The following is a 70,577-nucleotide window of genomic DNA, read 5'->3' on the forward strand; positions in this document are numbered from 1 at the left end:
TATAATGTATCAAAATATTAATTAAAAATTTTCAATTCATCGAAAGTTAATGATGTTATTTTATATCTATAATATGCTAAAATATTAATTAAATGTTATTGTACTAAAAAAATAATTCTATTATATTAGGGCATCCATGCACAATGGTAGGGGATATTTTCATCAAACATTTATGGTCCCCACATCCACGTCATTAATCAAATATTTCATCTCTTAAATATCCCACCTTCCATAATGAAATATCTCACAAATTAAATATTTATGGGTTTCATCTATCAAATAAAATCTAACGAATAAAAACCACTTGACCTATACTGCTTTATTTTTTTTTATTTTTTAATATTAAAAAATTAAAAATCATCGGGCACAAATTTGTACCCGATGATTTCTAATCATCGTTGAAATATCCTCCCATAATGAGGAATATTTATCAATGGAGATACTTATCCAAATCACCCGAACAAATATCTCCTACTGAGAATGCCCTATAACTTATTTATATTCTTTAAGACTTTCTCAAACTGAATAAAAAAATTTATAAAATATTCAAAAATCACTAAGTTGATATAGCTCAATAGCTCAAATGTTTGTTGAAGGATTGAAGGACCGTAGGACTAGTAGCATAAAGATGATTCAATAGCTTCGACAACAATTGCAAGAGGTGAACTACACAGGAAACTTAACAAATGGCTGCATGTAGAGGGAGTTGAAGGTTTGGTACATCCAAAAGGGCTAAGGCCTTGATGCGAGATGAACTTTTGGGCAATATAAAATTATGATAAATTGAAAAGAGTGAATTGTGACATTGAGATAAATGAATTGGGTTCACCCGCTGGATGGATAGTTAAGCTTAATTGAGAATCTTTGATTGGTTTTAAAGCTTTGTGAGGGCTTGTTAGATGTAAATCAAGCAAAATCCTATATTTGAACAATTTATGCTTGTTATAGTTGATTAAGATGCTTGGTTAACTACTAAGTCAATTTAAATTTTATACTCAAAATAAGCTTATCTTTTTGTTGAGTCTATTGAAATGATCGTTGAGTCAACTCAAAAGGAATTATTGGATAAATAAATTCACTAAAACGTCTAATTGAGTCGATTGAAATAGAATCAATTAACTAAGTGAGAGCTAAATTGAGTAGATCCTCATATTGTAGATTGAAGTTGACAACTATTGGTGGATAAACTTGTATTCATATCTAAATCAATCAATTAAAAGATTCAATTGAATGCATATTGAGTTAATTGAATATTTTATTTGACTACGCTCGAGTCGATTGAATTAAACTAGAAAATTATCAAAATTAGTAGTAGTGATTAATAAAATTTTCTTATTGAGATTTTAGTGGACTACATTCGAACCGATTGAATTAAACTAGAAAGTTATCAAAATGATTAGTCTTTGTTGAATTTTATCTCTATATGGTGGGTTTACACATTGCTTGTAAAAATGATAAATCTCAATTAGCCTCATTGACTATAGGGTGACCGGTCCGGTCTCATGGAAGTTTCCCACCAGCCACCAGGGTAAATCGGAAAGTGCACGCAGCGGTCAGCCCAGACGTCCAACATCCTTTGATTGCGCTCTCCATTTGAAGAAAAATTCCTGCAAATACATTGTAGCTGGGGATCGAACCGTGGATGTCTGGGTGACAACCTGGATGTCCTACTGCGACACCATGCCCCGGGGGCTACACATTGCTAGTAGATACTCGGATGTTTATCATTAAGAAAAATAAATTCATTATGTAATCTAATTAATTGTTATGACAAGTTTAAGTCATTGGATGTGATGTTTATATGTGTAGAACTTGTTAACTAGAACCATTATCATTGATGGACTAATAACAAATTGAGTTCATATATATATAGAGTGTGGTCCCCATTAGATTAGCTATTCTGATCGATCTCTACATTATTCATTGGTGAGGAGACTATTGGATATTGGGGCTTTAACGGACCAATACAGTTTTGTAAAAAAAAATTAAAATGTCATCAATTGATGAAAATCGTAATTGACTTCAAAATCGAAATTTACATTTAGCGTAGATAAATTTAGACTATTAATTTGCTCAAAATCGATTAAGGGTGAATAAAAATTAATTGTTTAAAGTTGGCCTAAAATAATATTAATTAATTAATATTATATAAGGAAATGCATGAGGAATAGTCCCACATCGGAGAATTTCGATGGGACCGTTTGGGATGAGACTTGATCTGAAACGTCAGATCGAATGGATCATTGGATCCATATCTGATAGTTGATGACTAAAGGGGATATCTGAGGGTCACAACCCTTTAGATTTGATGGATGAGATTAAGAGGGCTATGTGAAGGGTTACAATCCTTTAAATCAAATGACCCAGATCGATCCTGCCCAAAAGTCACAACTACTCACCCAAAGGATATTCAACCTCTTCACTTGGTATAAATAAATCCCTCCAAATGCTGGAAAGATCATCGAATTCATCGATTCTTCATCCTTTGTGCATTCATCTCATCTTGTGCTACTATTTGAAGTTCAAAAAACATACGAGAAAGTTCGCTGGTTTTGAAATTTGAAGTGCTACTATTCAAAAATCCTACGAGAAAGTTCATTGGTCTCGGAATTTGAAGTGCTACTATTATGAGATGTTGTTGTATCTTGGGAACGAATCTGGAGCGTTGGATCGCGAAGAGTCACGATCTGACCGCTTGGGATAAGACTTGATCTGAAGTGTCAGATCGAATGGATCATTGGATCCAGATATGATGGTTGATGACCAAAGGGGAGATCTGAGGGTCACAACCCTTCAGATTTGATGGATGAGATTAAGAGGGCTATGTGAAGGATTACAACCCTTCAAATCGAACGGCCAAGATCGATCCTGCCCAAAGGTCACAACTACTCACCCAAAGGATATTCAACCTCTTCACTTGGTATAAATAAATCCCTCCAAATGCTAGAAAGATCATCGAATTCATCGATTTTACTCATCCTTTGTGCATTCAGAGTCCAAAAAGCCTACGAGAAAGTTCGCTGGTCTCAAAATTGGAAGTGCTACTATTCAAAAAACCTATGAATAAGTTCGTTGGTCTCAGAATTTGAAGTGCTACTATTCTGAGACGTCGTCGTTGTCTCTTGGGAACGAATCTGGAGTGTTGGATCGCGAAGAGTCACGATCTGACCGCTTGGGATGAGACTTGATCTGAAACGTCAGATCGAATGGATCATTGGATCCAGATCTGATGGTTGATGACCAAAGGGGAGATCTGAGGGTCACAACCCTTCAGATTTGATGGATGAGATTAAGAGGGCTATGTGAAGGGTTACAACCCTTCAAATCGAATGGCCCAGATCGATCCTGCCCAAAGGTCACAACCACTCACCCAAAGGATATTCAACCTCTTCACTTGGTATAAATAAATCCCTCCAAATGCTGGAAAGATCATCGAATTCATCGATTCTACTCATCCTTTGTGCATTCATCTCATCTTGTGCATTCAAAGTCCAAAAAGCCTATGAGAAAGTTCGCTGGTCTCAAAATTTAAAGTGCTACTATTCAAAAAGCCTACGAGAAAGTTCGTTGGTCTTAGAATTTGAAGTGCTACTATTCTGAGACATCGTCGTTGTATCTTGAGAACGAATTGCTGCTATCCGTAAGCATCTGTAGCGGAGCAATATCGTTTACAAAAATAGTGTTGAACACTAGCCTCGACGATTCATATCAGTTTGCATCCTCCCCGGGAAGCTACCAGAACCAACAGTCGTAAACGATATTGTGCAAACTGATATGTCTACGACCAATGAAGTTTCGTCGGCCGTTCCGATCGTCATTCCGCGCCAACAACAATTCCGCATGGAGAGAAGCTAGAAAAGTTCAACAGAACCAACTTCAAACGATGGCAGCAAAAGATGCTGCTCTATCTGACAACGCTAAACCTCGTACAATTTTTGCGTGAAGACCCGTCAGCCGCTACAAAAGGTAGTAAGGTTGCTTACGATGTGTAGTCGTATGAAGATTTTCTGTATCGCAATTATGTTCTCAACACATTGGACAATACGTTGTATAACATGTATAGTCCGATGGAGGTGGCAAAATCTCTGTGTGAATCACTTGAAAAGAAATATAAAATCAAAAATATTGAAGAAATTCATCATCGATCGATTTCTGGATTTCAAGATAGTGGATTCCAAAAGTGTGACGTCTCAAGTCCAAGATATGCAATTAATATTGCATGATATATGGACGCCGAAGGTATGAAGCTGAACGAGTCATTCAAAGTAACTGTGATAATCGAGAAACTTCCTCCGTCATGAAAGAATTTCAAGAATTACCTCAAGCACAAGCAAAAGGAGATGGGGCTTGAAGACCTGATCATGAGGCTACGAATAGAGGAGGATAATCGAAAGTTATCTGACTCTAGAGGAACGAAGCGGACTGTCGACGAGATGTCCAACCTGGTTAAGTCGAACGCCAAGAAGCCGAAGCAGTTCAAGAAGAAGGCTCAAGTCAAGAAATTCAAGGGCTCATGCTACAACTGCAGGAAGTCAAGACACATGTCCAAGGACTGTAGACGCCCAAAGAAACCAACCAAGGGGCCGAAGGATGCTGCGAACCACGTCGCAACCTCTTTTGAAGAACTGGATCTCTCTGCGGTCGTATTTGAATCCCATACAATGGAGGATAACCTGAAGTAGTGGTGGATCGATACTGGAGCAACACGTCATGTCATGCCCGGGGAGACGGTTGTCCGAGAAATTTCGGCAGCATCTCCCCTGTAACAATTCACTTTCCTTGAATACAAATATAACAAGGCCTACATGGCCACAATAAGGCCTACACGGACACAATCCACACATGTCAAAATAGGTATTCACGTACTAAACAATGTAAATAAAATCCACAATCAGTAAATATAACGTGCACCACAAAAACCGAGCATGTCTAAGAAAATCCCTACGATATAGACTAAGTTTTGACACAAATACTGAAATACATAGTAAAACCAAAATGGGCGAGGTTAACTCGACGAGGGACTAGCAGCACGGCTCTCCAGATAGACGTCAACCTGAAAAGAATGAAAACCAACGGGATGAGTTCAAGGAACTCAGCGGATATCTAACAGATATGTACAATAAGCTATCTAGCAGTAATAACTATGCATGTACAGTAAGAAATACAGAATGAAATACTGTAAAAGTTGTACATATCAGAATCATCTACCTTGATACAACAGCACAAACCAAATACATAATGTCTTATGTATATGTATGTCAAACATATGCAGCAACCAAATGCAACAAGCAATAATAAATGCAATCCATGTAGTATGCACATGATGCAATGACATTGTCACCCCTGACGCCAGTCAGCCATCGTCACAGACAATCGTGAGGTCGAGTGGGTAGGGCTATGACAACTGTGCACTCTGCCGTCACTGCTCTTGCGTGATAGAGTGGACAGGATGCTGTCGGAGTACACCTATCCTCCTACCCCAAGTCATATGGGGGAGCAATGCTCTCATCTCCTCATCTCATAATACGAATGAGGGATCCCTATAATGCTACCACGCTACGGTACCACTACTTATGATGCGATCGAGCGGAGCCCTGACAAAGCAACTGCACACACCCTCCTGATGTACCACTAACCTGTGAGTGACAGGGTGTGTAGATCATGTAACTAGCGAGGGGCTCAGACTACAAAGAAGTCGATGATCGCTAGCATGCAATCATGCAAGGATGATGCGTGACACTAATGCATGTAAAACGACCAATCTATGCCAGTAAAGAAACGATATATCACTACATATATGCAATATGACGTGACACTCGGGTGACGTGGCAGTGCCTATGTGGTATCTGCGTGGACAAAGAAAGATGACTGGACTACTGACTAGGCCAATGGATGGTAACCGCTGATCAAAGAGGTGTGATGGATCGTATGTGATGTGATTTGGAGCGTTGGATCGCGAAGAATCACTATCTAACCGCTTGGGATGAGACTTGATCTGAAGCGTCAGATAGGTGTGATGGATTGCATGTGATGCGATCTGGAGCGTTGAATCGCGAAGAGTCACAATCTGACCACTTGGGATGAGACTTGATTTGAAGTGTCAAATCGAATGGATCATTAGATCCAGATCTGACGGCTGATGACCAAAGGGGAGATCTAAGGGTCACAACCCTTCAGATTTGATGGATGAGATTAAGAAGACTATGTAAATGGTTACAACCCTCCAAATCGAATGACCCAGATCGATCCTGCCCAAAAGTCACAGCCACTCACCCAAAGGGTATTCAACCTCTTCACTTGGTATAAATAAATCCCTCCAAATGCTGGAAAGTTCATCGAATTCATCGATTCTACTCATCTTTTGTGCATTCATCTCATCTTGTGCCCCAGCTTCTGGATGCGTCACCGGCTTCTCAGCACCAGGATGGAATAGGGTCGAGTGGAGGAGGACCGTGAAGCCTAATAAGCCTGCAAACACCACAATCGTGAGAAGGAAGGCCAGGGATGCCCTAGCGCAACCACTTCAATGCCTAAGTCAATAGGCGAAGAAGAAGAAGAAAAAGAAGAAGAATAGCAAGAGCAGAGGAGAAAGTGAATTGTTTGTGCATGCACGTACCTGATCATGGAGGGAGACAGGGGCGGAGCTTACATGGCCCTAATATTATATATTTTTTTATCCTAATTGCTTCATTCCTTTTCTTCTTTTTCACCCCTTCTCATCGAACGACAACCTAATGGCCCGACCCTTATTTTTCTCTTTGCATTGCGCCCTTTCCTCTCGGCAGCGTAGAGCAATCAAGGATCTTATCACAGCTAACTTCTTCCATCTCCACAGCTATTTGAGAGGTGGTCGGTGAGACTCATAAGCGACGGCGCACCGCGCATGAGTCACCCACTGCCTTGCCAGTGCGCAAGATGATCTTCCCTCACCAGCACGTGAGGCGGTCGCTTCACGTGCAACCAATTCACGAGCAGACACTGCCTCGCCGACAGCTGCCACTTCGCCGAGCAGCAGTCGCATCATCGGGCATTTCACTTTGTTCCATTGTCCTACCATTTTGCAAATCTCTACTGCCTTGGTTTATCTCTCATTTCTCCTATTTGACTATGAAGGTGCCAAAAAGTTACCAAGAGGTTTACAAGACTCAATCAAGGGTTATGTAATTAAAGACCTCTCACCTTGTTGGTTGGATCTTGCAAGGTGAGATATGAGATTTCACCTTAATTTATTATTTATTTAAGTGTGAATTGTTGTTTATTTATTTATTTATTGATCTTAGAAAAATATTATGTCAACAATGCATAGATTTTTCAAAAGGAAAGCTCTAGAATTAGAAGAACAAAATATTAGAGATATCATAGTTGAATTTGATTTTTCACAATTACCGACAGATCCTGGATTAAGGATTCTAATTTGTTCTTATAATGCTAATGTTAGGGATCAAGTTTGAAGGATATATTTGTAAAAAGGTCCATGTCATCCTTCATGTTATGAATTCCCAAAATGAAAATTTAGAGTAAGTCAATTTAGACAGTTCAATCCTTCTTGGTTTACGAAATTTGGTGATTGGTTGGATTATAGTATAAAAAAAGATGTCACATATTGTTTATATTGCTATCTCTTCAAAACAACTAAAGGAAAACAAGCAGGAGGGGAGACTTTTGTTAATGAAGGATTTACAAATTGGAAGAGTAAAGATAGATTAAATATTCATGTTGGCCAACATGATAGTGAACATCATAAAGCTTGAATGGATTGTGAAGCTTTGATGAATCAAGATGCACATATTCAATCAATTTTGCACAAACAATCAAAGCAAATGCGGAATGATTATCGTATTCATCTTAATGCTTCAATTGATTGTATTAGAGCGTTTTATTGCGACAAGGAAATTCATTTCGGGGTCATGATGAGACTGATGGTTCTCTTAATCCGGGTAACATTTTTATTCAATTGGAGTTTTTAGGTGCTCATAACAAAGAAATTAATGATGTAATATTAAAAAATGCTCCAAAAAATTGCAAGTTAACATCACCTGATATTCAGAAGGATATAGTAAGTGATTGTGCATGATTCATTATTCTCTATTTTAGTTGATGAATCTCGTGATGTGTCAACAAAGGAACAAATGTCAGTTGTTTTGCGCTATGTGGATAGTAGTGGCCATGTAAATGAGCGTTTTATCGGAATTGAACATGTTACTAGTACTACAGCACTTTCACTTAAAGCTGCTATTGATAAGATGTTCTCTAGATATAATTTGAGCATATCTAAGTTGAGAGGACAGGGTTATGATGGAGCAAGTAATATGCAAGATAAATTCAATGGTCTAAAAGCACTCATTTTAAATGAGAACTCATGTGCATTTTACATACATTGCTTTGCTCATCAACTTCAACTAGCTTTTATTGCTGTGGCCAAGAAAAATCTTCCGATTTCTAATTTTTTTCGTATTGTTGGTGATGTGGTCAATGTTGTTGGATCATCCTGCAAACGTTCTGATCTTCTTAAGGAGAAACATTCAGATTTTATTGTTGAGGCATTGGATAGGAGTGAAATTTCAAGTGGTCGGGGACTTAATCAAGAAACTACCCTTCAACGTTCTGGGGATACACGTTGGGGGTCACATTACAATTCTTTGATCAGTTTGATTTCTATGTTCTCTGCTGTTAGTGATGTGCTTGAAATGATTTCAGATGATGATTCCAGTTCCCCTGATCAAAAAATCGAGGCATATAATTTATTGGAGTCAATACTTTCATTCGATTTTGTATTCAATTTACACTTGATGAAACATGTCTTAGGGATTTCGAATGAATTGTCAGCATCATTACAAAAGAAAGATCAGGATATTGTAAATGCAATGGATTTGGTTCAAGTATGCAAACAACGACTTCAAAATATGAGAGATAATGGTTGGGATTCATTTTTAGAGAAAGTTCACCATTTTTGTCAAAATCATTACATTGATTGTCTCAAAATGGATGATATGTTCACACGTTGGGCACCACGTGGTCGTCCCCATCGTAATCCACCAGAAGTGACAAATTTACATCATTATCGAGTTGATTTATTCTATGATGTTATTGATATGCAACTTCAAGAGTTAAATGATCGTTTCTCAGTGGCAAGTACAGAGTTACTTCTTTGTATAGCTTGTTTGTGTCCACAAAATTCTTTTTTGGCTTTTGACAAGCAAAAATTGTTGAAACTGACTGAGTTTTATTCACAAGATTTCTCAAGATTTGATCTCCTTATACTTGATGATCAACTTGAAACTTATATATGTGATATGCGTTCTAACAAAGCATTTCAAGGATTGAAAGGTCTTGGTGATCTTTCAGAGAAGTTAGTTATGTCAAAGAAAAGTATGGTGTATCTATTGGTTTTTAAGCTTTTGACATTGTCATTAATTTTACCTGTTGCGACTGCGACGGTAGAGAGAGTATTTCTACCATGCGAATTGTGAAAGACAAGTTGTGCAATCGAATGAGTGATGATTGGATGAATGATAGTCTTATTGTCTATGTGGAGAAAGAAATATTTCTAACGGTTGATAATGATGCTATTATACAAATGTTTCAAAATATGAAGACTCGAAAAGAACAATTATAAGGTAATTATTTTATAATATTTTACATTTATTTTTTTATGTTTTGATTTCATTCAACATATCTTATTTTTTTAGTCTTCTATTCTTGGGAATATTTTGTTTTTCATTTTGATGACAAATGCTAATTTGATTTTGATTCATTTGCAGTTGGGTTTCATAGCTAAGTATCTTTTTATGATGATGGTGGAATAGATAGCTTTTTTTATATTAGGGAGGCTTATCCGGTTGGACAAACTTAGCAGGTTAGCTTTTATTTTGTCATTTGGAGTTTAATTTTTATGTTAGTTTTTGTGCATCATTTCTTATTGTCTATTTTTTTTAGTTTTGATTTTATTCAACATATCTTATTTTTTAGTCTCCTATTCTTGAGAATATTTTATTTCCCATTTTGATGATAAATGCTAATTTGATTTTGATTCATTTGCAGTTGAGTTTCATAGCTAAGCCTCTTTTTACGATGATGGTAGAATAGATAGTTTTTTTTATATTAGGGAGGCTTATCCGGTTCGACAAACTTAGCAGGTTAGCTTTTATTTTGCCATTTGAAGTTTTATTTTTATGTCAATTTTTGTGCATCATGTTGATGTAGGGCTGAGCAAGCGGGCGGGTTGGACGGGTTCGTGCGATTTCTGACCCGACCCACCATTGGCGGGTTAATAAAATTTAAACCCAACTCGATTTTTTTCGCATCAAATTCGGCGGGTGGCGGGTGGCGGGTGGCGGGTGCCGGCGGACGAGCGGATTGGCGAGTTATCGAATGTAAAAAAATGAATTTTACGGATGATAATTGATATAATAAGCGTCTACAAAAGAGTCTAAAATACAATCCACAGTTTTATAACTAATCAACAATGTTCATACCAAAATAGGAAGCATCTCATGGCCACACAAAAAAACAAGGATAATTCATAATTCAACACCAAAGTCCAAGTCTAGGTAATTAAACGGTAAATTGGAGAAAAGTCCCCAAACCGAAACTCAAGTTAGTGATCAGTCCCCACCCAAGATTTTGTTTGCATGCAGTCCCCAATCGTTAGTTTCAACTCCCCAATTAAGGAATTTACAAATCTACCCCCTTCCCATTCTCCAATCTCCTCTTCTCCCCCTTTTCTTAATAAAAAAAAGCAGATAATGATGAATTAAACCAAGCTACGTGCTCCCCCTTTTCTTAATATAAAAAGGCTGACTCCCTCGCTTGATCTCTTTCTCCTTTTCTCTTCTCAAAAACTCTGCACAGAACCCAGTCCTCCTGCCACATGAACTGATCGTTCAGCAACCAATTAATCACAAGAACATGTTTCTACTGGCGTAATGCAGCGTACGTACCTTCGATGGAGATCGAGGCATCTCCAGTTTGAGCTCATGCATCACCCAATTCGTCTTCGCCCCGTTGGGGGCTCTTCCTCTGTAGAACACCAGCGTCTTCCTCATCCCCACCGCGGCGCCCGTCGCCGGGTCGCTGACCTCTCGGTCCTTCCCCGTGGCCTTCCAGTAGCCCGACTTGGTCGCGCGGTTCGTCCGCGATCCGGTAGCGTACTTGCGGTCGCCGAAGCTGAAGAAGTACCACTCGTCCGCCCCCAGCTTGCCCGCATCTGCACAAGCCCGGCCGTCAGTGGACCATGAACAAGCTTAAATAACGATCGATGGGCTCACCTGGGAGCTCCCATGGTTCTTGAATGTGTAGGTCGATCTCCACCATAGTCCTTTCCTGGTTGCTGACCTTCTTGGAGAGGTAGTGGCACACCAGCTCGTGGTCGTTCGAGTGGAACCTGAACCCCGGCGGCAGAGCGAACGCGATCTCCCTCAGCTCCATGTCTCGAAAGCTGCCTGAGCGAATCGAATTCTCCAGACACATATAAAGGCAGAGAGGAAAGAAGGAAGGGGACGAACCAATTAAGCTTGCTTATAATTCGTGCACAGGAGATCGATCGAGCATATGATGATGGGCAGCATGAGAGGCGTGCAGATCATAGATCAGTCGACTGACGTGGAGCGCCAGTCGAATCCAAATCGCCTCTGTTCATGGTCAGTCGACTGAGGTGAGGTTTTCGCGCAGGCAAAGAGAAACAAAGCAGTCGGCTGGAATATAATCCCAGTCGAGTCAGTTTCGTCACTGTTCGAGATCAGTCGACTGGAGTTAAAACTCAGTCGACTGAAGGTGGGTCTATGGCGAAGAATGGCCAAGATAATCGACTGGAATGAGCTTCCAGTCGAGTCCAATTTGGTGATCTTGTTGCATCTGAGATAATTAATGTTTACATGAGAATTATGCAAAAATAAAGTTTAGAGCAAGGATTTGAAATATACTACATGGACACAATTGTGCAGGTTCGTGGTAGTTTAAAATTATTGATCATTTTTGTCCATTTTACTTATTATGTTATCTTGAATGTGTAGAAAGAAGTGCTTACAAAGTTGGAACTATATGGGAAAAGAGGATGATACAAAAAAAATGATTATGGAGCTTTTCTTGCAAAAATGACATCTTTAACAATGAGTAGACTACAATAACTAATTGAAGATATATTTAGAAGATACAGATATATTATTTTTCCTATGAATACCAGGTGGCATTGGTTTTTGTTGGTTTATAAACAAGATGAAGTGATATTTAAAATGTGGAACTCCATGCATGATCCATTCTCAGTTGGGACTGCAAAAGTCTTTGTAAGTTTAACTATATTATATTTAAATAGAAATTTATTTAAAATTAAATTTTGAGTCATGTTTGTTTATTGTTTGCTGTTTGTGTTTTGCAGATAAAATTTTTGGCTGGTTCCATACGACATTTATCAGAATTCAACATTGTTAGTGAGGATGTGTTAAGAGAACCCTGTCGGCAACAAGGTGCAACCATCGATTGTGGAGTTTATACATGCATGTGGGTGGAATGTCTAGCCCGTGACATGACTGACATATGGAGCTATGCTTTTGGTTAAGAAGTATCGGATTTTGAATATTATAAGTCTATATTACTTTGTTGGTTTAAATTATGTAATGAATGTAAACATTTAGTTGTTGCAATATCTTGAAATTGCAATAAAAATATCATGAGAATGTGGAAAATATGAATTTTCAGTACACATTGTGGATTATTAAGTACAAATTACTTGAGATTGAGTATGATTTTATGTGGGGCCGCTAAGGTGGCGGATTCCACCTTTTGCAGAAGAGTATGATTTTATGAAATTTGAGTATAAAATTTCGATGACACCACCACCATGATCTTGATGCAACCTCACATATATGTGGTTTGGTCACCAAGTAGAAAACAAACCAAGAGTGAGCTTGTCATTGCTATTTCACCCCAAAGAGAATGCCAAGATCAAGTGTACTCTGAGTACAAAATGTGAAAATGATAGTACACATTGTGGATAATTCAGTACAGATTACTTGAGATTGGGTATGATTTTACGAAATTTGAGTATAAAATTTCGATGACACCACCACCATGATCTTGATGCAACCTCAAATATGTCTGATTTGATCACCAAGTAGGAAAACAAACCAAGAGTGAGTTATCGTGCATTAAAGTTCGGCCGTGATTTACGATTTGGGTTTAAAAACACGATACAATGACCTCAGTCGACTGCGAAGGGTCTCCAATCGAGTCCAAATTGTCTCTGGTCGTTGTCAGTCGACTGGAAATAAATATCAGTCGACTGATGTAAGGTTGATACTAAACCATATACATGTGAGGTTGCCTCATGGTCATCATGGTGGGGGCGTCATCTGAACTATACTCAAATTTATTAAAATCGTACTGGATCTCACTCGATTTATACTGTAATTTACACAATGAGTACTGAATTTTCCTTATTTTGTACTCAAATTTCACTTGCTCTTGGCATAACTCAAACTAGTGAAATAAAAATGGTTAGTAAACTCTTGACATGGTTTCCACCATGGTTACTAGACCATACATATGTGAGGTCGCATCAAGAGTAAAATTATTCAAAGTAGTGTAAAAGTAATAGTGAGTTCACTCTTGATATATTTTTCTACATGGTTACTAAACCATGTACATGTGAGGTTGCCTCATGGTCATCATGGTGGGGCTATCATCTGAACTATACTCAAATTTATTAAAATCATACTGGATCTCACTCGAATTATACTGTAATTTCCACAATGAGTACTGAAATTTCCTTATTTTGTACTAAAATTTCACTTGCTCTAGGCAATCCCTTCGTGGTGAAATAATAATAGTAAGTTCACTCTTGACATGTTTTTCTACATGGTTACCAAACCATGTACATGTGAGGTTGCCTCATGGTCATCATGGTGGGGGTGTCATCTCAACAATACTCAAATTTATTAAAATCGTACTGGATCTCACTCGATTTATACTGTAATTTACACAATAAGTACTGAATTTTTCTTATTTTGTACTAAAATTTCACTTGCTCTTGGCATAACCCAAACTAGTGAAATAAAAATGGTTAGTAAACTCTTGACATGGTTTCCACCATGGTTACTAGACCATACATATGTGAGGTCGCATCAAGAGTAAAATATTTCAAAGTAGTGTAAAAGTAATGGTGAGCTCACTCTTGACATGTTTTTCTACATGGTTACTAAACCATGTACATGTGAGGTTGCCTCATGGTCATCATGGTGGGGGTGTCATCTGAACTATACTCAAATTTATTAAAATCATACTGGATCTCACTCGAATTATACTGTAATTTTCACAATGAGTACTGAAATTTCCTTATTTTGTACTAAAATTTCACTTGCTCTAGGCAATCCCTTCGTGGTGAAATAATAATAGTAAGCTCACTCTTGACATGTTTTTCTACATGGTTACCAAACCATGTACATGTGAGGTTGCCTCATGGTCATCATGGTGGGGGTGTCATCTCAACAATACTCAAATTTATTAAAATCGTACTGGATCTCACTCGATTTATACTGTAATTTACACAATGAGTACTGAATTTTTCTTATTTTGTACTAAAATTTCACTTGCTCTTGGCATAACCCAAACTAGTGAAATAAAAATGGTTAGTAAACTCTTGACATGGTTTCCACCATGGTTACTAGATCATACATATGTGAGGTCGCATCAAGAGTAAAATATTTCAAAGTAGTGTAAAAGTAATAGTGAGCTCACTCTTGACATGTTTTTCTACATGGTTACTAAACCATGTACATGTGAGGTTGCCTCATGGTCATCATGGTGGAGGTGTCATCTGAACTATACTCAAATTTATTAAAATCATACTGGATCTCACTCGAATTATACTGTAATTTCCACAATGAGTACTGAAATTTCTTTATTTTGTACTAAAATTTCACTTGCTTTAGGTAATCCCTTCGTGGTGAAATAATAATAGTAAGCTCACTCTTGACATATTTTTCTACATGGTTACCAAACCATGTACATGTGAGGTTGCCTCATGGTCATCATGGTGGGGGTGTCATCTCAACAATACTCAAATTTATTAAAATCGTACTGGATCTCACTCGATTTATACTGTAATTTACACAATGAGTACTGAATTTTTCTTATTTTGTACTAAAATTTCACTTGCTCTTGGCATAACCCAAACTAGTGAAATAAAAATGGTTAGTAAACTCTTGACATGGTTTCCACCATGGTTACTAGATCATACATATGTGAGGTCGCATCAAGAGTAAAATATTTCAAAGTAGTGTAAAAGTAATAGTGAGCTCACTCTTGACATGTTTTTCTACATGGTTACTAAACCATGTACATGTGAGGTTGCCTCATGGTCATCATGGTGGAGGTGTCATCTGAACTATACTCAAATTTATTAAAATCATACTGGATCTCACTCGAATTATACTGTAATTTCCACAATGAGTACTGAAATTTCTTTATTTTGTACTAAAATTTCACTTGCTTTAGGTAATCCCTTCGTGGTGAAATAATAATAGTAAGCTCACTCTTGACATGTTTTTCTACATGGTTACTAAACCATGTACATGTGAAGTTGCCTCATGGTCATCATGGAGGGGGTGTCATCTCAACAATACTCAAATTTATTAAAATCGTACTGGATCTCACTCGATTTATACTGTAATTTACACAATGAGTACTGAATTTTTCTTATTTTATACTAAAATTTCACTTGCTCTTGGCATTCCCTTGGTGGTGAATTAATAATGGCACTCTCACTATTGCTTTATTTTCCTACTTGGTTACTAAATCATATATATGTGAGGTCGTATTAATAGTAAATTTGCTACAAAATAGTGAAATAATAATGACACTCTCACTCTTTACTTGTTTTCCTACTTGGTTACTAAACCATACATATATGTGAGGTTGCATCAAGATCATGATGGAGGTGTCATCTGAACTCTTTACTTAAATTTCTTAAAATTGTATTCAATATTAATCAATTTATACTAAAATTTCCACAATGTGTACCGAAATTTTACTATTTTATACTAAGAGTACACATGCTCTTGGTATTCACTTTGTGGTGAAATAATAATTGTAAACTCACTCTTGACATATTTTCCTACTTGGTAACTAAACTATATATATATGTGAGGTTGCATCAAGATCATGGTGTATGTGTCATCTAAACTCTATACTCAAATTTTCTAAAATTGTACTCGATTTCAATAAATTTGTACTGAAATTTCTAAAATGTGTACTGAAATTTTACTATTTTGTACTAACAATACATTTGCACTTGGCATTTCCTTGGTGGTGAAATAATAATGGCACTCTCACTCTTGCTTTATTTTCCTACTTAGTTACTAAATATATATATATATATATATATATATATATATATATATATATATATAAGGTTGCATTAAGAGTAAATTTGCTGCAACGTAGTAAAATAATAATGATACTCTCAATCGTGACTTGTTTTCCTACTTGGTTACTAAGCCATATATATGTGTGAGATTACATCAAAATCATGGTGGAGGTGTCATCTGAACTCTATACTCAATTTTTCTAAAATTGTACTCAAAGATTTAAGTATAAGCGGACTATTACAGTATACATTGTAAAGATTTAAGTATAAATTATTTTTAGATTGAGTACTAATTTAAGAAATTTGAGTATAAATTTTCGGTGATCCCCCATCAAAAACTTGATGCAACCTCACATGTAATTAGTAATTAAATAGCAAAAAACAAGCTAACTTGCTACCATTTTTATTTTATGTAAAAATTTAAGTATAAATTATTTGAAATTGAGTACTAATTTTAAAATTTTGAGTATAAAGTTCTGGTGGCTCTTGAGTGAGGGCTATGTAAGCTTTGTTCCAGGAGGCATCGATTGAGAAGTGTCCATCTTCACATATCGTGCATAACTTCTCAACGCCTCTGAGGGCTAAACATCATGAAAGTAACCCACCATGAGTGTAGAGTCCCTTACAGGCATTTTATCGAATAGCTCCACTGCTTCACGCAAAAGTCCAAATTTCATAAAACCATTAATCATAATGTTGCCTAAAAGACATTTGGAGAGGAAATGCCTTTATACACTCGGAGTGCATCGTCGATGGAGCCGCAATGAATGTAGGTGTTGAGAGGAAAAGAGAGGCCTCGAGGCCCGCAGAGATGAGGCGGGCGTGGAGCATCCGGCCATGAGAGATGGAGCCGAAGTCAACGCATGCTGTCATTGTGTCGGAGAGCTCCTGAGTGAGAGTCATGCAAGCTTTGTTCCAAGAGGTACCGGCCGAGGAGTGCCCATCTTCACAAGTTGTGTATTGATCCTCAACCCCTCTGAGGGCTGAACATCACGGAAGTAATCCACGATGAGTGTATTCTAGGAAGTAGAGTCCCTGATCGACATTTTATCAAACAACTCCACTGCTTCACGCAAATACTCAAATTTTGTAAAACTATTGATCATGATGTTGCTAGAAAATACATTAGGAGAGGAAATATCGTTGTACACTCAGAGCGTGTCATCAATGGAGATGCAGTAAATGTAGATGTTGAGAAGATGATTCTGGAGGAGAAAGAGGTCTCGAGGACTGCAGAGATGAGGCGAGCGTTGAGCAGTTGACGAGCGTTGAGCAGTCGACCATGAGATATGGAGCTGGAGGTGACGCATGCTGTTATTGCGTCGGAGAGCTCATGAGTGAGGGTCATGTAAACTTTGTTCCAAGAGGTACCGAGTGAGGTGTAGGCCTTGGTTTGAGGGAGAAGAGTGGAAGGCAAAGAATAAGAAGAAAAGTAAACGAGGATGTCATCGAGCGAAGCCATGGGAGCTTTATCCCATCAAGAGTTTCAGATCTGCAAGATCAATAAGCTGGGAGTTTTTCCCATCAACGCCTTCCATCCCAATCTCGCATCCTCCACCGTCGACGAGGATTTCGTAGAGCCCCATCATCTATGACTTTCGCCTTCTCCTTAGACCTACAGTTCGTTAATCGACCGCACTTCACCTTTCTCTCCAACCCTCCGTCGCTGTCCCTCCTCCCTCTCCGCCATCGTCGATACCTCTTTGGGTTGGACAACGGTCACACCTCTTTGGATTATCTCCATGGATCCTTTTATGTCAGAGCTGAACCCTCGCCGCATCTTCTTGACTTCGAGGTCACCGAGGAGCTCTCCCGTGAACTGTTTCGTCGAGTGAAGGGCCTCTTCTACACCATCGCTGATGCGGCCGTCTACTCTTCTGATGTCGTCGAGAAAATCTCGAAGTAGAGTGGTTGTGTCGTGAAAGAAATAGAGGAGAAGGAAATGAGAGAAAGGAAAGTTAATTAATAAGGGCAAATAGGTAAATTGATGTATTGGGGAGTTGAAACTAAAACTTAGGGAGACTTAGGGAGTGCATGCAAAGAAATTCTTACCTGGGGACTGAACACAAAGCTCAGTTTTGCTTTGGGGATTTTTCAGCAAGTCTCCCTCAAATTTTTGCTCAGCCCTAATTGGATTAAAAATTTGAACAAAGTTTATGAAAATGATTAAGAATAATATTCATGAGTAAGTTTGAGTTTGACTTGAGTTCAATAAAATTTATAATAAATACAACAGAGCACTTATTTATACCCTTAAGCTCTTTTATTAAAATAATATAAAAATGAATTCTAATTTAATCCATATCCACCTCTTATTTATTAATTTCACCAGGATTTTTTAAAATATCCTGTTGATATATTAATATATTGCCAGCTTGATGATAATAGAAAGATTTTAAAAAGTAAACATAGATTTGGCAAGAGATTAATTAAGACACTTATAGTATAAATATATTATGAAGAAGTTGAATTGATAAAGAAAGATACGGAGATGAACAATAGATTAAGGAAATAAATCATATTCAATAGGATAAGAAAATGTATGATTATTTTTTCCTTTTAGTGTAAATTTTCGATTAAATTAAGTTTTTTAATCAAATACGTGGCAGGTCCTTTTTGTTGAGTTCCGTAGCCACAATGATCACTCCTACAGGGCGCCTATCTCTTATTTCACATCAACTTTTTCATCCGATTATGTCCGTCCAATCTGACAATGGACGGTCGGCGATGAATCAAAGGTCCTGTCACTATTTCGGAGGCGAGCTCTTGTCTACTATAATTTCCAGTTTCCCTAAATGGATATTACTAATCGAGAAGGTTCCATCGGCGCCCTCCTCATCCGTTCGATCTCAATGGCCGGACACGTGGCGCGAAGCCACCCGTGATCCTCTTTACTTCTTTCCATTTTCAATCGCCTCTCCGCGCCTATTTAGCCAACTCCGATCCCCTTCTCCTGAACCATCGCGAGGCGATTCTCGAATCGTGGTAGCTACTTCGAAGCTCTCTCTTCTTCTTCTTCTTTCGGAGGTGCGGGCGATGGCGGGGGAGATAGTTGATAAGGTGGCGCCTCTCGGGAAGGCGAAGCAGACACCGATGAGGGCGGCGTACGTGACGTTCCTGGCGGGAGACGGCGATTACGTGAAGGGCGTTGTGGGACTGGCAAAGGGGTTGAGGAAGGTAGGATCCGCCTACCCGTTGGTGGTGGCCATGCTCCCCGACGTGCCGGAGAGCCACCGCCGTCTCCTCGTCTCGCAGGGCTGCATCGTCCGTGTGATCGAGCCGGTTTACCCGCCGGAGAGCCAGACCCAGTTCGCCATGGCTTATTACGTCATCAATTACTCCAAGCTCCGCATCTGGGAGGTAATTAATTTATTCGCGTCTCTGTTTTCTTCGATTGGAATATCGGAGTTGATCGTCAATGGCGTGGGGCAGTTCGTGGAGTACAAGAAGATCGTATACCTGGACGCGGACATTCAGGTGTACGAGAACATCGATTACCTGTTCGATCTGCCCGATGGTCACTTCTACGCGGTGATGGACTGCTTCTGCGAGAAGACGTGGAGGCACACGCCGCAGCACGAGATCGGCTACTGCCAACAGTGCCCCGACAAGGTGGCATGGCCTGTCCGAGAGCTCGGCCCGCCGCCCTCCCTCTATTTCAACGCCGGCATGTTCGTGCACGAGCCTAACCTCGCCACTTGCCAGTCTCTGCTCGCCACCCTCAAGATCACACCTCCCACCCCCTTTGCAGAGCAGGTTTTACTGGTTTCTTAATCGAAATCGGCTATCGTATCGAGACTGATGCGGTGTTGTTGCAGGATTTCCTAAACATGTTCTTCGAGGACGTTTACAAGCCAATCCCTCTGATCTACAACCTGGTGCTGGCGATGCTATGGAGGCATCCGGAGAACGTGGAACTGGAAAAGGTCAAAGTGGTTCACTACTGCGCTGCGGTATGATACTGCCCTTTAAAATAACCAATTAAGTTAAGCGATCAGTCGATTAATGCTATGGATTGCTATAGGGGTCGAAGCCGTGGAGGTACACGGGGAAGGAGGCGAACATGGACCGGGAGGACATCAAGTTGCTGGTGAAGAAGTGGTGGGGCATATACAACGACGAGAGCCTGGACTACAAACCGCCGGCTTTACTGATGGTCGCTGCGACGACGGAGGTGGACGAGGGGCTGAAGCAGGCGCCGCTGCTCGCGGCGCTATCGAAGGTCGGGGCGGCTAACTACGTGGCGGCTCCCTCGGCGGCTTGACGACGTGTGCTTATTATGATTCATCCTCGTCTTTATTTGTCCTTAATCCTCTTTTTTATTGGAGTTAACGGTGTTTTAATGTGTATTAAGGCTAATGTGAATCTGCTGGAAGGTTTGCCCGACAATATTTCTGATCTCATTTAATCGGAGGCCTAGTTTTAATTTTAAAATATACTAATTCAGTATATTTAGGTATTTTAAGAAGTACTTAGGGTTGTAAGAGTAAATTTGATATAGTAAAATTTTATTTATATTTGTTTACTATATATAAAATTAATTTAATAAATAAGATGAAATAATTTATTAATATTTATGATCAGATATCGTGAATTATTTATAAATAATATTTATGAACAAATTTTATAAATTATATTTATTATTAATATAATAAATAAATATAAAAAATTTTAAAATAAAAAATAAATTTATATTATTAAATTTAATAAGTCATCATATAATTTTAAAATTATAAAATTTTTAAACAATCAAATAAATTGAAATCAATCAATTTAGTCCTAGTCAAATTTAAATAAATTAAATTTGTAAAAAAAATTAAATAGTTATTTAAATAAATTAAGTTTGTCAAAAAAATTAAATAGTTATTTTAATAATTTAGTTCATTTTAAATTAAACTTTGTTCAATTTGATATGATTATTTTATTAAATAAATTAATCATCATAAAATTCTGATTTATTTTATTTAAGTGTTGATTGATATGTACGAAGGAACATTTATATATTATAAAATATAATTAAATACTTATAGTGATTAGGGGTGTAATCAAATCGAGCCAAGCCGAACAGTAAGAGACTCGAGCTTGAGCTTGGTTCGTTTTTCCTAAATTCGAGTTTGATTCAAGCTTCAATTTTTAAGCTCGAGCTCGGCTCGTAATGAAATTAAATAGTTCGCAAACGGCTCAAGCTCGACTCGAAAAAGGCTCGTTTTAAAGTTAAACGAATTCAGTTCGAATTTAGTTCGAAAATAACTCGTTTAAAAGTTAAACGAGCTTAGTTCGAACTTGGTTCGTTAATATATAATATTTATAATTCATATAATATTATTTATATTTATATATATATATATATATTGGTGAATCTCTTAACAAACACATTCGTGAGCCTTTAAACGAACATATTTGTGAATACGTTCGTGAGCCTTTAAACGAACATGTTCGCGAGCTCACGAACCAAATACTGTTAAGTTCGAGCTCGGCTCGATAATATTTTCAAGTTCGAAATCAGGCTCGAGCTCGACTCGTTAACTTAATCGAACGAACTCAAATGAACTTTTTTTCGAGTCGAGACTTGAATAGTTCGTGAGCAGCTTGGCTCGTTTACACCCCTAATAATGATTGATGTTTTACAAATGTGATTTGCTTTTTGCTTTTCGTCTAGCATAGCAAATGATTTTTGTATTTGTCATCCATGTTACGAAATCGAATAACCCTCTAGATTATTTCACGAATCAAATTCCTCTCGATATTGAATGTTCTTCTCTCATGAATATCTTCACCTTCATCATCCCGCTTCACTTAGACGCACCCTTTTAATAGAGAGGAGAATAATGAGATAAGTTGACAATTTTGACAACTATCCACGTCTTCCATTACTCTCACTGTCAACATTAAAGCCCGAAGTATTTAAAGGATTCTTCACCACGAAAACACATCGCTGCGGGTCCAGAATTGAATTGCGATTGATTGGGCTGCACAGCGGCATGATATATATATGATGTAAAAGGAGAACAGCATAGGTCACATGTAAGAATCAAATCGCTGAAACATCGCCATTAATTATAACTATTTATGAAGATGTGAAGTGTTTCCAAAGATTCCCCATGTTTCTAGTAAACGTCAAGTGTGTTCCAAGCATCCATGTGACAAAGGATCATATCGTCGACTCCAGTTATTAAGTCGACTCCGGAGCATCCATCATCACTGCTGTGGAGCAGATCCTATCCATACTGAGATGATAATGTCCTTTGAACTCCATTCATTTTATTTCAATGTTTAGGGCTTCTCAATTTGGGCTTCCAGCCCAGGTTTCCCTAGCTTAACTAACCCTCCAAGCAACAGCCCAAATGGGTCTAATTCGATTGATCTCTTCTTATTTCTTTCGGAAAATTCCATCTATTCTAACCTATATTTCTTGGTTTCGAAAAGCCATAAGAAGTTTAGTAGGAGCAATAGAAAGGATAAAACAATATCATATTAATTGATTGGAGTTAGGCCTTGAGTTTGGGTGATTTAAGACGACCGAGTGTGAGTGACTAATTGGTTCATTTGGCTTGAACTTGGATTACTTAAGAAGGACCATATGGATTGAATTGGCCATCAGTTGTCTATTTCAAGTCACTTGACTTGGCTTGACCTTAAAATTGGATGGCTTGATCGTGGAATTTCACACATAGTTACCTAAAATTAAGGGAGTTAGTTGGATTAATATTTTTAATTGAAATGACACAGTTTAGGTCAAATGACTTGGGAAGATTTTGCAAAGGTTATTTTCAACTAGGTTTAGGTGACCCTTGTAATCATAGAATTATATCAGTTGGCTTCAATAATTTGTGCAAGTTGAGTTTATCTTAGAGAGACTTTTATTTTGTTTTAGTGTGGCATATGTAATTTATTGTACATTTAATTTGTCTTTACTCTCCTTATTTCACCTAGCTATTGCTTAGCTTTACATAGGTTTGGGTTCGATGATTTTTGTCCATGTTGAAAAAATATATGAAAGGACACAAATTGAGTTTTAGTATATATAGATTTTTTTTTTTCAGTCATGCTTGTTCTTGGAAGGAATATAATGTGAGGACTTTATTCAATTTAATATACATTTGATTTATCTTCAATTGGTCTTGTCTTGTGACTTTCATGAGTTTCCCACTCCAACCAACAAGATGATGTTTTGATTCTTTGACGAGTTTTTAGATCAAATTTTCTTAGGACTATTTTTATTATTTTTTTATTAAATTTTTTTAGGGAGTTAGTCTCATCTTTTACCATCGTACCATAGTTCTAGGATTGATCATTGAACTCTACACCTTGCTAATGACTATAAAACCTTATTTGAGTTCTACATATATAATTGTTGTTCAAATAGTCATTATTCTTTGTTGGATATCTTACCACCAACCATCTTTAAACTCCAAGAGTTCATCCAATAGTCTTCTAAATTTGTTAAGCTTTTTAAGTTAAAAGTGAAAAAGACATATATTATTCCACATCAAAGCTAGCCAGCCACTCAAAAACCTTAAATTTTCTCCCCATTAGTAAGCCACAGTGTGCCTCACCAACTTGAGACAACAATATTCTTCATGCCATCACCATTAAAGTTGACCCTTAAACCCCCTCTCCCCAAACACTTTTCTTTTTGTCAAAATTGAGCTCCTTAGTCTAGCCAAGAACCCTAAAACAATTAATCTCCCCCATCCTCGATCGCACATATGAACGCGGACATGGACGAAGCGAAATATTCAATTGCATGGTAGGTAGCAAGGCACAACGCAGCTAGGAGTCATGCAACGAGCCTAATATCATGCAAACTAGCTGGCCGGGAGGGTTTCAGTACTGATGAAAACCCTAGCTAATTATATTGACCATGCATCATCTGCTGATTCAGAAGGTTGAAACATTAATAATATTTGACACTGCATCTAGACGATCGACCTGACTGGTTTAGGGCAGTTCCTCAAAACTTTTCATCCAGCAATATAATTAAGTAGCTTTCTCCAATCCTATACATTTCAAAAACATCGCCATCTCTCTTCTCTTTTTGGAATCCACTTGCCATGTACTACTTGTGAATATAATGGACTCTGCTCTCTTTTCTCAGCTAGTCATCATCCTCATCATGGTCTGTCGGTGTTGATGACTTGAGAATATTGTGTTTAACTTGCGTGTAGGATTGTGTATATACACATACACACATACATACATATTTATTCATTTCCCTTCTTCATTAATTCACTTTACCTATCTTGATAATGACATCCACGCAACCAATGGGTTACTAAGCAGATTGATCTTCCAATGAAGTCCACAAAAACTGCATGCAGACAGATGAGCAGTGATCATCTTCTTCCATGCTTTAGTTCCTGAATACATATATATTATTGAGTCGAGAAGCAAATGTTTTATGGTAAAGTAATGTGAATAGATTGTGGCTTAAGCCATTATCACTGATTTAGACAAACTTGGCACGCCTGTGTGTGCGAGAAGTAGTCAGTCGTCGTATGCTTTCCAATGCCTTGTTGGCTGGCTGGTCAAAATGGCAGCAGCTTGTTCTTGAGTCAAGTTGTCAGTTACTTTTGAGACAATTTTGCTTCTGTTTTCTTCGGTTGGGAGAGACTTCAATATAATCAATGGGGCTTGAAGAAGTTAACCGAACAGTGATGGAATATCAGGGATGGTTCATGGTGAGTTGGATGCCAAAAAACTAACATGCCCACAGTAGGAAAAGAAACATGCATGATCCACATCAGAAGGAGGATGTTTGAGTCAAAGACGCATCAGCTGGGAGAGCAAAACAAGAAACCAAGCCAAAGGTGGTTTTGCCTTCGCCCTTGGGATCAGGGGCGTTCCTTTTGGCCTACTCACCGTCATGGAATCCTTTCACTTCGTTGTCCTTGTTGTCATGCTTAGGCTAGCCTTTGCACTTGGCTGGTGAATGAAATTAATTGGCTTCTGAGATTACTGTTCAGGGATTTTGGGTGCCATGGAATAGTGAACGCAGAGAATAAGGAAAAGGTGGAGAGAATAGGAAGAGATACAAGATGACAATTGAAAGAGGAACATATAATTAAAAATCCTCTTTCTTTTACTGATGAAATCGGAACATCAAACTAATCGAATAGGACAAAGCAAAGCAGACTCTTTTCCTTTTGATAGCCAATTTGTTTGGCCTTTTCGCCGCTGCTTCCTCGTGGAGAGTGCAGCAAAGCAGAGAAAGCAGAAAAGTAGACAAGAGAACAAATGCTTAGACTTGTGAGGGAGTTGATGATACTGATTTATGTCTTTTCGGATTTAACTAATGCTTTCACTGTGACACTCAAATCATCTCTTTTAGCTTCTTTTTCCTTTCTCTCCATCTAAGTCTTATCCCAAAATTTAAGCAAAGTAAAGAAAAAGCTCAGAATAAGAACATATGCAACACTGAATGAGTGTGTTGATGTGGCACACACTTTCAGCATTTGTTTAAGTGAATTCCATGATTAGGGCGTTTCAGAAGGCAACCAATGAAATGGTGAATTCTTTTTGTGATGAACTAAACAGCCACAGAAAGATGTGTGTGCTGCTTTTGTTTTTAGCATAATTTAGCTTTGGCATGATGAATCCTGAGCTTTCTCAGCTGAGCTCAAATTCCTTCAGTACAAGTTGAGAATCAAACAGTTTATTTATTTTTCTCAAAAGAAAAGAAGAAAAACAAACCATGATAGATTATAAAGATTAGCAAACTGTGTAGCACTTGAGGGTTTTAAATTATTGGCTCTGCATCACATGCTTCAAATTGCTGCTTCTAGAAATGAAGGCACAGTGTTTAATGACTCCAAAGGCACTTTAGCTCATAAGATAATCTCACTGAACGGATCACTGTTTGCAAAAATTAATCTAAATTGTAAGAACTTAGCATAATACATCAACTTTGTCCACTATCATGTCATCATTATCTGCGAGAACTTGTTTCGTGCTTAATCTTTCAACAATTCCTGCATGTATTTATACACATTTGCATCATTGAGGTGTGGAAGAAATTGGTGTGCTGCTCATTCGTATTTTATTTGGGAAGACAAAAGCAGCTAAAAACTATTGCTCGAGCACAGACTTTAAACCCCTGATTAGCTACAACGTGGCCCTTTGGTGCATAAACTAAACACTCGAGATCGATTTTTTTCTTCAATCTCTGTCTTCCTTATTCTCACATGTCCCCCTGCTTTTCCATAAAACTAATGATAGAGGATTGGTAGTGCACTGAGCCGACTTCTTCAGGAGGAGGCTGCCTGCTGCAAAGCTTGTGAGGGTCGTCGACTTACAAATAAATGGCTGCAAAGCTTGTTGCTTGCAGAAATGGGAGTGGAGTCAAAGTTCAAAGGTCTTGTACGCTGTTTGGTGTCGATCAAAAGCCATCGCTTTGGGCTTTGAATCCTTAATCTAATCCCACTTCGGCTCCTCCGTCACGTGTTGATTTTGTTGCTTCTGTCTATAAATCCTTCCCTCCCCCTGCTCTTCTGCTACAACTCTCATCCCCATTCCAATCCCATCCCAAGCTGCGGCTCCTATCGCTCGCTCTTCTCTGTCTCCATCTTCTGTAAAAGCCAAAGCAAATCGATCGCTGAGTTTTGTTTGGAGGAGGAGGAGGAGGAGGAGGAGGATTGCAGAACAGTGTTGGAGGAAGTCGTCAATGGAGGTCCATGGCAGCGTGGCGGCGAGTGAGGAGGAGGTTGAGTTGAGGAGAGGACCGTGGACGACGGAGGAGGACGTCGCGCTGATGAATTATATCGCTGTCAATGGCGAAGGGAAGTGGAATTCTCTGGCTCGTTGCGCAGGTATTCATTTACTGCACCGAAGCAGAGTGCTCTGTTTTTTTTTCTTCGGAGGAAGAATAAAAATTGGATTTTTGGAACAGGGCTGAGAAGGACAGGGAAGAGCTGTCGCCTCCGGTGGCTTAACTATCTTCGTCCCGACGTCCGGCGAGGCAATATAACGCCGGAGGAGCAACTGCTCATCTTGGAACTCCACTCGCGCTGGGGGAACAGGTAGTTGATCGAATTCTTCGAGTGTTTGAATATATATATTATATATCTATATAAATTAATAGTCGTCTGCATTCTTGCGAAGATGGTCGAAAATAGCGCAGTATTTGCCGGGAAGAACTGACAACGAGATCAAGAATTACTGGAGAACACGAGTGCAGAAGCACGCGAAGCAGCTCAAATGCGACGTCAACAGTCAGCAGTTCAAGGACATCATGCGCTACCTGTGGATGCCCCGCCTGCTCGAGCGAATCCGCGTGGCCTCCGGCGGCGGTGGCGACTCCGCGGCCCCAGCCTCAGAGACTCCGGCGACCTTCAGCGACTTCCCGATCTCCGAACGGGCGGCGGAGCCGAATCCCAGCCCGGAGAATTCCAGCGCCGCGGGGTCTTCCTCCACGACGTCGGTGGATTCGCTCAGCATGCAGCTCTCGCCGCAACCGGTTTCCGACGCCGACCTGATGCAGCCGGCCGGTGACTTATGGACGGAATCGCTGATGAACGTCGTTGACTTCCCGGAGTTCGAGCAGATGATGTGGCCGGCGGGGGAGAATTTGTGGAGCGTGGATGACATCTGGTCGATGCAGCAACAATTCTAACCGGAATATATCGAATGAATAATTTCATGGAAGGCGGAGAAGTGGAAAGAAGCATTAAAATTCTCTTCGATTTCGTAGAGAAGAACTATACACATGATCACTGTGGCTTAGCTTCCTCCCACTTCTTCTTCTTCTTCTTCTTCTCATCTTCGGAGCTGTAAGTGTGATTCTTCAGATTAACTTGTGCATGATTTTATGTTGAAATATTAATTATTGATTATGATGGTGGATAACGATAATAAACAATAGTAAAAGAGACTGGGATAGTGGGAGTCGCCATCTGTTTATGTTATGTGTGATGATCTTCCTTCTCACTTGCAACTTGGAAGGAAAAATTGTACACTCCTTTGTACCATTCAGTGTTGTAGTTTATACGTAGGTGAACAAGTCTGATGAAGCTCGATCGAGATGAAGAAAATAGTGAGTCGTTCTTGAGTTGCATGGTCAGGCTTGCTAAGCTTGGGTTTTGATCGCGAGTGAGTCGTGCTTCAGTTGGCTAACCTTGTCAATTAGTTCAAGTAACTTGACCATCACTTGGGTCTATTCAAATTTGACCTGACTCAAGTTGGACTCGAGCCTAATTGTTAAAGTCGACACACTATTGTTTTTTTTTTTTTTGCATGGAAATTTTTGGTTTGACCGAGTCAAAATTGGTTTGGGTCGTTCTTGACGTCTGTGGACCGAAGCTTGAGTGGGGATTAAAATATGTTATCATCATTCCACGCGTGCATTCCATCTGGTGGCGCGCAGTTCAATTAGGCACTCAATCCTGAGCATTAATCACAAACTCATTTTTGATTTGTTTTTCTTTTCAAATCTTTCATCATGGTTGAGATATTGCTAGACTAATTTTCTGAATTATTGAGATTGAATATTCAGTTAAAATTAAATTAAATCGTATCAAATTAATTAAAATTGAATTGAATTAAATTTTTTTAATTAATTAAATCGATCAAATTTTTAAATAAAAATCAAATAAATTAAACTGATAAAATATCAATTAATTCAATTTTCAATCGAAATAACTAAATTTTTTAAATATTATAAAAATTTTATCAATTAATTAAGAATTTATAAATTTATTTACTTAGAAATTTATAAATTATTTTTTTTATTTTAATTAATTCAGTTTATTCGATTTAACCGAATAAGAAATTTTAAAATCAAAATCAAATCGAATTAACTGAATTAATTAATTTTTTAAAAAAATAATTAAAATTTTGAAATAATCAAATTAAAATTTTAAATTCAATCGGTTCAGTTTATTCAATGTAATTAAATTTTTACTCACCTCTAATTAAGAGATATATATATTTAAAATGATGCAAATGGATCAAAAATTTGTGTAGCTGTATAATGTATAAAAAATAAAATGATTCAAATCGATCAAAGATTTTATATATAAATTATTTTTATATAACAAAATTTCTTTATGATCTCAATTAAAATTACTTAAATTTAATTATAATAATTTTAAAATAATTAAAACCATTGTCAAATTTGTAGTTGTTACTTAATTTTGTTTTTTTTCTATCATTTTAATATTTTAAAAATAATTTTAATTAAGTTATTGTTAAAGAGTATTTTTATCTATGTATAATATTTTTACTAAATTAAACTAAAAATTAATTGATTTTTAAATAAGAGTATTTTCGATACTAAAATTATAATATAACATCTTTTTGACCTTTTAAAAAAAAATAGATAGATTTTTAACTATTCTAATAAATAAGGGTGCCTTAAATTTATTATTTGCTGGCCTTGACAGTCCCTTCGTTCCCCGCGAGCAGCATGTATTTGTCCCTCCTCGTCAGCATGGTGCACTGGTAGCCCAGCGCCGCTGCGATCTCCCGCTGCACGCGATTGGCGACATTACACCTGTCGTCGTCGGCGAGCGAGAGTGGCATCTTGGGCAGGAACTCCACGCTGTACTCTGGCCGAGGGTTCATTAGGAAATAGAAGGAATCCAGCCACTTGGCCCCGGAGGCCGTCGTGCCGTAGAACATGCCGGCGCGCACCGTCAGTGCCACCGGGAACACCTCCGCAGCAAGCTCCACGAACAGAGGGCTGAACCTCAGCATGTATGGCTCCCGGCAAGTGGTCCCTTCGGGGCACACCACCAGGTCTTCTCCTCGCCGGAGCAACCTCGCCATCTCCTCTCGGTCCCTCTCCTTGTCCCTTGGATTATAAATCGAGCAAGAGTAAAAACATAAGAATTGCAGAAATGAAAAATATTAAAGCGGATATATGAAAGTATTAAAGGGATAGAACCTGGTGAGTTTGATCGTCTTGATCGGTGATATAACCTCCGACACCCGGCTAACACTGTACGACGCGGCGACGACCATCTTGTTCAGCAACAGCGAGATGTAGCAGGGATCGAGGAGGGTTCGGTGGTTGCATACATAGAGCTTTCCATGGGCTTTATCATCCTTGACGACTCCACTTTCTTGGGGAGACTTGACGACTCTGGTGACCATGCCGGAAGAAGCTCCGATGAGGTTAGAGAGCTCAGCAGGCAGAGTTACGAAGACGACAGTCCTGAAGACGGAGAGGAGGATGGCAAAAGGAAGCCACAGGAGCATCGCCAAGGTGGCTAAAGGAGTGGGCTGGAACGCCATCCTGCCATCGTGGAACATCAAAGGCTTTGGGTAGTCTTCTCTAGGCAAGGCTTGCCAATGCTTCTTCTCTGCTTCAGTGACTATGAGAATTTCCTGCGGTGAAGAGAGTTGTTCATTAGCTAAAGTTTGATTCTCAAATTCTTTAATTTTACCTGTATTTATTTTTGTTTTGATTATTTATTTTGGGAAATCCATATTAATTTAGGAATCGACTAATACATAGCTCACCTTGCAATAAGAGAAGAGTCGGTGCGGAGGAGACTTATTGTGACTCCTAAATCCAACGACATTGCCTTCGTCTAACTCTTCTCCGGCGCCGGCGCCGGTGAGTAATTCGTCTAAGCTCCGGTGGTCGTCCGCCTGCGCTCGCATCAGCCCGGTATAATATCCGCGAAACACCCTCAACTCCCTCCCCACCACGACCTCCGCCCCCAAGTACTCCTTGGCCGTCGGTTCCACCATCGCCCTCGGCATGGCACTCACACAGACCTTCCTCCTCGCCCTCCTCACCTCCTCCCAGGCCTCCTTCCCCACGTCGGCCAACAGGTGCTTGGGCAGCACCGCCCTCCCCGCCCGGAACTCCGCTACCCGGATTCCGGCGAAGCAGAGCAGGACCATGACTCGGAGAGCGGCCTCGCGGCGGAGGAAGTGAACCAGGGGGTGGAGCAGCAGCAGCAGCAGGCCGCGGAAGAGGCTACCGGATTCCAGGGCGACGAGCATGAAGTAAGGAAAGGTGGAGGAGGACCGCAGCAAGGCGCCCTCCACGTCCACCACCAGGGTTTTGTACTCGAGGTCGCTTAAGGCGGCGTGACGATGATGGCTGATCGCCTGCGGTGGTTTTGACTGGCGGCGATCTCCTCGGTGAGGGTTTCCGCGACCGCAGCGAAGAGAGCTGAAGAGCTCGACGAAGGACTCAAAGAAAGCCTTCGAAGCCATCGTTACCTATGAATTTTTTTCGTGCAAAGGTAGTTGAATCGTTGATGATGGTGCACTATCATTTATAGGCGATCATTCACCTGCAAATAGCAGCCAGCATCTCCGGCCAAGGCCGAGATGGAAGTAGAACCCACCAGCTACCTACCCAGTTATTAAATACTACCATTTACAGGAGTTTGGTGGATCAAAGCTTCAAAGCGAGTTCGATAGCTTACTGCTTACCTTGAGCTAATTATATATTAGTGTAATCTTGGATTTGTATGGTCAACCAGCAGCAATATGTTCCTCGTGATAAGGAAAACAAAACCCTCAAATCTGGCATAAGATTACTCCACCACCGGAGCCAATGAGCGTGCTTCTCCCACTGCATGGGTGCTGAGGTGCCATTTGTGTTGCGGGGCGATGTCGATGCTCCAACTTCCATGATTATTTTGTGGTGTAGTCACTATCCCGATTGTAGTGCGAGTCAGATGAAGGCTCAGTCTTGTAGAGAAAGATTAATAATTAACGATGGCATATGAAATATTTATTTATGTTCCTATGAGTCGTTAACAGTTTGCTCGTCGTAGAACATCAATTGTTGGTTTCAGTAAAAGCTAGGTGAATTGTACGGTTTGAGCAACTTAAAGATGTATATCAAAAAATAATACATTAAGGGCAAATAAATTGTTGGATTGCCAATTCAATCTGAGTACTAATACAAATGCACACCTCTCTTGTGGAAAGGTTTGCTAGAGATTTCTTATAAAATTACCTGGTTCTTTCACTTCATAATGAAAATAGTCAAAGAATTTCATGGATTAATACCACTTGAAAGGAGATATGAAATAAAAATACTAGTACAGTTTTAGAACAAAGATTCTTTGAATAAAATGAATGACCAAATGTTGACCCATTATGAAAGAAATCATATGGAAGCTTTACAAGAAATATTATAAAGCTTTCTGACCAAAATTTGATCCCTATGATTGAAGTTATATACAGTATAACCAATGTCTTATACACACAAGCAACATAGAGCACACAAGGGCTTTGAAATATTATTTTTAGGCGACCCTTCCACTCTTTGTCAATGCACCATCTATCTTACCCCACATTGGATCGAACTGCAACTGCAAGGCCACAACCTATCAGTCAAGGTACCCTTGCACAATGAGCTTATAAGAGAAGTCTCCTCCATCAAAAAATTGAATAGAAGAATTTGAAGAAAATGTTCTTTTGAAAGATTTACATATGTTAATAACTGAAATTGTGTAAGCTCCAAATCTCTGGAGGCAAAGGGAGCAGTAGTTGGAGGATATGGAAAGATATAAGTGAGAAAAAAATACATCTAAAGATGAACAAACCCCACAGTAAGGATCTCTAAATTCAAGGAATGATAGGAATACTGATTGGAATTCACAATTGCCATGCTCGTTGGCATGCAAAACACTCAAAATTCAGTTAAAAAGATTTGCATCTAATGCTGTCTATTTTTTAATGGCTCGCCCTTCTGAACAGAAATCTCAAAATTATATAGGGTATCCCTTCAGTGGTAAAAGGTTGCCAAGAAGGGTCAGAGAAGCAACTAGCTATATTGCATTAAACAATGGAATAGATTGATGACCAGATGGATGGATTATGTGTTTCTGCTGATGTTTATGGAGGAGAACAAAAATACCTAAAAACATATATCCCTCCATGATCAATGCAAATTGGTGGATCAAAAGTTTTTTTGATTCAACAATTATACATCTATTCTAGCCAATCTGCCCAAGCAATCAACATTGTCATCCCCTCTATTAACTTATCAACAAGTAAGTGGATCCTAACCATCTCTAACTCGTAAAAAATTGACATCAAAATAATTTCTGATCTGAACAGAATCAGAACCAATATATAACATGTGAAAGGGCATCTTTCAGCACATGCTCAAATCTATCTTTAAATTGAAGGCTGAAAAATACACAACAGCAATGACCAAGGAATTTTAAAAAGCTTGAATTTTAGGTCCTGAATACACTGGTAAGTTTTATAGTTTATCCCCCTCCTCACTATTTTCTTCTGTTAGCGTTGCCAACCCTTCAAGCTTTCTGGTCTTCTGCCACTTAAAACATAGGGAAGCAAAGAAATTGGGATGAAAGGGATTGGTCTTCTCAATCCCCAAAAGGATCTCTACTTGGTTGTCTGATAAGGCCTCAATGCCTATGGATCAAATCACAACCGTGGTGACTTAGTGTGAAAATCAACCATGGGCAACATCCTTCAAAACCTTCATGAGGGGATACGAGGAAGACTAAGTGATACAATGCAGCACATGAAGCCAACAACCATACTTGATTAATTGACCTACGCATTGGAGAGATCTTGAATCTCTCTTAGGCATGCTGATAGAGGCCACCTCATACATGAAAGCAGTCAGCCAACCACCTAGCCCCAAATCCACATGTAGAGGCAAGGATCTCTTGCATCACAAACTTACCTGGTTCAAATCAATTTTCCAAAGTACAATGGTCTCAAAAGAATCTCCCCCCCCCCCCCCCCCCCCCCCCCCCCCCCCCCCCCCCCCCCCCCCTCTCTCTCTCTCTCTCCCTAGATAGCTCAGCCAACTGAACATTTCTTATGCCAACGAGGAAAAGGTGCATCAGTTGGCAACACTAATAGACATCGAGAACTTAGCACAATTATGTAACTGTTGCCTACATCTAGATTGCTTCTACAAAAAGATCAACCTACCACCAGCATTGCCACCTCAAAATTCCAAATTTAGTGAAGCACCACGACCATTTGCCAAGAACCTTACTCGGGTAACCTGGTGGAAAGAAGAGCAAAAGGTCTATGATATCATAGTGTTGAGAGTTTCCAAATCCCTGCAAATATATACTCTTACTGAACTACATTAAGATCAGTTAAGAGGAAGATTGATCCACCAACACACAGTCAGAGATCTAATTTCACATTATAGCAGGGAAGGGACAATCTCTCACTATGCAACTAGAAGCTTCCATGGTAGGACACCCTACCAAACTAATGGTCAAGTCTGATAGCACACACAACTTCCATAATGTGGGTATTGCCAAAAGGCTTCTAACTTCCACAATGGACTGCTTCTAACTTCCACAATGATTAATCATTTCAAATCACAAACCAAGACAGTCTATATTGTTCTATCATATGCTCAAATGTATGCTTTCATCACAGAGACTGATCTCATTCTCAAGATGGACCGGGGAATTACCAACCAAACAGACCACCAAGAAGGCTCAACCAAACTTATTCTCCAGGTGGGTCAGGCTGAAGAAAGATCAAACGATCAATTAAGATTAAAGATTAAGCATGAAATTGGTTTTAATTAAGACTAGGTTACACAATCGAGAGTAAATTATTTCTGCTTCATGATATAACTCTTATTAAATATCAAAGACATCTAAGTTTAACAAAGGGAAGCCGAATAACAAGAGGGATGAGAATGATACATCGACTCAATCCTCTGAAGTTCTCCGCTCGATTCTTCCAATGCCCGTGAGCCCAATCTCAAAATCACGAGCACGACAAGATACACTGGGAGATCAAATCCAAGAAATTAACAGTAAAAAGAAAGGGCATTAGCACCTAGTACAGCCCAACAATGTTGGGTCTCGATAAACATATAATAAGACCGTAAAAGATCTCATTTTGAAGGAACTTTTCATAATGCAGATTTAATTTTCATTGTTAAATGCCACTGAAGCAAAAAATTAGCGAAAGAAGGAAGGAAAATAGAAGCGATCGCCCAGATCTAGCAAAAATGCCCAAATCCAGCATCAATAGCAACCGCTTGATGGAAGCAAACATCAATAATTTGTCAAATGAGCAAAAAATAAGGAGGCACCGACCGATCATCTTGGAGATAAGCGTGAGCTCATCCTTCGCCTCCTCGATGAGCTCCTAGACCTGGACGCATCCCAGGCGGTTCTCGATGGAATATCAGTCATCCTCCTCTACGGCCTTGCGGTAGCCCTCGTCCGGAGGCACGGCATGGATCTCCTTGAGGGTGCGGGCGTGGAGCGAGATGAGCACTTCGCGGGCGTTGCGCACCACGTCGAGCCCCACAATCCCGGTCGTCTCCTTCACCTTCTTTGCGGCCTGCAACGACATTGCCCGCCATCCGCCGCCCTACAACACCCGTCGCAGGAACATCCTCGTCTCGACTCTGATTCCGATCGAGATGGATGATCGACGGGCAGCATTTCGAAGAGAAGTCCATGGGCGGCTAGCGATTTTTTTTAAAAATTATTGTTATTATTTTTTTAAAAAAATATTTTTTTATTCGGATTTGAGACCGATAAGATAGATTTAAAAATTTTGTAAAATAAATTAAAATATTAATTTTAAAAATAAAATTTTTATATAAAATTAAATTTTCTAACTTTTTGAGATTTAAAATTATTAATTAAAATTTCATATTCAAGTTTTAATAATAAATTTTTTTTCAATTGATAACATTGTTAAATTATTTAATCTTTCTTGACACATAGTTAACGAAAATAAAATTTTATTAATTTTAATTTTGAAAAACTTCTTTCCGCTAAAGCTAAAGTTACACTAATAAAATGTTTTCAAAATTCTTATAACATATATGTTTTCAAGATTCAAATATTTTTTTTAAAAAAAAATCATTATCAAGAAATTTTAATTTCTCTACCTCATATAAAAAATTAAAATTATCTTCGTATATTTTAAATTGTTCAAACCTATTTGAAGTAAAGAAATATCATGATCAATAATATAATTAAAGTAATTGATTTTAAAAAATTATTCTGGTGATAGTTTTACTTTATTAGTTACATTCTTATCAAATCGTTTATTTTTTCTAATTACATATTTTTGACAAAATTTTGGTTCTATATTCATTTCATTTGTAATTTTTTTAACAAAAATCATAATAGATATAAATCCATTTTTTCTATACTCATTCAAAAAAGAAATAAGACCTTTTAATTGATCTAATGCAATAATAATATTCATATCTTTATATTGTAAAAGTTTACTAATAGTATTAACTGTGAATAATATATCATACCAAATAACCATATCTAATAAAATTTTAAAATTTTCAATCTAATATGTTGCTAAAGAAATTACTTCACTTTTTATTTTAAAATCATCACTAATCTCTACAAGTTTGTATAAAACTTCTCTTATTTGTGGAGCTTGATATTTTATAGCTTTAACACTTTCAAGACGACTTTCCCAACGTGTTTGTGATAATGATTTTAGAGTTAATTTAGAAATATGATCTTGTAAGATTTTCCATCTTTTGGTAGAAAAGAAAAATAATAAGTAAATACGTTGTATAACACTAAAAAATGTTATAGCACTAGGATAAAAATTTGTCATATCACATAATACTAAATTAAGACTATGCCAACGACATGGTGTATAAAAAACTCTAGAATTTATATCTAGCAATCTTTTTTGTACATCTTATTGTTTACCCTTCATATTAGATCTATTATCATATCCTTGTCCTCTTATGTCATTTACATCAAGTTTAATTTTTTTAATATAGTGATAAACGTATCAAAAAGTCTTTTTCCTGATGTATCATCTACTTTTAAAAATTTCATAAAATATTCTTCTATTTTGATTGGACTTGTTGAAATATCTACGCATCTTAATATAAAAGATATTTGTTCTTGATGACTTATATCTGGAATACAATCAAGTATAATAGAGAAATATTTTGCTTCCTTTATTTTTTTTAATTATAATATTTTTATTTCTATTCCTAATATATTTATTAACTCATTTTGTATATTATGACCAAGATAATGATTATAAATTTCACTATTTTGAATACGTTTGAAATGTTCTTGCATTATAGGATCAAATTCTACAATCATTTCAATTCAACCTAAAAAATTTTCATTGTCTTCTTGATAAATCTTCTCATTTGCATCACGAAATGTTAAATTATTTTTTGTAAGATTTTTAATTACAATAATAATTCTTATTAATATATTTTTTTAATATTCTTTTTCTTTATTTATCTTTTCTTGTAAATGTTGATCGATGATTTTATTTTTAAGTAATCTCATTTCAATATCAAACCAAGTATTTATATTTATAATGTGTTCACTGCTTGTTTCATGACTTTTAATCTCGACATCCTTCATTTACTAATTGAATTTAAATTATTTTTTGACTAAATAATTTACAACAAAAGAAAAAAACTTTATCTAATTCTTTTGAATATATTAACCATCATCTTCTGTCATGTTTTTCTCCATTTGATAATTTTTAGATATAATGAATTGTAAAAAAATGTCTACAATTTTCATCATTTGAGAAATATTTATAGATTTATCTAATTGGACCTTTTTCAATTAATAAATCTATTAAATTTGTATTTATATTTTTCCATTGTGCTGGATCATATATATTTTGAATAATAGTTTCATCAGTATTATTAAAATATTTATTTTTATGATCTATTAATTTATTTTATTCTGAATTAGTATTATCTTCTTCGTTTAAATTAAGAAAAACTTCGTTTTGTCTTGTAGTATGGTCTTTTAATTCAATTGATTTTTTATTTAAATTTTTAATTATATTATTTTTTGAGTTTTGATTTTTACTATTAATAACAAATTTATAAGTGCACATTTTTTAGATTAATTAAATTCTTCTATTTTTCTTTTTTTAATGTATTTTGTATATCCAAAATCATATTTTTAGTAGATATATTTATATTCAAATAATAATAATAATAATATAAGTTCCTTGAAATAAAAATATTTTAAAATTAAATAATAATAAAACCTAATTTTAATCTGATGATATTTTAAAGTTCGATAAATGACTTGCGAAATTTGAAATCAAAATTATTATATTGATGAAATTTCATCGTAATTAAAATATGAGAGTAATTTAGCAAATAAAGATGAAATATTCAGAATAAAAACTAAAATTTTGAAAATAAAGATAAAATATGAAGATAAATCATAAGTGACATAACAAATCTGAAATTTTTAAATTTTTTTAATATGAACCGTCAAGATTACAAGTTTAGTACAGGAATCATTAATAAGAAAATAAAAAATTAACATAAGCATAAAAAAGAAGATTTAATAGGAAAATGAGGAGGACAATATCTTTAGGTCTTAAGATCATCGAAAAAATCTGTAACAAAGGATCTTAATTCTGATCGTTCCTCTCTTTGGAAATATTTTGAGGAGATAAAATAAACTATCAAATGAGTAAATTATTTGAAGTTGGGCAAAAATAGATTATTAGATTAATAAGGAAGGAATAAAATGAATATAAAAAACTAATAAATTAGAGTTTTAAGAATTAAGAAATATTAAATATATTAGAATCATATTAAAATATTTACGAAATCCAATAACCATATCAAATATTTACGAAATCTAATGATCATGTCAAATCTCTATCAAATCTAATAAAAATATTTTAATAATTTTTTATTTTTTCAAAATATATATATATATATATATAATTAATATATTAAAAAATTAGCCCCAATAAAATCTTAATCATAGGTCTTAATGGCCTATGTAGGCATAGGTCATAATGACCTGTGCCTAAAGCGGCTCTGAGTCTTAGATGGTTCTGACAATCCGATCCGACGGATCAAAATTGCCATTTGATCGGCTTAAATTCTTATGACACGGTCCATTTTTTCTATTTATAAGATATTTGGACTATTTACATTTAAATCATTTTTTTTCAAAACTTTTTACGTTATGTCTCTGCAGATTCTGTCGTTTCATATCAACATCAAATCAAAAGTTGAACGAGATTCTATATAGTGATACTCTACAAGATTTTATATGAAAGCCTCCCTATGACCGTTTGATTTAGATGGAATTGAATTCTGACCGTGAATAATTAATTAATGAGAAAGATCCATTAGCGATCAAGATTGGACTCCGCTTGAATCGAATAACTGTGAAGAGGCTTTTATTGGACAACCCAACATAGGGGCAGTTTGGGATCCGGCTGCGCTCTCCTCGCCTATGTTTTAAAACAGTGCCCTAGAGTCCTTCGCTTGGCATCTTCAACCCTGCTTCGAGGATGCCGATCGAAGTCATCAACGACGAAGAGCCGGTCTTCACTGTTGCCGTCGACCATTTCACCGTCCAAACCACCGTCACTTCCAGTGGAGACGAAGTCGAGATGTGGATCGACGAAATCCTCGAAATCCACTCTAGGCGCCTTTACCAACTCGTCGTCGGCCTGGACGTCGAGTGGCGTCCCTCCTACTCCCGCAACCAAAACCCCGTTGCTGTCCTCCAGATCTGCGTCGGAATGCGTTGCCTCATATTTCAAGTCATCCACGCCGACTATTTCCCCCCAAATCTCATTACTTTCCTCGCCGACGACCTTTTCACATTCGTCGGCGTTGGGATCCAAAACGATGCCGATCTACTTGACCACAACTGGGGCCTTATCGTGTCCAACACCTCTGACCTTCGTATCCTCGCCGCGAATGAAATGCAACGGAATGATCTGAGGAGCGCAGGGCTGAAACAGCTTGCGGAAGAGGTATTGGGCTTGGTTGTGGAAAAGCCGAGGAGGGTCACCATGAGCAACTGGGAGATGAATGCTCTCAGTTACGCACAAATTGCCTATGCCTGCGCCGACGCCTTCCTCTCGTTCGAAATCGGGAGGCGCCTCCTCCGTCCACAATTCTTCTAATGATCCAAGCCGACTTACTTTTTGCTATTTTTCTTGAATGCTAGTCTTTATGTTGAAATTAGGGTTTTAGGAGGCTTAATTTTGGTATTGTTTGCCTCTTGAATTCTATGTGAACAGTTTATTCGGTTCTATGAATGTCTCTTCTTGATGTCTGACCACCAAATGTAGAATGTTCTGATTTTAGGCTTATGACCAACTATCACAGAATGCCGCAAGCTTAAAATCTTTATGTACAGAGAAATGCTCTCTTTTGAGTTATAGATCTTATATTTGGAATATTTTTATTTGTGAAAATATTTTAATATTTTTACATTTAATCATTTTTAAAAAAAATCTTCTAAGATTAATCATTTTTACATGTGAAAATTAAATATCTCTAAAATTTTTATTTCTCTTCAAAATACTTTAAAAATACAAACTTACAACGGAAAAAGAAAAAAAAAACAAAAGTAGGGTGAACATTAAAAGTAGCGATAAATAAATTAAGTGTTTGAATTTATCTATATTCATCTAATATACACGTGATTAATTAAATAAATACATTAGACAAATATAATAAATTAAATGAACAAATTTAAATATATATACGTGTGTCTAATTTATTTGTTAATGATGAATAAAATTTATGAATTATGTTTATTAATAAAGTTCTTAATAAATTTATAAGTAAATTTTAAAAACGAATAAAGATTAACGAGGAAGAACCATTAGCGATCAAGATTTGATTATAACTGTAAAGAGGCTTTTATGAGAACATCAAATGGAGGGTAGTTGGGGATCTGGCTCGCTTTAGCACTCTCCTCTCCTGCTTTTAAATCGGCCTCCCTCCGTCCACTCTTTGTCAATGCACCATCTATCTTACCCATCATTGGATCCAACTGCAATTGTGAGGCCACAACCTATCAATCAAGGTACCCTTGCACAATGAGCTTATAAGAGAAGTCTCCACCAAAAAATTGCGTAGAAGAATTTGAAGAAAATGTTCTTTTGAAAGATTTATATATATGTTAATAACTGATATTGTGTAAGCTTCAAATCTCTGGAGGCAAAGGGAGCAGTAGTTGGAGGATACGGAAAGATATAAGTGAGAAGAAAAGTACATCAAAAGATGAACAAACCAACCACAAATACAACCCCACAGTAAGGATCCCTAAATTCAAGGAATGAAAGGAATACTGTTTGGAATTCACAATTGCCAAGCTTGGTGGCATGCAAAACGCTCAAAATTCAGTTATAAAGATTTGCATCTAATGCTGTCTATTTTTGAATGGCTCACCCTTCTGAACAGAAATCTCAAAATTAAATAGGTGTATCCCTTCAGTGGTAAAAGGTTGCCAAGAAGGGTGAGAGAAGCAACTACCTAGATTGCATTAAACAGTTGAATAGATTGATGACAAGATGGATGGATTATGTGTTTCCAATGATGTTTATGGATGAGAACAAAAATACCTAAAAACATATATCCCATGGGATCAGTGCAACTTGGTGGATCAAAAGCTTTTTTGATTCGACCATTATACATCTATTCTAGCCAATTTGCCCAAGCAATCAGCATCGTCGGTCCCTCTCAGCATTGTCGTCCCCGCTATTAACTTATCGACGAGTAAATGGATCCTAACCATCTCTAACTCGTAAAAAATTGACATCAAAATAATTTCTGATCTGAAGAGAACTGGAACCAATATAACATGTGAAAGGGCATCTTTCAGGCTTCACCATCAGCATGTGCTCAAATCTATCTTTAAATTGAAGGCTGAAAAATAGACAGCAGAAATGACCAAGGAATTTTAAAAAATTTCTGAATACACTGGTAAGTTTTATAGTTTATCCCCCTCCTCATTCTTTTCTTCTGTTAGCGCTGCTAGCCCTTCTAGCTTTCGGGTCTTCTGCCACTTAAAACGTAGGGAAGCAAAGAAATTGAGTTGAAAGTGATTGGCCTTCTTTGTTGGTTGGTGTAGCGGAAGTTGTTCGTGTGTCACTAGAAGGGAGGGATCAGGGATGAATAACAACCTGCAAATAAAAATAACATTTTTCTCTTGCTAATGTTTTAACAAAGACACACTAATTAAAATCAAAATAAAATATAAAAAATATGAGGCACGGAATGTACTTAGTTACAACCCTCGGATTGTTAGTCCAAGACTATGAAAGCTCCACTCAAAAATCTCCTAGTAGGAAATGATCTGGAGGCGGAGAAACCTCATATAACAGTTGAGCGTAAACTAAAATAAACTGAACGAAAATAAATAATTCGAATGTGTGTTCTTTTTTGAGCTTCAGTCTACTTATAGCTTTTTCTTCTATCTGACCATTGTACTGAGGTGGTAGTTCGGGATGCCTGGAAGACTTTCGAGCGCCTGAATTCATCGAACTCAATCTACTCTGATAACGATCCGCTAACAGATTTGACTGATTCCTTGCAATTCGGGCGCCTGGAACTAATCTAGACATCTAGATTTCGCAAACGTGGACTCCATCCTCATCCGTCTTGACAACGGCTCGCGTTGACTTAGAATGACTATTCAAGCGCTCGAATGGATCCAAATGCCTGGAATGGTCAACCTTGCGTTGACCATTTTTCTCCTCCATTTAGTCTTGGTCGCCTTGCGCATACTTCCTCCTAGCTTTTCATTCCTCGGATGCATCGAGCACTTCTGACTCGCTCCCGTGTGTCTTTCTCGGTCTGCTGGAGTACTCTTCCACAGCTCCTTGTGTCTCGGATGCACCAAGCCCATCGACTCCTTTTCCGTGCCATTCTTCTCACTTGTTTGCGTCTTCTGCCAAGGATCACCATGTGTCTTATGTATGTTCTACTAAGTCCCTGTACAATTAGACACACGTATCAAATATAATCATGACCTAATTTCAAATTTATTTGACCACACGTCAAAACTCCACCGGTACTAACATTCTCAATCCCTAAAAGGTTCTCTACTTGCTTCTCTGATAAGGCCTCAATGCCTATGGATCAAATCACAACCGTGGTGACTTAGTGTGAAAATCAACCATGGGCAGCATCCTTCTAAACCTTCATGAAGGGATACGAGGAAGACTAAGTCATACAATTCAAAGCACATGGTAAGACACCCTACCAAACTAATGGTCAAGTCTGATAGCGCACACAACTACCATAATGTGTGGGTATTGTCAAAAGGCTTCTAACTTCCACAATGGACTGATTAATCAGTTCAATCACAAACCAAGACGGTCTATATTGTTCTATCGTATGCTCAAATGTATGCTTTCATTACAGAGAGAGTGATCTCATTCTCAAGATGGACTGGGTAATTATCAACCAAACAGACCAGGCTCAAGAAGGCTCAACCAAACTTATTCTCCAGGTGGGTCAGGCTGAAGAAAGATCAAACGATCAATTAAGATTAAAAATAAAGCATGTAATTGGTTTTAATTAAGACTAGGTTACACAATCGAGAGTAAATTATTTTACTGCTTCATGATATAACTCTTATTAGATATCAAAGACATCTAAGTTTGACAAAGGGAAGCCGAATAACAAGAGGGATGAGAATGATACATCCACTCAATCCTCTGAAAGTTCTCCGCTCGATTCTTCCAATGCCTGTGAACCCAATCTCAAAATCACGAGCATAACAAGATACACTGTGAGATCAACTCCAAGAAATTAACAGTAAAAAGAAAGGGCATTAGCACCTAGTGCAGCCCAACAATGTTGGGTCTCGATAAAAATATAATAAGACCGTAAAAGATCTCATTTTGAAGGAACTTTTCACACTGCAGAGCTATTTTCATTGTTAAATGCCAAAGGGATCCTTTCACTGAAGCAAAAATTAGCGAAAGAAGGAAGGAAAATAGAAGCGATCGCTCGGATCTAGCAAAAATGCCCAAATCCAGCATCAATAGCAACCGCTTGATGGAAGCAAACATCAATAATTTGTCAAATGAGTTAAAAATAAGAAGGCACCGAGCCACCAACCGATCATCTTGGAGATAAGCGTGAGTTCATCCTTCGCCTCCTCGATGAGCTCCTCGACCTGGACGCATCCCAGGCGGTTCTCGATGGAATCCCAGTCCTCCTCCTCCTAGCAGACCTGAAGCCGGTGGCGGGTGAAGCTCTCGACGACCTTGCGGTAGCCCTCGTCCGGAGGCACGGCCTGGATCTCCTTGAGGGTGCGGGCGTAGAGCGAGATGAGCACTTCGCGGGCGTTGGCACCACGTCGAGCCCCACAATCCCGGTCGTCTCCTTCACCTTCTTTGCGGCCTGCGACGACATCGCCCGCCATCCGCCGCCCAACTACACCCGTCGCAGGAACATCTTCGTCTCGACTCTGATTCCGATCGAGATGGACGATCGACGGGCAGCATTTCGAAGAGGAGAAGTCCTAGATGGTTCCGACAATTCGATCCGACGGATCAAAATCGTCACTTGATCGGCTTAAATTCTTATGACACGGTCCATTTTTTCTATTTATAAGATATTTGGAATATCTATATTTAAATCATTTTTTTTTCAAAACTTATTACGTTTCGTCTGTTCAGATTCTGCCGTTTCATATCAACATCAAATCAAAAGTTGAACGAGATCCTATAAAATGCTACTCTAGAAGATTTTATATGAAAGCCTCCCTGTGACTGTTTGATTCAGACGGAATTGAATTCTGACCGTGAATAATTAATTAATGAGAAAGATCCATTAGCGATCAAGATTTGACTCCGCTTGAATCGAATAACTGTGAAGAGGCTTTTATTGGACAACCCAAGGTAGGGGCAGTTGGGGATCCGGCTCCGCTCGCCTCGCCTATTTTATTTTATTTTTGAGTCCTCGCCTACTTTTAAAAGGGTCTCCTGGAGAACTTTTGGCTTGGACTCTTGAACCCTCAAAGATGCCGATCGAAGTCATCCACGACGAAGAACCGGTCTTCACCGTCGCCGTCGACAACTTCACCGTCCAGACCACCGTCACTTCCAACGGAGACGAAGTTGAGATGTGGATCGACGAAATCCTACGAATCCACTCCAGGCGCCTCCATCAACTCGTCGTCGGCCTGGACGTCGAGTGGCGCCCCTCTTACTCCCGCATCCAAAACCCTGTTGCTGTCCTCCAGATCTGCGTCGGTATGCGTTGCCTCGTCTTCCAAGTCATCCACGCCGACTACTTCCCCCCAAATCTCAATGCCTTCCTCGGCGACCACCGTTTCACGTTCGTTGGCGTCGGGATCGAAAACGATGTCGAGCTGCTCGACGACAACTGGGGCCTCCATGTGGCCAACACCTCCGACCTCCGTACCCTCGCCGCGAATAGAATGCAGCGGAATGATCTGAGGAACGCGGGGCTGAAGCAGCTTGCGGATGAGGTATTAGGATTGGTTGTGGAAAAGCCGAGGAGGGTCACCATGAGCAACTGGGAAAAGAACACTCTCAGTCACGCACAAATTGCCTATGCCTGCGCCGATGCCTTCCTCTCGTTCGAAATCGGGAGGCGCCTCCTCAATCCACGATTCTGATTCTTCCGAAAATTAGGGTAATGATCAAGGCCGGCTAACTTTTTGCTACTTTTCTCGAATGCTCGCCTTTATGTTGAAATTAGGGTTTTATGAGGCTTAATTTTGGTCTTGTTTGCCTCTTGAATTCTACAACTGTTTCTTAAAATTTGTTGGGATTGCAAATCGTTGTCTTCTTCCTTAAAAGATCTTTGTAGTGTTATTCCATGGTGTTTGCTGTTGTAGTTTCTATGCGAACAATATGCTCGGTTCTATGAATGTCTCTTCTTGATGCCTGACCACCGAACGCAGAATGTCTGCTTTTAGGCTTATAAGACTATGGCTGAGTGAGTGCTTGATGTTGGTAAAATTGGATGGTTATCTTGTGCCGCAATCGTATAACACCAGATAATTCTAGTGCAATCATTCTTTATGTAAAGAAAATGCCCTCTTTTGAGTTAAATTTTTTTTTTAACAGCAAACACCATGCATATTGTTCGCATAGAAACTACAACAGCAAACACCATGGAATAACACTACAAAGATCTTTTAAGGAAGAAGACAACGATTTGCAATCCCAACAAATTTCAAGAAACAGTTGTAGAATTCAAGAGGCAAACAAGACCAAAATTAAGCCTCATAAAACCCTAATTTCAACATAAAGGCGAGCATTCGAGAAAAGTAGCAAAAAGTTAGCCGGCCTTGATCATTACCCTAATTTTCGGAAGAATCAGAATCGTGGATTGAGGAGGCGCCTCCCGATTTCGAACGAGAGGAAGGCATCGGCGCAGGCATAGGCAATTTGTGCGTGGATTGAGGAGGCCCCCGTCATTCCATCCGGATCAAAGTGGAAATAATCCATGAAATCTATGAAATTCAAATTTGACTATTTTCATTATGAATTGAAAGAACCTAGTAGTTTTACAAGAAATCTCTAGCAAACCTTCCCACAAGAGAGGTGTGTATGTGTATTTGTGTTTTTTAGAATTTATTTTATTAAAAAAAGCTCCCTTTGTATTAGTACTCAGATTGAATTGGCAATCCAACAATTTATTTGTCCTTAATGGTTCCTACATCAACAATCTTTAATGGTTATACAGATACCCAAAGCACGAATGAGATGAATGTTTGATCCTGAACCATTCTTGCTAGCCTTGATACAGATATTCAAGACTAAATATGTTTCTAGGAAGTGCCTGCATCTTAATTTTGGTTTATGAACTTTATGTTGGTTCAAGAAATTGATAGCAAGTTGTTTGCTTGGTTATCTTCTTTTTCAGGATGTCAAGTGACAATTAGCCTTCGATATAAAGTTCCATTATTATCTTATAGAGCATAAACTTAGAGATTTAGTGCTTATTAATCTGTTTACTGCACTCATGGATGCTCCCGATATCATTTGTCTTTGACTATTTTTTCAATTGTTTCCTTCAACTTCTTATTACTAATAGTCTTCATATTGAAATGCAGAGTGGGATCCATGGGGAGTCCCTGAAGACTACGAATGCGAGGTCATGACACTCCAATTCCCAAACATGTTCCTAAACACCGACCTTGCGCTATCCCAAAGGAGTTCTTCAGGACTTTGGAGGCAGTCACAGCAGAATCGCTTCCGAAGGATGGATGGAACTGCCCCCAGATAAAGTCTTAAACATGTGGCTTTTGCTTAGTTGGGCGATTTATTTTTATTTTCCAGCATTTTTCAGGGTTAACCATGGGACCTAACTTTCACTTATGAAAATAACAGTGCTAGGATTTGAAAATGTCCTATTCCGTGAGGATTCATTCTCAAGACTTTGTTAGACAACTCCACGATGAATTGACGTTTGTGTTTGTGCACTATTTATAGACCTCGGCGACGTCTTAATTCTGTGTTTTGAACTGCTACCTGATTCTGATTCTGACTCAGTTTTAACATTCTGTTTTAAATTGAGCGGTTTGCATGAATTCGATGTTTGATTTTATTCTGTTTGATGGGTTTACATGTTATTTGTGACAAGGAGATATGTGCCATTAAGAAAAATTAAATCTGTGTTAAGTAATCAAATCAATATGGAGAATTTAAATTATATGATGCGGAAGATTTATATGTGTAGAATCAGTTAACTTAATTATTATCATTAATAGACTGAATTAAGTATGTATAGGGCATGATTCTCACTCTCTTATTTTTTTTTCTTGTAGGATTTTTGAATTTGGGGTATGATTCTCATTTTCTTTTCTTTTTTTTTTCTCGTAGTATTTTTTTAATTCGTGGATGACATACAAAAGAGACGGTAATTTTTCCATTGCAATCAGGTTCGTCTTACTTTTGTATTTTTTTTTCTATACATCTTAAGTTGCTCAAACTGTACAGTTCACCTAGCTTTTTACTGAAACCAACAGTTGATGTTCTACGACGAGCAAACTGTTAACGACTCATAGGAACATAAACAAATATTTCATATGCCATCGTTAATTATTAATCTTTCTCTACAAGACTGAGCCTTCATCTGACTCGCACTACAATCGGGATAGTGACTACACCACAAAATAATCATGGAAGTTGGAGCATCCCCATCGCCCCGCAACACAAATGGCACCTCAGCACCCATGCAGTGGGAGAAGCTCGCTCATTGGCTCCGGTGGTGGAGTAATCGTATATGCCAGATTTGAGGGTTTTGTTTTCCTTATCACGAGGAACATATTGCTGCTGGCTGACCATACAAATCCAAGATTACACTAATATATAATTAGCTCAAGGTAAGCATTAAGCTATCGAACTCGCTTTGAAGCTTTGATCCACCAAACTCCTGTAAATGGTAGTATTTAATAACTGGGTAGGTAGCTGGTCGGTTCTACGTCCATCTCGACCTTGGCCGGAGATGCTGACTGCTATTTGCACGTACGTGAACGATCGCCTATAAATGATAGTGCACCATCATCAGCTTCCTCTGCACGAAAAAAATCCATAGGTAACGATGGCTTCGAAGGCTTTCTTTGAGTCCTTCCTCGAGCTCTTCAGCTCTCTTCGCTGCCGTCGCGGAAACCCTCACCGATCTCAGGCGATCAGCCATCATCGTCACGCCGCCTTAAGCCACCTCGAGGACAAAATCCTGGTGGTGGACGTGGAGGGCGCCCTGCTGCGGTCCTCCTCCACCTTTCCTTACTTCATGCTCGTCGCCCTGGAATCCGGTAGCCTCTTCCGCGGCCTGCTGCTGCTGCTGCTCCACCCTCTGGTTCACTTCCTCCGCCGCGAGGCCGCTCTCCGAGTCATGGTCCTGCTAATCATACCTGTTGTAGCGTGCTTCTTTTCCGGCTACTGGGACTGCTCGATTGGGAAGCTTGCGTCGGAGAAACGATCACGATCAACGGAAGAGGTTTCTCAGATTCCCACAAACCAAATCCTCCGGACTGGTGTTCCTCTTCTCTCCGGCGAACTGGCTCTCCTCTTCTCTTTGCTGGCTACAAGACTTGGACGCAATCGCACACCTCTCGCACACTGTTCGCACCCTATACAGCAGAGCCTTCCTCTCCCTTTAATAGGGAGAGGCTGCGATCTCCACGGAGTGCACTCCGTGGGAGCGCATCGTGGTGGTGGTGGGCTGCAGCGTGGTGGTGCGAGGTGGGCAGGCGGTTACAAAAACCGCTAACATCTCCCACTCGTCCAAGTGAAGCCACAAAGGCAAATGGTCACAAAAACCATTAAGAGGTATCTAGTCACATAGACTAAATATAACCGGAATGCACAGTCACATAGACTGTAAGAACAACCAATTCATACATAGGAAAATGGTTCGTGCGACAGCAAGCACATTGAGCATTCATTGCTAAGAAAGTTGTTACACCTTACATAGCTGCTCATAGAGCGATCAATGCTAAGAAAGTTGTTACACCTAACTTAGCCGCTCTCCAAATAGTACATAACCATTTTTCTGAATGACACACAGTCATTTATCTGATGGCTCACAACCATCATCCAGGTGGCACCTAGCCGTTCTCCAGTGATACATAAATCACTCTTCTTGTGGTACATAACCATTTCCTGGACTCATTATGTCTTGCTATTTACCCAGATTAAATAATTTGTATTTACATCAATATGAACATCTCTAATCCCTCAATTTGACTATTATGTCAAGAGCATGTTTCATATTCAATATTCACAACATTTCTATACATAACAGAAATGGGTCGACCAGTGAATAACATCATAAGATGTAAATATATTTAATCTTCCTTTTTAGCTAGAATCTATTCATTTTAATCAGTCGCTTTCCTAGTTATGCTCCATAGACCGAATCATCCATAGTCATAGGATACATGCTAAAGTAGCAAACACTGATTAAAATTTCAAGTAGACAGCTAAATAGTCACTTAGGGTAAATACTGAGATCAACATATAATCTCATAGGGCTCACATAGTAGAGAAGCAGGGATCCATTCTCCTACTACCCTAATTGTCGCATTAGCACATGTGGTATGAATCACATGCTACGATGTTATTCTCTTTACCAAAAAGAGTGCATGTTTTTCTCAAATTAACATCGTACAGATTTCGATCTAGACATTCCCAATGCCTAATCCAGAATTTAACACATAAATTCTAATCTGGCTTCTAACAGATTTAGTAAATGGTGGGATCATTTACTTCGATCATCAAACTTTAAATGATCTCATCTTGATTCCAATATCAAGGCGACCCCAGCTTATAGGAATGTAACAATTTTAACAGCTACATAAGCCATCAGCTACATAAGCTGTCCTATAAGCACCGGTCTTACCTCCATTTGTACTCAACAAATAGAGATGATTGTCCATGTGAGAGGACCAATCACAACCTGCCAACATGCATACCGAGATCTTATATGAATGTAACTCAAACACATACACTGAATAGATTATGGCAAATTACTCAATCAAATCATAATATTTGATTGTCATTGTTACATTCTACGAAGTCCCAAAGACTTTACATGTTCACAAAATGATTCTCTTGGTATTGGCTTAGTAAAAGGATCTGCAAGCATAGCACGAGTAGGGATATACTTAAGAACCACTTTTCTTTTTGCCACAATATCCCTTACAAAGTTATATTTGATAGCTATATGCTTGCCCTTGCTGTGATATTTGGGATCCTTCGAAAAAGCTATTGCAGCTTGACTGTCACAGTAGACAGTAACTGGACTCCCACTGTCCTCAGCAATCTTCAGATGCTTTAGGAACCTTCTTAACCAGACTGCTTCTTGCACAGCTGCTGAACATGCCACATATTCAGCTTCCATAGTTGACAAGGCTACACAAGCCTGTTTCTTGCTGTTCCAGGAGATGGCGCCACCATTCAATAAGAACGCATAGCCTGATGTGGATTTTCTATCATCCAGGTCCCCAGCCCAATCTGCATCTGAATAGCCCGTCAGGCTCATATCTGATCCTTGAAAACAGAGACAATAATCTGTTGTTGCCTTCAGATATCTGAATATCCTTTTTACTGCCTTCCAGTGTCTCGGTCCTGGATTTGACTGAAAGCGACTTACTAAGCCAACAGCATAGCTGATATCGGGACGTGTACACAACATAGTGTACATCAAACTACCAATAGCACTGGCATATGGTCTTTTCTTCATTTCGGCTATTTCATTAGGAGTCTTGGGACACATACTCTTGCTCAGAACAGTACCTTTCACAATAGGTGTCTGTTCTATGTTGCACTCAGACATGCCGAACTGTTGTAACATCTTATTAATATAAGTCTCTTGAGACAAACCCAAAAGTCTTTTAGAACGATCTCTAATGATCTTCACCCCTAAGATGTACTCGGCTTCCCCCATATCTGTTGTATCAAATTGTGATGATAACCACTTCTTGATTTCATTCACAAACCTTATGTCATTTCCAGCTATCAACATATCATCAACGTATAATGATAAAATGACATACTTTCCTTTTTCCCTTTTCAGGAAAACACAATGATCCTCATTGATCATTTCGAAACCATAAGATAAAATGACTTCATTAAATCTTATGTTCCATTGCCTTGACGCTTGCTTTAGCCCATATATAGATTTTTTAAGTCTACATACTTTATCCTCTTGGCCTTCAGCAATGAAACCTTCTGGCTGAACCATATAGATTTCCTCGTCAAGTTCACCATTAAGGAAAGCGGTTTTTACATCCATCTGATGTAATTCTAAGTCATAATGTGCCACAAAGGCCAAAATAACTCGTATTGATACAAATTTTACTACGGGAGAAAATGTCTCTTCAAAGTCAATACCCTCTACTTGGGTAAATCCTTTTGCAACTAATCGAGCTTTGTATCTGTTAATCGATCCATCAGCTTTCCTCTTTATTTTGAGAATCCATTTATTCCCAATAGCCTTTCGGCCAGGAGGAAGATCGACTAAGTCCCAAACATGATTCTTATTCATAGACTCCATCTCTTCAACCATTGCAGTTTTCCACTTTTCTTTAACTCTACATCCCAATGCTTCCTCAACAGATTGAGGTTCATCATCGTCAACTGGGAGTGTCATCAATGCCTCATTCTCAATATCAAACCTCTTCTTAGGTTTGATTTTACGAATACTTCTTCGTAAGTTGGGCTGTTGAGAAGTCAACTCATGACTAGGCAAATTACTCCCACTCGGTTGACTAGGTTCAGGCATCTCTATAGACACCTCTTTGGTTGATAATGTCTCATCCTCCTCAAATAGAGGAACTGTCTTCTCAACCTCACCTCTAATTGGGAACTCAGTTTCAAGAAAAGTAGCATCTCTCGACTCTATTTCAGAGATAGTTCCATCTTGCTGCTCACCAATGAAAACATAACCTTTAGAAGTATCAGAATACCTTATAAAGATACACTTCTTACCCCTAGGTCCCAGTTTTCCATATTTATGAGAGTTATCATGAACATAGGCAGCTGACCCCCAGGGTCTCAGATTACTCAAATCCGGCTTTCTGCCAGTCCAACGTTCATATGGGGTAGATGGAACTGATTTTGAAGGCACTTTGTTAAGTATATAGGCCGCAGCTAATAATGCATCTCCCCAATAGGAGATCGGCAAATTAGCTTGGGCCATCATAGACCTAACCATTTCAAGAAGAGTCCTATTTCTTCTTTCAGCAACCCCATTTTGCTGTGGAGTTCCAGGGATTGTCAGCTGTCTAATAATCCCTCTATCATTACATATTGTCTTGAACATATCAGACAAATATTCCCCCCCACGGTCAGTGCGTAGGGTCTTAACCTTACGTTCCATTTGATTCTCAACTTCGTTCATATAACGAATGAAGCAATCTAATGCTTCAGATTTATGAGAAATCAAATACACATGACCGAAACGAGAGAAATCATCAATAAATGTAATGAAGTAAGAAGCTCCATGTCTAGCCTTCACATTCATTGGACCACAAATATCCGAATGAATCAATTGCAATGGTGACTCAGCCCTAATAGCCTTACCAAATGGTTTCCGAGTCGCTTTTCCAGCAAGACAATGCTCACATATAGACAAATGAATCTTAGCTCGAGTGCCTAATAGACCCTCTCTAGCCAACCGATTCATACGTTCTTGTCCTATATGTCCTAATCTAGCATGCCAAACTTCATCAGTTATATCTGCATCACTAGTAAGAGCAATGTTTGAAAAACAACCATCAATTCCACAATTGATATTTGGTTCCACATCAAGAACCATAAAACCATTTGTTAAATAACCATATCCGATTGACACTGAGTCAATCTTAAGTTCAACACACCGACTGTAAAAATTAATACAATACCCTAAATCAAGAAGACAAGTTACGGAAACAAGATTCCGTCGAATTTCAGGAGCATACAAGACATCATGTAGAAACAAAACACTACCACCACGAAGGTTGAGTTTGCAAGTGCCGATTCCTTTAACTTCAACTCTTGCATTGTTTCCTACATAGATCCATCTGTTGCCAGCTGGTACCCGACGGTACTCCACAAATGTAACTCGCTCCCGAGCTACATGGTTGGTTGCTCCCGAATCTATAATCCACAAAGGATAAGAATCAGCCAACAACACAGAACTAGCAACAAATTGCTCAGGAAAAGAAGACACACGTGGATTTACCTTTTTCGGCTCAGTGCATTCCCGAGCGAAGTGGCCCTTCTTGCCACAGTTAAAGCAAGTCAACTTGCTTTTAGGTTTCTTCCCAGTCTTCTTTCCCTTCTTCTTGATAGGGCCTGGTCTCACTCCTGCTGTAGCAGCTTCCTTTTTGTATCCCTTTCCTCTCTTAAACCATTTATTTTTCTTGGATCCAGATGATCCAGCAGAACCGGCAGCCATATAGACTTGGCCAGAAATCCTTGCGGATTCTACTCTCTCCGCCTCCAATTCCACATGGCGTGAGACATCAGTGAAAGTCTTAATACTCTCACTGTGAGTTAAAGTCTGCTTCATGGTTTCCCAAGAGTCTGGAAGGGATCTAATAACTGCTTGAACCTGTTGTTCATCGGTCAACTCATGACCTGCAGTTTTAAGCTCCCGAATCATGTTCGACATTTCCCGGAGATGTTGAACCATTGATACATTCGGGCGTTTTTTATAACTGTCAAACTTGATTGTCAGCTGCCGAAGCTTGCTCAGACTGACTCCACTATATGTTTCTCTAAGGGCTACCCAGACTGCATGAGCCGAGGAATATGACTCATACTCAAATGCTAAGTCATCCACCATTGAACTAATCAAAATGCCCTTAGCAGTGGAGTCCTTCTTCTTCCATGCCTTATAGGCATCAAGATCTCGTCTGTTTTGTGCAGTGGGACCATCTACAGGTTCAACCATAACCTGATTTACAGCCTCTAGAACTTCTTGTTCCTCTAGGACATACTGTATCCTGAGGTGCCAGATTTTGTAGTTATCCCCATTAAGTTTTTCACCCTTATTTAGTTCAGCTATAATGTTCTTTGTTGCCATAACCTATCATAAATAAACAAATTATTCAGATATTCAGTGTATGTCATTTATGTATGTAATCTTTAAATTGACTCAATGTAAATTTGATTTGGTTTACAAAATCAAGTGACAATTATATTCTCACTCATCATTTGTATGTTCCAATCTAATTTACATTGATCTATTTTATTACATACATCCCAACTTTTAATGAACTTATCATTAATTAATCATGATATTTATTATTAAATGAACTTATCATTTAAAGTTTATTAATTATACTCATAATGAACTAATCAAAGAGTATACATTAATAAATCATCATGCATCATAGTAGAGATAAACAGCATTAAAATGAACATATCATTAAAATAAACATGTTGTACATTGTTAACAAATAACAAGAACTCTACTACTCATAATTAACTAGAAACAACTCTAACAAACTAGATAAGCAATTATTACTCCCACTAGGACAAACACTAGCGCAGTAATAATCCAAACATAGCCTATCTTTTTAGGCTGAACAGAAACTTCTTCAGCTGGGATGCTATTTGGATGATGCGAGGATACAGAATCCTGTATCGAACCCAAATATCCCACAGAAGTGATCTTCAACAGAGTCTTCATTTGGATCTTCTTCTGGATCCTCTTCACAATCAGCATAGTGAAGTAGTTCTGTGCACAACTGGGTATAGGTAATGCGCCCTTCATAGAGCCCCCATATCTGAAGTGCTACACGTCGCAGGTTTTCAGGCAATGAACGCATCAAAGCCCAAATCCTGTAGTTATCCAGAATCGGAAAATCCTGCATCTCTAGGCGCCAAAACAGTCTGTCCAATCTTCCATATGTGTCCACTAAGTCCATAAACTGGAGTCATATTCTATCCACTGGATAGCTTCCCTCAGTTTATTGCGCATCACATCGCGTCGAGTCATAGTGGTAATCGTCCGTGCCATCTAAAAAAAATTGAAATTAATGAAGTCAGTACAAAACTGACAAACCAGCACATATACCAGCTTAATTCAATTTATATATTGGCATAGAACATAATAAATCAAGAAAAACAAATCTTCTTGATTTAATGGGGTTTTATCAACTGATTCTTTTATCAATTGATTGGCACCTTGAAGACTCAACATGACCATTTCCATGATAACTAAAATATCATATAGCTCTAAGCACCCTAGGCACTTGAGCATCAGGCATGATATTTAATTTTATCATCATGTTGACCAAGCCTTTTGAGTTGTTTCTTAATTATAAGTTGTTTAAACAACTTCTTAATTATGAGTATGGTTGACTAATGTCAACTCTAACCAAGTCTAATTGGGCTAATTGAGCACAAAAGTTCAATTCATTCTTATAAAACAGCTCAATCAATACATAAATGAAACTAATTCATTACAATATAATGATCATGCTTTAGTGGTTAGCCTATGTTGTTATAATTGTGGAGATCACTTGTTCGATTCCCACCAATTGTTATTTCTGATTTTTTTTTAATTGGGCTGGATTTGGGCAACTTAATTAATCAAAAAAAATTGGCCCAACCCAATTCGGCAGCCCACTCATCATGCTAATTAATTGATTTGTTTTTTTTTAAAAAAAAAACCTTTTCTTTTCTTTTCCCAGCCGAACCATCTACTCTGTTCGATCTTTTCTTTTCCCAAATCTATGCCCTAATAACACTGCCGTCTCTGCCATCTCCTCCGGCGCCAGCCCTGCCGGCGCCAGCTCCACCAGTGCCCTGCCGGCGCCAGCGTGTGCCGGCCTCACCGACATCAGCCGTGCCATAGACAAAAAACAACGCTCGTTGTCTTGCTGCTGACGCCAACCTCAGTCGCCGACTCCACTCCAACCTCGCCGGATCAGAGGACACGTCGCTGACTCGCTGGAAGCGACAGCACACAGTGTGCTGTTGTCGCTTCATCGGCCAAAACAGAACAGAGAACAGTGTATTCATAGGCCAAACCAGAACAGAGAACAGTGTATTCGTCGGCCAAAACAGAACACAACAGGTAATCTATTTTACTCGCTCTGATACCAATGTAAATCATACCTGTTGTAGCGTGCTTCTTTTCCGGCTACTGGGACTGCTCGATTGGGAAGCTTGCGTCGGAGAAACGATCACGATCAACGGAGAAGATTTCTCAGATTCCCACAAACCAAATCCTCCGGACTGGTGTTCCTCTTCTCTCCGGCGAACTGGCTCTCCTCTTCTCTTTGCTGGCTACAAGATTTGGACGCAATCGCGCACTGTTCGCACCCTATACAGCAGGGCTTTCCTCTCCCTTTAATAGGGAGAGGCTGCGATCTCCATCGTGCACTCCATGGGAGCGCATCGTGGTGGTGGTGGGCTGCAGCGTGATGTTTGTGCGAGGTGGACAGGCGGTTACAAAAACCGCTAACAGATAAAGCCCATGAAAAGCTCTATGTATGCAACCATCGAACCCTCCTCGATCCCTGCTACATCTCGATGTTGCTGAACAAGATGGTTGTCGCTGCGTCGTACAGTGTTAGCCGGGTGTCGGAGGTTCTATCACCGATCAAAACGATCAAACTCACCAGGTTCTATCCCTTTAAGTAACACTTTCATATATCCACTTTAATATTTTTCATTTCTGCAATTCTTATTTTTCACTCTTGTTCGATTTATAATCCAAGGGACAAGGAGATGGCGAGGTTGCTCAGGCGAGGAGAAGACCTGGTGGTGTGCCCCGAAGGTACCACTTGCCGGGAGCCATACATGCTGAGGTTCAGCCCTCTGTTCGTGGAGCTTGCGGCGGAGGTGTTCCCGGTGGCACTGACGGTGCGCGCCAGCATGTTCTACGGCACGACGACCTCCGGGGCCAAGTGGCTGGATTCCTTCTATTTCCTAATGAACCCTCGGCCAGAGTACAGCGTGGAGTTCCTGCCCAAGATGCCACTCTCGCTCGCCGACGACGACAGGTGTAATGTCGCCAATCGCGTGCAGCGGGAGATCGCAGCGGCGCTGGGCTACCAGTGCACCATGCTGACGAGGAGGGACAAGTACATGCTGCTCGCGGGGAACGAAGGACTGTCAAGGGTCAAGGCCAGCAAATAAAAAAAAATGCCACACTTAATTATTAGAATAGTTAAAAACCTATCTATTTAAAAAAAAAGGGTCAAAAGATGTTATATTATAATTTTAGTATCGAAAATACTCCTATTTAAAAATCAATTAATTTTTAGTTTAATTTAGTAAAATATTATACATAGATAAAAATACTCTTTAACAATGACTTAATTAAAATTATTTTAAAAATATTAAAATGATAGTTAAAAAATCAAAATTAAGTAACAACTACAAATATATATATATATATATATATATATATATATATATATATATATATATAAAGTAGGAATGAGCAAAAATTTAGTTAAACCGAATAAATCGATCAAATTTAAAAATTTAGCTCAGTTATTTCAGAATTTCAATTATTTTTTCTAAAAAATTAATTAATTCAGTTCGATTTCTATTTTAAAAATTTTTATTTGATTAAACTGAATAAATCAAATTAATCAAAATAAAAAATAATTTATAAATTTCTAAGTAATTAAATTTATAAATGTATAATTAATTGATAAAATTTTTATAATATTTGAAAATTTTGATTATTTTGATTAATTCGATCGAAAATCAAATTAATCAATATTTAAAACAAATCAAAAATGAGTGATCGAAGGCCGATAAGAATATACATTTTACTACTACTACTATTTAATAATAACTAAGTTTATTAATTAATTATTTTCTAATACTATTAATTTTTTTAACTGGATGATATGACTGCTTGAGTTGCACAGGTGTCTCAGCCTGATGAAGAGGAGGGTGACTTAGTGAGGTTATCAGATGAAGCTATAAATGATATATATTTTGATGTGGTTGGTGGAAGCAAGAAGAACGTCCTCTATGACCTTAGCTCCCATGCGCGGGTTGCATATGATCATGTTATGGCTCTTAGGGCCAGGGGTCGATCCAGTTCTCAATCCAATGAAGTACAAGAATTACGATTAGAAAATCAAGCATTGCGAGAGATCGGGTCACGACATTAGAGCAGTCGGTGGATAAACGGGTCAGGATGACCGTAGAGCAATCAGAGCGGTCGGTGGATGAGCGAGTCAGGCTGGCTGTAGAGCAGTCAGAGCGAGCGATGGATATGAGCGAGTTAGGGCATCAGTTGATCACCAATTTCGAGAATTTTTGGATCGCTAATCAGTTGTTAATCCTTCTGTTTATCCCGTGCCGCATCATTTCAATTCACAAGACACTGAAGACCCAAATGCTCCAGATAAGTAGATAGATTGAGGTATATTTATTTTTATATTTATGGTTCATTATATATATTGAGGATGACTAATGAATTTTTTCCATAAACACTAACGCTTGGTTGTTCGCAGATGGAACTGGAGAACTTTCAACTAGCCTCATGGATTAATAGATACGTTCATATTTTACTTTTTTAGTTTTAAACTGTAATCGTGACAACCTAAGAAACAGATTTAACTTGAGTCTTAGTTTTTGTTTGATCAGATATGTAATGTAGGCATCTATTATTATCATGTATATTTACATCACTTTATTTTTACTTATGCTATTGTCATGCTTGAGACTGGGTGACACTATCTTAGTTTCTAATTTTTTTGGTAATACTGCTGTTACTCAAAAAGCTTAGGCAGATAAATGATGAGCAAAGAGAAGCCCTATTGGATTAGTTGAGAGGTGTCAACATGAGCAAGTTTGTTAGTGAAGCTGTTACTGTTATTTGTGATGTCAAGTCCTGTTTGTTGTTTTTTTATTGCTTTCTTAATCGTTGGGCACGATGGATTCTTTTTTTTGTGTTGTATATTTTTATTTTTACTTTTATCATTCAATCTTTTGTATGCTATATGTTATTTGAACAGGGAAATACTGCTGTCTACCTTTTGTAACTGAAAAACATACATGATACATCAACGATATGCTTTTAAAGTTGATCTTTCTATTTTTGTTACCGATGGATTCTAATTGAAAATTAATTTTTTTTTTGTTGTATATTTTTATTTTTACTTTTATCATTCAATCTTTTGTATGCTATATGTTATTTGAACAGGGAAATACTGCTGTCTACCTTTTGCATGCACATGCTCGGATATGCTCCATCATTAATAAATCTAGCAAAGACGGAAAAGAATTAAAGAAGGCAAGTACTTGTATGAATTGGAAGATTAATACTGGTGTGATATTCCTTTGTGCAATTGTTTGTTCTTGTTTTTAGTTTTTGCAGACTTGAAAGATTGTCTTTTGTTGTTTTTACAGATAGGAAAAATTGTGTTGGATCATGTTGATGAGTGGGCCTTAGGGCTTCATCTTATTTATTCTACTTGGCTACTGTTCAAGATATCAAGTGACACTGTGTTCTTCAACACACTGTTGGAACTGTTAGTTGGCATCAAGGAAACTTATATCCATCATTCATGCTGCTGTCTGTAGTATCTTCAACATCAAATCAAATTCAATCAACTCAGAGGATGCACTTTCTACGCAATTATGTTTTTCTTCCTAAGCAAGCCCATTTCTATTTTTGGTACTGCATTTTCATTTCTTATAATTCATTATTATCTAGTCTCATTATTTATGAGTTGTCTAATTTGCACCTGCTGACAGGTATCTGATGCAGTTTATTGTAACTCTTATTCTAGTCAAGAAGGTTGCTGCAAAGGTTCCAGTTCAGAGGTCTGATTCAAGGTTTACAGGGAGGTCAGTGTACAAAAATTTGTCATGCAAAGTAGTAATACATCATTCTAGAGAGTTGCTTGTTTCCACACTTTTTCTTCATTAGAATATTTTATTAGACTCACTGACTAGACAACAGCTTAGGCGAAGGTATGATTTGCTGGATTATTGATCCAATCAATGTGTCATCTTCTTGGGCAGTATGTTGGGTCAAACTTTGTCACCCTGTGAAAATTAATTACTGATCAGCCCTTCCAAGTCAATCCCAGTCTTTTATAATTCCAATTTGAGATGTGTACCAAATTAAAATAGTAATGTTTGAATCTCAGTTTATAATTCTCATGAATTTCAAATCGGCCAATTCAATTGGTCAATAAGGTTCTTCTGCGATCTAGTCTAGATAACTGTAGTAGATAGGCTAAGATGGATTTCTATGTTTTCGTTTTGATTAAACTTGATGATCTAACCATATTCTCTTTATATGACAGTGGTATAGTTGTCTCCAGGCCATCAACAAAGAAGCAATCGATGGAGGCCGAGGCATCTGTATCGGTGGACATGAGCACAGAATTGAAATTGGAAAATGGTTCCAAATCATGTCTTGGCAAATCCAAACTAAGGATAATCATTCAACGGCTGTTTCGACTGCGACTTCTTACGGTTGTTGTTACAGTGAGTTGCCCTGTTTATATGATGCCGCTATTAGGAATTGCTACTATATTGGGTCTGTGGAGGTGCTGCCATGGCATTCTGCTTTGGTTCTTGTCGCTACTGAGGTTGATAGGACGGTGGTATTAGAGAAAATAAGATTGTTATTTTTTGTTTGATATTTTCATTTCAAAGATTATTCTTGTCACAATTCTATGTATGAACAAGTTTCTCTTCAATAAAAAATTAATTATTTTATGATTTAGAAAAATTTGTAATATGGATTTAAAATGTGGATGGTATAGATCGTATGACAAAGTTTTAATATTAATTGTATGTGCTATAATCATGGGATGATAATATTTTTTTTAAACATTAACGACGGAATTAGTGATCGAATTTTGAATTTGATCGCTAAAATTAGCGATCGATTTTGATTTCGGTCGCTAAAATTAGCGACCGAACTAGAATTCGATCACTAATTTTAGTAACCAAATTTGGAATTTGGTCGCTAATTAGCGACCAATTTCACATTTGGTCGTTAAATTTAGCGACCGAAATAGAATTCAATCACTAAAATTAGCGATCAATTTCGAATTCGATCGTTAAAATTAGCGACCGAATTTCAAATCGATCGCTAAAATTAGTGACCGAATTCAAAATCGATCGCTAATTTTAGCGACTGAATTCAAAATCGATTGCTAATTAGTGACCGATTTTGAATTCGGTCGCTAATTTGAATTACGATGAATTTTTTTACGATTTATTTTATCGGTCATTAATCGAATTTAGTGATCGATTAGCAATAAAAAATTCGATCACTAATCGTGATTTTTTTTGTAGTGGGAGGCCCCAGTTGTCGTCGAGCAGATGAGCATCGTTTTAGATCTCAACGTCGACGAACATAAAACAGTGGTCACCGAGGAAGGCATTGAGATTTGGGGGAAGTAGTCGGCGTGGATGACTTGGAAGATGAGACAACGCATCCCAATGCAGATCTGGAGGACAGCAACGGGGTTTTGGATTGGGGAGTAGGAGGGACGCCACTCGACATCCAGGCCAACAATGAGTTGGTGAAGGCGGTTAGAGTGGATTCAAAAGATTTCGTTGATCCACATCTCGGCTTCGTCTTCGCTGGAAGTGACGGTGATAGGACGATGGTATTAGAGAAAATAAGATTGTTATTTTCTGTTTGATATTTTCATTTCAAAGATTATTCTTGTCACAATTCTATGTATGAACAAGTTGCTCTTTAATAAAAAAATTAATTATTTTATGATTTAGATAAATTTGTAATATGTATTTAAAATGTGAATGGTATAGATAGTATGAGAAAGTTTTAATATTAATTGTATGTGCTATAATCATGGGATGATAATTTTTTTTAAAAAATATTAACGACAGAATTAGCGATCGAATTTTGAATTTGGTCGCTAAAATTAGCGATCAATTTTGATTTCGATCGCTAAAATTAGCAACCGAATTAGAATTCAATCGTTAATTTTAGTGACCAAATTTGAAATTTGGTCGTTAATTAGCGACCGATTTCACATTCGATCGCTAAATTTAGCGACCAAAATAGAATTCAATCGCTAAAATTAGCGATCAATTTTGAATTCGATCGTTAAAATTAGCGACCGAACTCCAAATCGATTGCTAAAATTAGCGATCGAATTCAAAATCGGTCGCTAATTTTAGCGACTGAATTTTAAATCGATTGCTAATTAGTGATCGATTTTGAATTCGATCGCTAATTTGAATTACGATGAATTTTTTTACGATTTATTTTATCGGTCATTAATTGAATTTAGCGATCGATTAGCGATCAAAAATTCGATCGCTAATTGTGATTTTTTTTTGTAATGGGAGGCCCCAATTGTCGTCGAGCAGATGGGCATCGTTTTGGATCTCGACGTCGACGAACGTGAAACGGTGATCGCTGAGGAAGGCATTGAGATTTGGGGGAAGTAGTCGACGTGGCTGACTTGGAAGATGAGACAACGCATCCCGATGCAGATCTGGAGGACAGCAACGGGGTTTTGGTGATCGAATTTAGAATTTAATCGCTAAAATTAGCGATCGATTTTGATTTCGGTCGCTAAAATTAGCGACCGAACTAGAATTCGATCACTAATTTTAGTGACCAAATTTGGAATTTGGTCGCTAATTAGTGACCAATTTCACATTTGGTCGTTAAATTTAGCGACCGAAATAGAATTCAATCACTAAAATTAGCGATCAATTTCGAATTCGATCGTTAAAATTAGCGACCGAATTTCAAATCGATCGCTAAAATTAATGACCGAATTCAAAATCGATCGCTAATTTTAGCGACTGAATTCAAAATCGATTGCTAATTAGTGACCGATTTTGAATTCGGTCGCTAATTTGAATTACGATGAATTTTTTTACGATTTATTTTATCGGTCATTAATCGAATTTAGTGATCGATTAGCAATAAAAAATTCGATCACTAATCGTGATTTTTTTTGTAGTGGGAGGCCCCAGTTGTCGTCGAGCAGATGAGCATCGTTTTAGATCTCAACGTCGACGAACATAAAACAGTGGTCACCGAGGAAGGCATTGAGATTTGGGGGAAGTAGTCGGCGAGGATGACTTGGAAGACGAGACAACGCATCCCAATGCAGATCTGGAGGACAACAACGGGGTTTTGGATTGGGGAGTAGGAGGGACGCCACTCGACATCCAGGCCAACAATGAGTTGGTGAAGGCGGTTAGAGTGGATTCAAAAGATTTCGTTGATCCACATCTCGACTTCGTCTTCGCTGGAAGTGACGGTGATAGGACGATGGTATTAGAGAAAATAAGATTGTTATTTTCTGTTTGATATTTTCATTTCAAAGATTATTCTTGTCACAATTCTATGTATGAACAAGTTGCTCTTTAATAAAAAAATTAATTATTTTATGATTTAGATAAATTTGTAATATGTATTTAAAATGTGAATGGTATAGATAGTATGAGAAAGTTTTAATATTAATTGTATGTGCTATAATCATGGGATGATAATTTTTTTTAAAAATATTAACGACAGAATTAGCGATCGAATTTTGAATTTGGTCGCTAAAATTAGCGATCAATTTTGATTTCGATCGCTAAAATTAGCAACCGAACTAGAATTCAATCGTTAATTTTAGTGACCAAATTTGAAATTTGGTCGTTAATTAGCGACCGATTTCACATTCGATCGCTAAATTTAGCGACCAAAATAGAATTCAATCGCTAAAATTAGCGATCAATTTCGAATTCGATCGTTAAAATTAGCGACCGAACTCCAAATCGATTGCTAAAATTAGCGATCGAATTCAAAATCGGTCGCTAATTTTAGCGACTGAATTTTAAATCGATTGCTAATTAGTGATCGATTTTGAATTCGATCGCTAATTTGAATTACGATGAATTTTTTTACGATTTATTTTATCGGTCATTAATCGAATTTAGCGATCGATTAGCGATCAAAAATTCGATCGCTAATTGTGATTTTTTTTGTAGTGGGAGGCCCCAATTGTCGTCGAGCAGATGGGCATCGTTTTGGATCTCGACGTCGACGAACGTGAAACGGTGATCGCCGGTGATCGCTGAGGAAGGCATTGAGATTTGGGGGAAGTAGTCGACGTGGCTGACTTGGAAGATGAGACAACGCATCCCGATGCAGATCTGGAGGATAGCAACGGGGTTTTGGTGATCGAATTTTGAATTTGATCGCTAAAATTAGCGATCGATTTTGATTTCGGTCGCTAAAATTAGCGACCGAACTAGAATTCGATCACTAATTTTAGTGACCAAATTTGGAATTTGGTCGCTAATTAGCGACCAATTTCACATTTGGTCGTTAAATTTAGCGACCGAAATAGAATTCAATCACTAAAATTAGCGATCAATTTCGAATTCGATCGTTAAAATTAGCGACCGAATTTCAAATCGATCGCTAAAATTAGTGACCGAATTCAAAATCGATCGCTAATTTTAGCGACTGAATTCAAAATCGATTGCTAATTAGTGACCGATTTTGAATTCGGTCGCTAATTTGAATTACGATGAATTTTTTTACGATTTATTTTATCGGTCATTAATCGAATTTAGTGATTAATTAGCAATAAAAAATTCGATCACTAATCGTGATTTTTTTTGTAGTGGGAGGCCCCAGTTGTCGTCGAGCAGATGAGCATCGTTTTAGATCTCAACGTCGACGAACATAAAACAGTGGTCACCGAGGAAGGCATTGAGATTTGGGGGAAGTAGTCGGCGTGGATGACTTGGAAGACGAGACAACGCATCCCAATGCAGATCTGGAGGACAACAACGGGGTTTTGGATTGGGGAGTAGGAGGGACGCCACTCGACATCCAGGCCAACAATGAGTTGGTGAAGGCGATTAGAGTGGATTCAAAAGATTTCGTTGATCCACATCTCGGCTTCGTCTTCGCTGGAAGTGACGGTGATAGGACGATGGTATTAGAGAAAATAAGATTGTTATTTTCTGTTTGATATTTTCATTTCAAAGATTATTCTTGTCACAATTCTATGTATGAACAAGTTGCTCTTTAATAAAAAAATTAATTATTTTATGATTTAGATAAATTTGTAATATGTATTTAAAATGTGAATGGTATAGATAGTATGAGAAAGTTTTAATATTAATTGTATGTGCTATAATCATGGGATGATAATATTTTTTTAAAATATTAACGACAGAATTAGCGATCGAATTTTGAATTTGGTCGCTAAAATTAGCGATCAATTTTGATTTCGATCGCTAAAATTAGCAACCGAACTAGAATTCAATCGTTAATTTTAGTGACCAAATTTGAAATTTGGTCGTTAATTAGCGACCGATTTCACATTCGATCGCTAAATTTAGCGACCAAAATAGAATTCAATCGCTAAAATTAGCGATCAATTTCGAATTCGATCGTTAAAATTAGCGACCGAACTCCAAATCGATTGCTAAAATTAGCGATCGAATTCAAAATCGGTCGCTAATTTTAGCGACTGAATTTTAAATCGATTGCTAATTAGTGATCGATTTTGAATTCGATCGCTAATTTGAATTACGATGAATTTTTTTACGATTTATTTTATCGGTCATTAATCGAATTTAGCGATCGATTAGCGATCAAAAATTCGATCGCTAATTGTGATTTTTTTTGTAGTGGGAGGCCCCAATTGTCGTCGAGCAGATGGGCATCGTTTTGGATCTCGACGTCGACGAACGTGAAACGGTGATCGCCGGTGATCGCTGAGGAAGGCATTGAGATTTGGGGGAAGTAGTCGACGTGGCTGACTTGGAAGATGAGACAACGCATCCCGATGCAGATCTGGAGGACAGCAACGGGGTTTTGGTGATCGAATTTTGAATTTGATCGCTAAAATTAGCGATCGATTTTGATTTCGGTCGCTAAAATTAGCGACCGAACTAGAATTCGATCACTAATTTTAGTGACCAAATTTGGAATTTGGTCGCTAATTAGCGACCAATTTCACATTTGGTCGTTAAATTTACGACCGAAATAGAATTCAATCACTAAAATTAGCGATCAATTTCGAATTCGATCGTTAAAATTAGCGACCGAATTTCAAATCGATCGCTAAAATTAGTGACCGAATTCAAAATCGATCGCTAATTTTAGCGACTGAATTCAAAATCGATTGCTAATTAGTGATCGATTTTGAATTCGGTCGCTAATTTGAATTACGATGAATTTTTTTACGATTTATTTTATCGGTCATTAATCGAATTTAGTGATCAATTAGCAATAAAAAATTCGATCACTAATCGTGATTTTTTTTGTAGTGGGAGGCCCCAGTTGTCGTCGAGCAGATGAGCATCGTTTTAGATCTCAACGTCGACGAACATAAAACAGTGGTCACCGAGGAAGGCATTGAGATTTGGGGGAAGTAGTCGGCGTGGATGACTTGGAAGACGAGACAACGCATCCCAATGCAGATCTGGAGGACAGCAACGGGGTTTTGGATTGGGGAGTAGGAGGGACGCCACTCGACATCCAGGCCAACAATGAGTTGGTGAAGGCGGTTAGAGTGGATTCAAAAGATTTCGTTGATCCACATCTCGACTTCGTCTTCGCTGGAAGTGACGGTGATAGGACGATGGTATTAGAGAAAATAAGATTGTTATTTTCTGTTTGATATTTTCATTTCAAAGATTATTCTTGTCACAATTCTATGTATGAACAAGTTGCTCTTTAATAAAAAAATTAATTATTTTATGATTTAGATAAATTTGTAATATGTATTTAAAATGTGAATGGTATAGATAGTATGAGAAAGTTTTAATATTAATTGTATGTGCTATAATCATGGGATGATAATATTTTTTTTAAAATATTAACGACAGAATTAGCGATCGAATTTTGAATTTGGTCGCTAAAATTAGCGATCAATTTTGATTTCGATCGCTAAAATTAGCAACCGAACTAGAATTCAATCGTTAATTTTAGTGACCAAATTTGAAATTTGGTCGTTAATTAGCGACCGATTTCACATTCGATCGCTAAATTTAGCGACCAAAATAGAATTCAATCGCTAAAATTAGCGATCAATTTCGAATTCGATCGTTAAAATTAGCGACCGAACTCCAAATCGATTGCTAAAATTAGCGATCGAATTCAAAATCGGTCGCTAATTTTAGCGACTGAATTTTAAATCGATTGCTAATTAGTGATCGATTTTGAATTCGATCGCTAATTTGAATTACGATGAATTTTTTTACGATTTATTTTATCGGTCATTAATCGAATTTAGCGATCGATTAGCGATCAAAAATTCGATCGCTAATTGTGATTTTTTTTTGTAGTGGGAGGCCCCAATTGTCGTCGAGCAGATGGGCATCGTTTTGGATCTCGACGTCGACGAACGTGAAACGGTGATCGCCGGTGATCGCTGAGGAAGGCATTGAGATTTGGGGGAAGTAGTCGACGTGGCTGACTTGGAAGATGAGACAACGCATCCCGATGCAGATCTGGAGGACAGCAACGGGGTTTTGGATTGGGGAGTAGGAGGGATGCCACCAGAGACGGATTTAAGTAGGAGCTATCCTAGGCTGTAGCCCAGCCCTGTTAGTCTTATAATAATTTATCATTGATAATTGTTTTTAAAAGAATTGGTGGTGCAGTTGGCTAGCGATAGGTTTAAACTCTGTTGAGGTCGTGAAGTTCGAACCTCTCTTATCTTAGTTTTTGATAAAGATTACATAATAATACTTTAAGCAGGGCTATTTTGTGCTTAATTTAATTTTTAAAAAATTATATAAGGTTAGGTTATTTTGGATTCTAATCTAATTTTAAAAAAATTAGATACATACTTGTAATCTACAATTATAATTTGGTATCAAAAAAAATTAATGGATTCTTTTTTTGTTCATTGTATTTTGATATTTAATTGACCTTTTTCATACCTAAAGTCAGCACAGTCCACCTCTAATTTCTGGATCCGTCCCTGGATGCCACTCGACGTCCAGGTTGACAATGAGTTGGTGAAGGCGGTTGGAGTGGATTCGGAGGATTTCGTCGATCCACATCTCGGCTTCGTCTTTGCTGGAAGTGACGGTGGTTTGGACGGTGAAGTTGTCGACGACGACGGTGAAGACGGACTCTTCTTTGTTGATGACTTCGATCGGCATCTTCGAAGGAGGGTTTGGTCGACATCTTTGAAGCTTGATTCGGTCACTAAAATAACGACCCAACCCTAGTTCGATCGCTAAAATAGCGATCAAATCCTAGTTCGGTCGCTAAGGATCGCTAAAACTCATACAGATACCATTCAATTCTAAAATTAGCAATCCAAAATAAATTCGGTCACTAATTAACGATCGATTTTTAAGTTCCGTCGCTAAATAACGATCGATTATAATTCCGTCGTAAATTTAGCGATCGATTATAATTCCGTCGTAAATTTAGCGATCGATTATAATTCGATCGCTAATTTAGTGATCAAATTATAATTGATCGCTATTTAACGACGGAATCTACGAATCGGTCGCTAAATCTGTCGTTATTTGTGGTTATTTTTATAGTGATTAGGGTTTTAAGAGACTTGATTTTGATTTTGCGTGTCTCTTGAATTCTACAATTGCTTGAAATTTGGGGAACGAACCAGAATGGCCTTTATGCAGGCCTTTGTTCTTCCTTAAAGTTCTTGGTAGTGTTATTCGTTTCTATGTGAATAGTATGCTTGGTTCTATTTCTTAATGCCTGACCTCAAAACAATATGGAAAACTTTCTCATAAACATTATTTGTAAATTGATATAAATTAGAATAGTTATCTCTTAATCAGAATTAGAATGATTAAATTTTTTAAATTTGATTCATTTAACGCTTGATTTGAAATATTACAGGTGATAAAAAACTAGTATTTAAAAATATTACAAATAATGACTCTTAAGTCCGTCTCATTTAAAATCAAATACAAACAAAAAATATTGAAAAATTGTAGATTAATTCACGATATAAATTAGTATTTAAAGATCATCCTAAACGAACAGTCTAGGTAGCACGTTCCAATCATAAAGAGCTGCACCAGCCGTATCGTCTTATTCTATTCGCGGTAGGGTCTGCCACAAACTTCTCCGGGAGAAGACAAAGTTGTTAATCAGCTAGCACGGCGATTCGCTACATAAAAATAGTAATAAGCGTTAGCTTCGGCTGCCTTTCCTCCATTAATCTATACTAATCAGTCCATGCAGGTACATACACGCATTGACTCTGATAATTAAAGGAAGTCGGTGAATTTTAAACAAAGCTAGAGCGATTAATTAACAAGGTCTACGAGTGGTTCCAGTACAAATCAGTAATTAAGTATTTAAATGAGGTTATCGACACCCTTGAGTGGCTGGCTACGCAAGGACTCCGCATATTAATTAGGGTTTCAGCTGGCAGTTCCTCTTCTAGCGTCGAGAGAGAAAGAACAGAAAGATTGATCTCCAGATTAGTTACAACCATAAGCATTTAGTACATTTGATAATGACTAAACAATATTATCAAATTTTCTCCTTTAATTACAAATGAAAGAGAACTCGCATCGAACTGAATCAACTCGATGCATTGTATCCAATCCCAAATAGTACAACTCTTGTTCCCTCATGAGCAAGTTGATCGACCAACCGCGATATAATTGACAGTTCAGAGTAATGCATGATTGAGAAACATCAATTCTCTTGTCGCCCAACACAGTCTAGAACACCAATTAAACAGGCGGATCCATAATAAATGCACCTGGTATTATTTATATATTGAAGAATGAGCAGCACAAACAGGAACAGTTGTGGTGCATATTGCGCAAACGATAATACGATGAAACAGTTGCATGTAGCCAAGTACAGCTCTTTGGAGGTTTTAGACACCATACAAATTAGCTAGGAATGAAGATAATCAGTAAATTCTTTATATATCTGTGTGGCATTCCCAACAAAATAAATAAATAATACTAATAATGTAGATACGAAAGATGATCTAAATGCATCAAGATCAAAGTTGTCGTCTAGCCTGAATTCCCACCATGCAAAGTAAAAGTACTGACCAAGTTGCAGCTCACCAACAAAGCTTCAAAAGCTCTTAATTCAATTCAA

General features: G+C 38.0%; 9 protein-coding genes and 1 pseudogene across 10 annotated transcripts in view; 6 read left to right on the top strand and 4 right to left on the bottom strand.

The window, feature by feature from the left end:
• Positions 1-4,340: 4,340 nt before the first annotated feature.
• On the top strand, positions 4,341-9,470 carry LOC141848289 (uncharacterized). The gene is made up of 3 exons (XM_074736334.1): positions 4,341-4,643; positions 7,871-7,937; positions 8,095-9,470. The coding sequence occupies exons 1-3, from the start codon at positions 4,341-4,343 to the stop codon at positions 9,468-9,470; spliced, it is 1,746 nt and encodes a 581-aa protein (XP_074592435.1).
• Positions 9,471-10,782: 1,312 nt separating this feature from the next.
• Positions 10,783-11,433, bottom strand: LOC141848292 (protein CUP-SHAPED COTYLEDON 2-like). Its single transcript, XM_074736335.1, has 3 exons — positions 11,268-11,433; positions 10,941-11,206; positions 10,783-10,863 (listed from the first exon to the last, which is right to left on the bottom strand). The coding sequence occupies exons 1-3, from the start codon at positions 11,425-11,427 to the stop codon at positions 10,783-10,785; spliced, it is 507 nt and encodes a 168-aa protein (XP_074592436.1). The 5' UTR covers positions 11,428-11,433.
• Positions 11,434-19,340: 7,907 nt separating this feature from the next.
• Positions 19,341-20,726, top strand: LOC141848690 (galactinol synthase 1-like). Its single transcript, XM_074736735.1, has 4 exons — positions 19,341-19,720; positions 19,793-20,116; positions 20,179-20,313; positions 20,385-20,726. The coding sequence occupies exons 1-4, from the start codon at positions 19,397-19,399 to the stop codon at positions 20,622-20,624; spliced, it is 1,023 nt and encodes a 340-aa protein (XP_074592836.1). The 5' UTR covers positions 19,341-19,396; the 3' UTR covers positions 20,625-20,726.
• A 6,041-nt stretch (positions 20,727-26,767) lies between these two features.
• LOC141848604 (transcription factor JAMYB-like) lies at positions 26,768-28,175 on the top strand. The gene is made up of 3 exons (XM_074736653.1): positions 26,768-27,168; positions 27,249-27,378; positions 27,461-28,175. Exons 1-3 carry the CDS (start codon positions 27,024-27,026, stop codon positions 27,969-27,971), a joined length of 786 nt encoding a protein of 261 aa, XP_074592754.1. The 5' UTR covers positions 26,768-27,023; the 3' UTR covers positions 27,972-28,175.
• A 1,425-nt stretch (positions 28,176-29,600) lies between these two features.
• LOC141848603 (putative glycerol-3-phosphate acyltransferase 3) lies at positions 29,601-31,584 on the bottom strand. Its single transcript, XM_074736652.1, has 3 exons — positions 30,821-31,584; positions 30,243-30,685; positions 29,601-30,149 (listed from the first exon to the last, which is right to left on the bottom strand). Exons 1-3 carry the CDS (start codon positions 31,526-31,528, stop codon positions 29,720-29,722), a joined length of 1,581 nt encoding a protein of 526 aa, XP_074592753.1. The 5' UTR covers positions 31,529-31,584; the 3' UTR covers positions 29,601-29,719.
• An 8,002-nt stretch (positions 31,585-39,586) lies between these two features.
• LOC141848228 (3'-5' exonuclease-like) lies at positions 39,587-40,364 on the top strand. Its single transcript, XM_074736288.1, has one exon. The coding sequence runs from the start codon at positions 39,587-39,589 to the stop codon at positions 40,208-40,210; it is 624 nt and encodes a 207-aa protein (XP_074592389.1). The 3' UTR covers positions 40,211-40,364.
• Positions 40,365-43,006: 2,642 nt separating this feature from the next.
• On the bottom strand, positions 43,007-44,504 carry LOC141811942 (putative NADH dehydrogenase [ubiquinone] 1 alpha subcomplex subunit 5, mitochondrial; annotated as a pseudogene).
• Positions 44,505-45,072: 568 nt separating this feature from the next.
• Positions 45,073-47,185, top strand: LOC141811470 (3'-5' exonuclease-like). Its single transcript, XM_074699499.1, has 2 exons — positions 45,073-45,710; positions 47,140-47,185. Exon 1 carries the CDS (start codon positions 45,073-45,075, stop codon positions 45,691-45,693), a length of 621 nt encoding a protein of 206 aa, XP_074555600.1. The 3' UTR covers positions 45,694-45,710; positions 47,140-47,185.
• A 1,444-nt stretch (positions 47,186-48,629) lies between these two features.
• LOC141848293 (putative glycerol-3-phosphate acyltransferase 3) lies at positions 48,630-57,670 on the top strand. The gene is made up of 4 exons (XM_074736336.1): positions 48,630-49,284; positions 56,654-56,958; positions 57,014-57,153; positions 57,250-57,670. Exons 1-4 carry the CDS (start codon positions 48,630-48,632, stop codon positions 57,668-57,670), a joined length of 1,521 nt encoding a protein of 506 aa, XP_074592437.1.
• Positions 57,671-69,560: 11,890 nt separating this feature from the next.
• The window catches only part of LOC141811660 (uncharacterized), a 2,732-nt gene continuing 1,715 nt past the window's right edge, over positions 69,561-70,577 (bottom strand). Inside the window, exon 4 of one of the 2 annotated variants that reach the window (XM_074699687.1) lies at positions 69,561-69,621. The gene's annotated coding sequence lies outside the window, so the exon portion shown is untranslated. Of the gene's footprint in view, positions 69,622-69,905; positions 70,225-70,577 lie in introns of those variants that run through there. The other variant, XM_074699686.1, reaches the window with a different exon arrangement.

Source organism: Curcuma longa, chromosome 17, assembly GCF_044706935.1.
Source record: "Curcuma longa cultivar G26 ecotype Majalengka, Jawa Barat chromosome 17, ITB_CL_G26_1.1, whole genome shotgun sequence".
NCBI lineage: Eukaryota > Viridiplantae > Streptophyta > Magnoliopsida > Zingiberales > Zingiberaceae > Curcuma > Curcuma longa.

Coding starts and splice junctions, on each gene's coding strand:
- LOC141848289 (XM_074736334.1), top strand. CDS start 4,341: ATGGGGCTTGAAGACCTGATCATGAGGCTACGAATAGAGGAGGATAAT. Junction 4,644..7,870: donor AACTGGATCTCTCTGCGGTC/GTATTTGAATCC, acceptor TGATTGTATTAG/AGCGTTTTATTGCGACAAGG. Junction 7,938..8,094: donor TGATGGTTCTCTTAATCCGG/GTAACATTTTTA, acceptor TCTCTATTTTAG/TTGATGAATCTCGTGATGTG.
- LOC141848292 (XM_074736335.1), bottom strand. CDS start 11,427: ATGGAGCTGAGGGAGATCGCGTTCGCTCTGCCGCCGGGGTTCAGGTTC. Junction 11,207..11,267: donor AGAACCATGGGAGCTCCCAG/GTGAGCCCATCG, acceptor GGGCTTGTGCAG/ATGCGGGCAAGCTGGGGGCG. Junction 10,864..10,940: donor TGCCTCGATCTCCATCGAAG/GTACGTACGCTG, acceptor TTCATGTGGCAG/GAGGACTGGGTTCTGTGCAG.
- LOC141848690 (XM_074736735.1), top strand. CDS start 19,397: ATGGCGGGGGAGATAGTTGATAAGGTGGCGCCTCTCGGGAAGGCGAAG. Junction 19,721..19,792: donor CCAAGCTCCGCATCTGGGAG/GTAATTAATTTA, acceptor GGCGTGGGGCAG/TTCGTGGAGTACAAGAAGAT. Junction 20,314..20,384: donor TGGTTCACTACTGCGCTGCG/GTATGATACTGC, acceptor GGATTGCTATAG/GGGTCGAAGCCGTGGAGGTA.
- LOC141848604 (XM_074736653.1), top strand. CDS start 27,024: ATGGAGGTCCATGGCAGCGTGGCGGCGAGTGAGGAGGAGGTTGAGTTG. Junction 27,169..27,248: donor TTCTCTGGCTCGTTGCGCAG/GTATTCATTTAC, acceptor TTTTTGGAACAG/GGCTGAGAAGGACAGGGAAG. Junction 27,379..27,460: donor CACTCGCGCTGGGGGAACAG/GTAGTTGATCGA, acceptor ATTCTTGCGAAG/ATGGTCGAAAATAGCGCAGT.
- LOC141848603 (XM_074736652.1), bottom strand. CDS start 31,528: ATGGCTTCGAAGGCTTTCTTTGAGTCCTTCGTCGAGCTCTTCAGCTCT. Junction 30,686..30,820: donor GACTCTTCTCTTATTGCAAG/GTGAGCTATGTA, acceptor TCTTCACCGCAG/GAAATTCTCATAGTCACTGA. Junction 30,150..30,242: donor AAGACGATCAAACTCACCAG/GTTCTATCCCTT, acceptor TTATAATCCAAG/GGACAAGGAGAGGGACCGAG.
- LOC141848228 (XM_074736288.1), top strand. CDS start 39,587: ATGCCGATCGAAGTCATCAACGACGAAGAGCCGGTCTTCACTGTTGCC.
- LOC141811470 (XM_074699499.1), top strand. CDS start 45,073: ATGCCGATCGAAGTCATCCACGACGAAGAACCGGTCTTCACCGTCGCC.
- LOC141848293 (XM_074736336.1), top strand. CDS start 48,630: ATGGCTTCGAAGGCTTTCTTTGAGTCCTTCCTCGAGCTCTTCAGCTCT. Junction 56,959..57,013: donor TGGGCTGCAGCGTGATGTTT/GTGCGAGGTGGA, acceptor GCCCATGAAAAG/CTCTATGTATGCAACCATCG. Junction 57,154..57,249: donor AAAACGATCAAACTCACCAG/GTTCTATCCCTT, acceptor TTATAATCCAAG/GGACAAGGAGATGGCGAGGT.